We start from the raw sequence: 72,089 nt of genomic DNA, 5'->3' as shown, positions 1-72,089 counted from the left end.
TCAGTTTGTGCAGAAAAGATCTTTAGAAACATTAATAAAGAGAGTGGATTGCATGACTCTTAATCTGATAAAAAGGGGAACCCAAAAGAACTTTGGACGAAGTTTTTAAAAAAGACTTTTTGATTTACTAATTTTCTGAAAATTTGATTTTTGACTGATGAGGGATAAGACTTGTTGTTGTTGATTATCAAGACTTTCGAGAGGCTTGAGCTCTCCCACAACAAACTACATTTCCTCTCAAATCACCTAATAAAATCTTCCTCTCAACTCCTCTTATTTATAGGCAACATGCCATATTCAAACTCATTCACCTAACTAACTAACAAGCCCACTAATTAACTAATTAATCAAAAACTAGGTAATCTATATAAACAAACTACTAATGGGTGTTCTCTACCATGCACAATAGGACCAAAACAAATAAAACATTGAAAGGCATCAAAGAACAAGTAAAAACAAATTGCAACATACCTATGTTATCTTTGGCAGAAATCATTATGTTTTCCAACCTTTGGGCAGCTTCAGTCAGGCCATGGGTTTTATAAGCCTGAATCATGCAAGCAAAAGTGATGGTATCAGGCTCGCATTTTCTTTCTTTCATAGCCATGAATAACTCTGCCATCTTTTTTAAGTCACCAGCCTGACCATAAGCATTAATTATGCAATTAAAGAAGGGAGTATCCAATACTACATCAGAATTTTCTACATGTCTCATGATTGAGTCAACTTTATCAATTCGCAGAGCTTTGCTATATGCATTGACAAGTGAGCAATAAGTTCTAGAATTTGGTTTTACTCCTAGATGCTTCATTTTCAAAAAGTGTTCATTCATCTTCTCAATCTCTCCAGCTTTGCCAAACACCTCAATAACAGTATTATATGTTATGATTGTTGGAGTGAAAAATCTCTTCTCCATGAAATCCATAACAGACTTCATCTTCTTATACATGCCTGCTTTGCCATAGGATTTTATCATCATGTTAAATGTTGTTATGTCTGGCATAATGCCCATTAGCTGAAATTCATCATACCACTTTTCCATCTTATCAATTTGCACACCATTACCATATGCTCCAATGAAAGAATTCAGCGTGAAAACATCTGGGTGGCATTTCCCATTTTCAATCATACCATTCAACAATTTTTCCATGTGTTCAAACATGCCAGCCTTACCATATCCATCAATTATAGAATTATATGTCACACTGTTACACTGGATGCCCAGATATGACATCTCCACAAGAACACGTTCAATTAAATCAAAACGATGAAATTTTGCACAGCAACTGATAAGAATAGAATACGTATATACGTCTGGTTTGCACTCAACAACTGATTTCATATCTTCTACAGTAGAAAATGCCTGATCAAGACGACCACTTTGACCGTAAGCACTTACAAGAGCAGTGAAGACATCAACAGTAGGTTTAAGACCTTCAGACAACATGATCTCAAAGAGCAAAGAAGCCTCTTCAGGCTGCCTGCACTTCCCGAGCATCATCAAAAGCTTTGCATATGTTCGGCATCTTGGTTCATACCAGTTTTGCTTACGAAGAAGTGCAAAAATCTGAAAAAGGGAACAAGTCATATTTCAGACACAACTGAAGGCAAAAGCTAATCCTAAAATCCCTTCTAGTCATGTCTCTCAGCCTAAAAGTAAAAAAATCCAGTCACGTTTAACATTCACACAGACTATGACATGCTTCCAAGTGTCGCCTGGTTTTGCAAAACAAGTTTATCTTTGCATGAAGTAAGGCCAGAAGCACTAGGAGAACAAGCAAAACAACATTTTCTCTCAAATGCAAGATTTTACTAACTTACCCAAACCATATCCATTTGAAAACTTTTAAGCATGACAACCAAAATGGCAAATTGAACAGGAAAAACAAAAGCATCACATGATATAACGTTCATATTTAAAACACTCCCCAATGTTCATAACAGAATTTCACACTTGACATACTCCTTTCAGCTTTCTACCAAATTCAGTCAATATACCACGGTTTCACTTATAAAAGAAATCAATAAATCACTGCGTTGCTCTCAATCCAAATATTATACATGTAAATGAAATAAGAGAAAGGACGGGCCTCGAGAGCGGGCTTCCATCGACCCGCTTTGATGGCGTCATCCAAAGCTTCGAGAATGGACTTGGGCCAGATCTGTTTGTGCTTCCAGGACTTGACTTTGTTCTCGACGCCTCTAATTGCGGATTCGGTTCGGAGAATGCGAGAGAGATCCTTCTTGGGATCCTTTAGGAGATCCAGAGAGGTAGGTTTCGAGCTCCTCTTCAACGATTCCACGCGAAAACAAAGGCGTGGCTTTGGAGCGTTGTGCTTCGTTGAAGAAGTGATGGGTGTGGAGATAGAAGATGACCATGTCAGGCTCGGAGGGTGAAGCCCCATTGGAGCAGAACGCCAACCAAAGCATTCCCCAACGAACGCCATATGAATTTATAAATACTTATATTTAAAATTTTATCTTTTATATTATTAAAAATTAATAGTACTTTTTTTAATATTAAATAAAGTTTTTAATTCAATTTAAGTATACATTTAAAAAAAATTAACAATTCATTCAAATTATTAAATTATTTATTTAATTATTAAAAATTATAAATATATAATTTTGTTAGACTATAAATATTTTTTTCCCTTGTTTAAGCTTATAATATAGGATATTTCATGTAAATAGAATAAAAAATTGTATATTGTATATATTTTAATTTAAAAAGTTTTACATAAATATTTTAATTTTTTATATATATAGAAGTTAATTTAATCAATTTTTACATAAAAAATACATATTTTTAATTATTTTAAATTTATTTTTTACTCTTTATTAAAGTTGATTATAATTAAGTTTATTATTATATAAAAATTAATTATAATTTATTTTAATTTGTATAATTAAAATGGTATAAAAATCAATTATAATGAACTTTAATTTTATTACTGATGAGATTTTATCTAATTTAACAACATTCACTCCCACTGTACAGTTTGAGGCAATGTGAAATACTGGAGATAAGAAATGTGATCTTTGAAAGCAAACTCGTCACAGCTGGGGCGGCCATAACTAGAATCTTCGTTGTCTTCCCTACAATTTTAATCAATTTCTAGTGGTACATGTAGAATTATACAACAATATCGTTATTAAAATTTTAAATATTATTTTTCTAAAAAATACTGATCAAAACCTTAAAAATCTGATTAAAGAATTATAAAATAAATTGTTAAAAATATCATAATGTATTTATATGATTTTATTGTTTTTATTTAAAAACTCATCCATATTAAACATAAAAATAACGAAGAAGTATAAAGTAAGAAGTTATTTATTTTCTTTATTTAAATTCAATTATTTTAAAATATTATTAATTTAAATTAGTACAATTTTTTTTATTTTACATATTTACTAGCTAAAGTATTTCAATTTTACTTAAAAACTTTATATATTTTAAAAATATCATGATTTTAGGCTATATAATTTTTTAACTTACATTATTAAAGTAGTATTTTAATTTTATTAAAATATCATGGTTTGAAAGATGAAACTTCTTATTTTTTCGTGCATGTTCATTGGTTGTACTTTACTAGTTTTGTGATTTTGCATAAGAAGGAAAATCTAATAATCTCTTATCTTGAAGTGTAGATTGTCTAGATTAGTAATAAAAAAAATAGTATATGTACATGAATATATTTTATCGTTGAGTGAGCATAATAAGCTGCTTGAACTAAGGATAACCTTGTCCCATTTTGAGATTCTAATACCCTAGTTTGAACTAAAACTTTTGCAAATATTGATTGAACCTGTACTATAATGTACATTTTGAAACCATAATGGCCTTAATCTTGTGTTAAACATGAATCACTGTCTAAAAAATTTATTATATTTCTCTAGTTTTGTATCATAGTAGGTGAATGAAGCATTCATCTCATTTTTTTTTCTCTTCTATAATGCTCTTAACTGACCTTATTCTAGAAAGGATGTAACATTTTATCATGTTGGGCAATAAGCATGTCAACTAAAATGTGTGTATATTTCTTGATTTGTCTGTTTGCTTGTTAAATATCTGTCTAATCTTAATAAGGCAAGAATGTGATGGACCAAAGTATTGTTCAAAATTTGCTTGATGCTATGTGAAAAGGGTTTCTTTGATTTGAGTATTCTATGTCATGATATTTTGTGAACTTGTGCTAAATTATGATATGTTGTATAAGTGATCTAGATGTGTGTGGAAGTGGTGATGTTGTTCTTTTAGTAGGAGAAATAATTGTATGAGATCCTGGTGTATGCGTGTATTTTGATATGTGTCACTATGTGTCTAATTCTGCCATTTAATGACAAAGAATAAGAACATCTAATTAGTGTAAATTCTTTTCAGTTTTAACCTCATAAGATTCTTAGTGTGCAAGAAATAAGAGAGATATAAGTATATGTTAAACAATAGGGGGACATAGCCTTAGAGCATAATAAAGCTTTAAAACCATTGAGTAGGAAAACTTAAACTTAAATTAAGGTAAATTGTGAATGACAAGAGGAAAAATCGAGAAAAAAGTGTGAGAGAAAAAGACTAAACTATGTTAATGGATAATTAACTAGACACTAGGATAATCATTTAGACTTAAGAAATTACTAGGGATGCATAAAGAAAGGAGAAATTGAGAGGCATTAGAAAGCTAAGAGATAGCTAAGTCCTAAGTATAGAGATTGAATGAAAGTAGGAAGTAACAAGAAAAGCAGAAGTAAGTGAAACTATAAAACAAATAACCTAGTAATACTAATAGGACACGAGTAATCAAGAGGTAACTAAGGCTAAAAGCCCTTTCATACAAACAAAACCCTAGACCATAAATGAGTGCAACAAAGAGATGACAAAAGACATGAATTAGAACATAAACATAACTAGTTAAAATAAGGAAAAATCATGTTTCTATGTTGTTAAAGGAAAGATGTATCCTTAAGTGATCAAATATGGGGTACTGTTCTTAAACTGTTATATGAACATGAAGAGTAAGGAAATTGTGATTGGATTAAGATGTACTTTAATTATAAGAATGAATAAATATTTCTATGCATCATAACATGTGAGGAAGAAAGTAGTCAAGACTACAATTTATCACAATTTTGGGATGCATGTGTATAGGTTCTAAGAGAACCTTAGGATGGTAAAAGGGGGATGACTCAATGGTGTAAAGTAGCTCATAGCAATCGAGTCATGTCATCGACAAACCCTTATTAATCCTAATGAATGCACCCATCACCGGGTCATGGCAAGTCCATTCCTAAATGACACACTAAATGCGTGGGATGCTAACAAATTATTTATAAACTAATTATGCTTTTATTGAGTAGGAAATGACGTACTTTGATTACCTATGACAATTATGTTGAATGAAAGTTGGAGTATAATTGGGAGATCCATACATTACATTATTCAACCTCAAGAGAACATAAATTTATAATTTAATTGCATCATATATGATGAAGCATTACAATTTACATGTGGTTATGTTACAGTCATATAAACTGCCTCTATTATATCTAGGGCTGTGAGTTTGTATTGATGAGAACTATCATGATTGTCTTATGTAACACTCTAATTTTTTATTGCAATTTATTTTCAAATTGGAAGAGCTCTATAAAAAAAAATTTCATTATTTCTAGGTTAAGTGCGAAATGTCTCGTTCAAGCGAGAATGGATAAAGATTGTGACTCTGTACTCTCTCACTCAAGCGAGAAAAGTCTCGCTCAAGCAAGAATGGGCAACAAAATATGATCTTTCTAGAGGGTTTTTGCTCAAGCAAAAATATCAACAAATGTATAGAAGTTTTTGTCTAATTTTTCGCTCAAACAAGAATGGTCTCATTCAAGTGAGAAAAGTTATCACTTAAGCGATAATGATCTCACTCAAGTGAAAATCCTAGAATATGGGGGGTATTGAAATAACTTTGACATTTTGAAACTTAGATTATAAGAAAAGTAACCATTCTTATCTCATTTTCACTTCTCTCACTCCCTTCCATAGTTAAGATACCTGTACACTTCAAAACCTCTCTTAAATCCAAGCTTGGACATCCTTTCCTTTCGACTTCTAGTAAGTTTTAATAAGGTTTATTTTCTTACATGGAATCTTTCTATATGTGTGGATAACATATGCATTTTTTCTATGGATACATTCGAAATGTTTGATTCGTGCTCGAGCCGGATGATGAAAAATTATCATGTCCGGCTTCCAATCTCACTTCTATTTCTTCATTTTTTTTTTTACTCAAAAGTTACTCTACTTTGTAGTGCTTAGGAAGAACTTGATTTTTCAGACATCTTCTACGCAAAACTTCTATGTGAATCATCCATTCAAGGTGAATCAAGTTCTGTCCCATCAATAAAGCTATACCTATATGATGAGGGTGAATATATATATATATATATATATATATATATATATATAAATATATACTCTTTACTTCTATGAGTAGTTACATGCATCTATCTTAGAAATATAAGTTTTAAAATGGATTCTTTGAATTAATGAACTAGATTATGCATGTTTTATTGATCATTGAATGGATGATATATAGTTGATTAAAAATACACGATTTGAGTTGAGTCCGAAGGTGTTCAACCTTCGGCATAATTTGTTTAATTGAATGATGAGAAATAAATGAAGGAAAAATGTATTATCAACCAATATGATGATGAAAGAAATTAGTGTGGATATTTACAAAGATAAATCGAGGGTATGGAAGATGGAGCCGATTTTGGAAATTTGGGAGAAATACAGGTGACGAATATTATTCATGGTTGCGCGAAATGTAATAAAAGCAAAAGCATCACAGACAATACACTTATTTTCTGACTAATGCTCTGACTGTACTTTGACTAATAAGCCTAGTATTATATGTGTTGTATTCATATGCATGGGCTAACTGGCAACTATTCACTAACATGTGTAAGACTTTATGAAATCCAAGAGGAAACGATTAACTATGATCACAGTACACGAAGAAGTGTGTACATGAAAAGAGAATGACATATTGCATTGTTTGGTGGTTATAGTACCCATGTTAGGATATTGCTGATATGTTTGTTATTGTGTTTGTTGTTGTAAAAATTTAAATTGATTATTTTGGTTATGATTTAGAGATGAAGAGAAGACTCATCCTTACTTACATTTTCAAAAAATAAGAATGACCACCCTTCAGAGACCAATTAGGTTGACTGAGTGGAGTTTTGAAAGTAGGCTAAATAATAAATTTAGGATATGGCAGAGGTTGCCACTCAATTTATTATAGCTAGTGAGCATGGATCAGAAGAGATATTTTCTGTAGAGATCACAATAGAGTACAATATTCCCTTTGTTTACCCTACTAGTGGTAGGATCTGTCACACCCTCAGTTTGTATGTATATGGAAGGATGGTTAGAACACTAATTGCAGTGATCTATGTATATACCTTCCATGACCACTACTATTTGGGAATACCGATAAGTTTTACTTAAGAGCAGATAATCAGCATAGAAGTCACAATTGATATTGGAGACCATTATGATGAAGACCTGACACAAGAATAGATGGAAGAAATAGAAGGCTGATTTGATGAAGACTGATCGAGGCCACGATCATATTCTCACGATTTTTGGTGTGGGAGTAATCTACTCATTAGGATTTGATGTATTTTTTTATATATATTAAACTCATATATATTTATGTAATATCAAATATGTTAATTATTTACCGTTGTTCAAATTTCATTTTATTTAGCAAATTGTGTTGTAATGAGAACCATATGATTATATTTTAAATTCCTTCATTATGAGCATTACTAAACTTCTTGCAGATTGAATGGTGAGAAATAAAAATTTTAGAATTTTGCTAAATTTTCTTGTATCACGATTGAGAAAGAATCAATTAATAAATTAATTAAAAATTTAAATTTCTTACTAATTACAGAGACAAATTTAGCAATTAAGAGTGTTACAATTTAGTGGTATTAGAGTAGTTCATCCTAGCCAGATTGGGGTATGAAACTAGTTCGTTTGTGATGTGTATTCCTATATTCTTGTTTTACAAGAATATGAGATGATTGTTTGCTAGTATGACCTATTTGATATTCCAAATAGAGATTTGTGTGAGTTGTATGACTTGAGTGTGCATATGTATATGTATTTGACACAAGTAATAGAGACCTTAGTACATAATCGGGATGTTAAACTGTTGAATATCATGACTCTCATTATTCACTAAGCATAATCCTCTGAAGTTTGAAGGAAAATTTGATTTAGAAGGAGCCCAGGGTAGATTATTGATATAGAAAAGATTTTCAATGCGTTGGGCTGCCATGAAGAACATAAGGTGATGTATGGCACTTACATGTTGACTAGAGAAGTTGAGGACTGTGGAGGTTTGCTAGTTAAACCTTACCACAAGAAGATGGATACATTGATTAGGAAGCATTCAAAGCAAGCTTTTTGAAAAAATATTTTCCAAGGGATTTGAAAAAGTGAAAGGCAAGAGAATTCCTTAAATTGAAGTAAGAAGATATATTGGTAGGAGAATATGCTACCAAATTTCATGAGCTGATGAAATAATGGCCCTATTTCTAGCATGAGGACGGTGGTGAAGACTTGTGCGCCTAATTCAAGAATAGACTAGGGGTGAGCATTCACATTGTAGTCAATATTTTCCAATTGATGGATCTGCCAACGCTGGTGAGCAAGTGCAAAAATTATGAAGCTAGCTTGAAAAGGAAAGTCGGTAGATAATAGAATTGGAGGACCAGGAAACAAGACAGACTTCAAAGAGGGTCATACTCGAGTACAACTCAATCTCAAGCGAGTGGAATGACATCTTATAACAACAACAATAACAACTACAATTTTTCTCGGGGTCCAATGAAATATTTTTAATGTAGAAGGCTTCATATGGTGAAGAATTATTCAAAATCACCTGTGACGTGTGACCATTATGGAAAGACAAGACATCCAACATATGCTTGCTAGTTTGCACCTTAGAGGGATGGAAGTGCATGTGGAAGGTTGTAAGTATGCATCCAAAAGTACGAGTGGATCAAAACCTAATGTGCAAAGGCAGAGTATTTGCCATGAGTGGATTTGAAGTATCAAGATCAGTTGATCTTATTCAAGGTAAATGCATCATGAAAAACAAACTTATTAATGTTATGTTTGACTCTGGTGTAACATCTTAAATTTTTTAGTCTTAAAATTGCTTATTTTATTTGTATAAACTCAGAATAAAATAAGAATTTTTGTATATGGCAAGCATTGTAAATACGAGTAAAAAAAACATATGTTTTTGTAAATATCATTTACAAATTTTGCCAATCATGCAATATTAATTAAATAACATTAAATTTAATTATCATAATATACCAGAAACAAATTTTCAAATCTAGATACTGAACATGTATTATATATATCAAGTATAAAAATTTATAAACTCTTTGTCAAAATATGTGGGACTTAAGAAAATAACTACACAACCAAAATAATTACATCATAAAAACAATTTAAGCTCCAGAGCAATCCTAAAATATATCCAAAGAGGATTTAATGCTAGTCATCTCTATGCCATCCTTCTATCTTCACTAAATCCTCTGAATCGAGGTCATCATCTGATCTGAGATATAAATCTCCCGAGTTGGTTGTAATCTCAACACTCGTGACTTGCTCACTGGTAACTCGAGTTGGCTTTCCAAGATGGTCATGATTATAGTATGTGAATAAATACGTTAAGCCTGCTAGGATCCTAACCGTATATCTATAAATATATATATACATAAAGTATGATGGATTCTACTTATAAGAAATCAAAAGGAATGCTATAATATAGTTCCATCTCCAACATAATAATATTCCTAGGTATATCATTAACATGTACGACTAACTTAAAATGGCATATTCTTTGGTATTCATTAAATACATAATTAAGCCTACATTGTATGGAGCTATCTACCAACCTAATCTTTTCTTGAGGTGTTGTCATCTTGTTTTCCTGAAAATATCAGTAAGGATAAGCATCTATTCTATCATTCATAAATCATTACATCATAAAAATCACAGTTATAATATAAAGAAAACATTTATTTCCACAACTAATTCACATTACCAACATAATCACATATACACAACTCAACAATTTGTTATAAGTTATTCAATTTTCTCCTTCCAATACGCACTCTAACATTTCTTGAAGTCTTACTCAACTAGGTAAATAGTCGTCGGTTAGCCCATGCCTTGAAATCTTGTGGTTATGGACACTCAGTCTCGCTTGAGCAAGACTCCCTGCACCAGACTTCTTCCAAAACCCCCATAATCCACTTCTAAACGCATTCTAATACTACTTAATATTAAACAAAGCATCATTTATTGAATAATGAAAAAGATGTAACACCATAATTTTAATTTTAATTAAATAATGATTTTGCAAATTGGATAACCAAATTTTCATAAAAGATTTCAAAATAAGTGAAGGGTTACAAGTTAATATCAAATAACCGCTGCAGGACTAGTTCAATTACAACGTTTTCAAAATAAAATCTAAGTCCTATAGCAATCCATCCGTCCCTTCACTGAGCCCAGTGCTGATCGTCTTGGTTAACTGAAAAATGAATGTAAGGGTAAGTACTCTACACGACCCAAAACACATAGTCAACATAGAGTCTCGCCTCTAGAACATTTCCAATACATTAACCAAGCACAAACACAAGCAGCATTTCACATCCATAAGTATAATTCATAAACCCAATGCATATGCACGCCAGCCACATTCACATAAACCCAATGCATATGCACGCCAGCCACATTCATTGCAGCACTATGATCACAAATTTACACCATGAATGGTTGCCGGTTACCCCCACCTCATAGATACCACGTGGGCAGTCATGGATCGCTCAGTAAAGGTAATGGTTAGAGGTCTAGTCAGAAAGAGAGTGTGTGGCCCGTGGTGCACCTGTTCCACAGTCAATGTCACCACCACTCCCTCTTCTCTAAGGTATTTCTACCGTCCTCATCTCCCACACCCCCAGTATATCGCTGAACCATTCACAGCACATTATAACGGCTCTAACACGCCCATTCACACATATTCCATTCACGCATGCAATAATCATGCTTACACACGGCACACAACCCACATTGCATTCAAATACATGGCACTAGGACCATATTCATTTCACATTACACGACACATAGCCAACATTCATCTATATTACACGGCCCTCAGACCCACATTTGTTCACACACCGCAATACATAGCAAAATTCCATCAACCACATATTCTCTCATCCATACACATAATATTCATATATCACAACACATGACCCACATCATATTTCACAGTAATTTCCTATTCTCTAGTCAGCCACATCACAATATTCAACTAAATAACGGTAAATCACATACAAAGAGTAGGGTAGAGTCCCCCTTACCTCGGATTGACGTCCCACACGCTAAATCCACCAAGAAGTACTCTCCCTCACAGATTTCGTCCTAAACACATGGAGAAACTCCATGAGAACCCAGGGAAATCACGGAAATAGAGAAATGGGATGTAAAATCGAAACCCTAACATTAAAACTCACCTCCAAGCGTTTCCTACACGAATTCAACCTTCAGTCAAGCTCCCGAATGGCTTTGGAGGCAACTTAATAGATGGAAAAGGGTTTGAGAATGAGAGAATCCAAGGAATTTTGAAGGGAGAGCAATAAGTTACTCTCCCTGAACCCTAACCACATTTAAATTCTTTTCTGGTCGCGACACTCTTGCTACAGCGAGATACCTCGCTGCAGCGACACACTCTCTCTTTATAGCGAAAAAACCAGAGAAAATTGCACTTTGATTTTTGCATAATCTCGCTACAGCGAGACCCTCTTGCTATAGCGAGACTGCACCCCAAAAATGCACCCCAAACTGTCGCTTTCTTGCTACAGCGAGACGTCTCTTGCTACAGCGAGAAGGTGACAGTTTCAATCCTTCTCCCAGGGCCCTCTCGCTGTAGCGAGAACAACCCAGTAATACGCCCTGCACTTAGCCCATTTAAGCCCAACCAGTCATGCATACAAAGATACAGACACACACACACACACACACACACACATATATATATATATATATACGTATTCACAACATATATCTGAAAATACACACATGAATGTACATTTAGATTTATATAAATAACAATAATTAATATTATAAAATTAGGGACGTTACAAAAGAGGGTGTTACAATCAGAGTTTGAAGGAGTTTTATCAGAGACAAGGTAGTGAGAGTTCAGAGAAAACAAGAAGAGAATGTGAGGTTTAGAATGAAATGAAATTTTCATATTAGAAATCTCTTAAATACCCCTAGCCCTACACGCTCTCGCTTGAGCTAGGAGCATCTCGCTTGAGTGACGTAATTCTCGCCTGAGCAAAATACAGCTCGCTGTGTGAGAACACCAAACAGTGGCCTCGCCAAGCATTTCTTGATAAGCTTACTTGAGAGAGGTCAGGCTCACCTGAGCGAGATAACATCCAAAGAGTTGGACATTTTTCTTGTGATTCCTCGCCTGAGCAACTCAGCTCGCCTGAGGGAGATTACCTCTAACCTGAGCGAGGTGACAGTTGGGCTGAATTTATCCTATCTTGCTTAAGCAAGAATAATCTCTCCTAAGTGAAATTACCCTCAAATCATGTGGTTCTGGGCATCCAGTCTCGCTTGAGTAAGATCTATCTCGCCTGAGCGGGATCCCCTGCACCAGGTTTCCACCAAAACATCCTTAAATCATTCCAATACACTCTAACACTATATAATACCAAACAATCATCAATTTATTAACTAAATGAAAAAAAAGGTGTTACATCTGGTGCTACACATTCATTTATAGCCTCGTATGTATGTTTGAGTTATTTTGTAATGATCCATGGTAGGAAATTTTAGGTAGATTTGATTTTTCTACCACTTTTTTAGCTTGACATTATGTTGGGAATGAATTGATTGTCATCTAATCATGTCTTTCTTGATTGTAAAAAGAAAACTCTGATTTTCAATGCTAGTACACCAAAAAATTCTAGATTTCTAAGCAATGGTGATTAAAGGAACATGATCAATGCCAGGCTTTTATGGTACTATTTTCTTGTGAGGTGGAAAGGTTTGTGAAGATTCAGCATATACTTGTAGTGAGCAAATTTGTAAAAGTTTTCCTAGATGATGTAGTTGGGTTAACATTAGAGAGAGAAATTGTGTTCATTATCAATCTCATTCCGAGAGTGAGTCTTGTCTTTGTTGCACCATATCAGATGTCATTAGTAGAATTAGCTGAGGTGAAAAGGCAAGTAGAAGACTTGTTACAGAAGGAATTAGTGAGACCAAGTGTATCACCCTGGGAGCGCCTATACATGGTGAAAAAGAAATATGGAAGTATGAGGATGTGCATGGATTATCGCTAGCTGAACAAAGTGACGATCAAGAATAAATATCATCTTTCCATAATAGATGATCAAATGAATCAATTGTGAGAAGCTTCAATGTTCTTAAAGATCTATCTACAATATGACTATCATCATATTCAAATAAAGATATTTCCAAGTGTCTTTTAGAACTCGCTATGATCATTATAAGTACTTAGATATGCCTTTTAGCGTGACTAATGCTCTGACAATATTCATGGACTACATGAATTATATCTTTCATCAGTATCTGGACTAGTTCATTGGAAGGATATAGAAGTGATCAAATCCTCCATTTGCCCTTGCCTCTCTCCTTTACCACCTAGACCTCCACCGGCCTTTGATGAGGTAGGACTTTCCATTCGTTGCCCTTCACCTCCACCATCTTAGCCCCTATCCCGCTCACCACCACTGCCCATTGGCTGGAGAGATAGCGATGACGAGATCCCTACTAGTATTAGTGTAAGAGGAATAGACAGCCTTTGAAAGAGCTATAAGAGTTTTGATTCTAAGTCCAAGCCGATGGAGATGTATTCTCTTTTAAGTGACAATGAGGATTAGTGTAACACCTTAAATTAATTTCCAAGTGATAATTTCGCAAAATAGGATTAATACGATTTTCATTCAATAAAAGATCTCATCATAGAGTTTCATAAAACAATTCAAAACAATAAAAGATTACAAGCAGGAGTAATTTAGTTACATCATAATTTCAAAATACAATCTAAGTCCTATAACAGTTCATCCTTCCTTCACTGAGTCCAATGCTAATCGTCTTGGTCACTTGACAAATAAATGTAAGGGTGAGTACTCTACACTATCCAACACATATAATCATAGAGACTCACCTTAAATACTATACATTTACTATCATATTTTAAATCATGCATCCACAATACAAGCATCTCAATCTCAGTCACAACCATCATTCATCATCTATTCTAATTCAAAACACAACTGGTGCACTCACTGCACCAACATTTCACACATGTGGACTTACAGCACCTAGCCACGCTCACTGTGGCACTATGAACACAGTTTCACACCATGAATGGTTGCCGGTTACCCTTGCTTCACTGATACTGCGTGGTAGTCACGGGTCGCTCAATAAAGGTAATGGTCAGAGGTCTAGTCAGGAGGAGAGTGTGTGGCTCGTGGTGCACCCACGCTCACTGTTGGTGTCACCACCACTATCTTTTCTCCAAGATATTTCTACCATCCCCATCTTCCACACCTTCAGTGTATCGGTGAACCACTCATAGCATCATTACAACGACGTCCAATACGCCTCATTCACACCCACATTTTCAATTACGCACAATATTCATATTCGCATACAACACACATTGCCCACATTTATTTACAGCACACGGCATACGACCCACATTCATTCACATCACACAACACTTATGCCATTATTCCATCACACAACATCTTAACATTCCATTTCCAGATTTACATTATTCAATCATCAGTACTCAACATGCTCACGCACATTCTCAATCAAGGGTATGTCAACCCCACAATCAATTTACAATTTCACTCCAAACACAATAATTTCCATCACATTACGCATTTCCTACTCTCTATCTCAACCACATTGCAACATTTAATGAAATAAACAGTAAATTAAACATAATGAGATAAGGTAAAGTCTCCCTTACCTCAAATGAAGACCCACACACCAAATCAACAATGTAGGTGTTCCTCCACACGAAATTTGACCTAAATACATGGAAGAACCCCATAAGAACCCAGGAAAACCGAGAATTCTGAGGATGGGGATGAGAAACTGAAACCTTAACCATTAAAACTCACCTCCAAGCGTCCCCAACAAGAATCCAACCTTCAATCTAACTCACGAATAGTTTTGGAGGCAATTTAATCAATGAAATAGGGTTTGGGATCGAGAGAATCGAAGAGATTTTGAAGAGGAAAGAGGGAAAATGAATTTCCCCAACCCTAACCCCTTCAAATACCCTTTTGCTCGCGACAGTAAAAATATCAGAGAAAACTGCACCCTAGTTTCTGTGGATTCTTGCTACAGCGAATATAACCCTCTTATTCTACTCTCCATTTCTCATGTGGCATCACCCTTATCACTTGAGTTCCATATCACCTTCACCAATGAGATTTTCTTGCCCTTCAGCTGCTTAACACAGTGGTCCGCTATCCTCACCGGATACATGTCATAAGACAAGTCTTCTCTCACTTGAACCGGATTGAGGTCGATCACATGGAAAGGATCCGAAACATATTGCCTGAGTTGTGACACATGGAACACCAGATGTAGATTCGAGAGATTCGAAGGCAACGCTATCCGATACACAGCAGGACCAATTCTACTCAGCACTTTGAATGGTCCAATGAACTTAGGAGATAGCTTCTGAGATTTCAGAGCTCTCACAACTTTGGTTACAAGACCTTCAAAAACACATGGTCACCTGCCTAAAACTCCAATTGTTTCATTCTCTTATTGTAGTAGCTCTTTTGTCTATCTTGTGCTTCCTTCATCTTCTCCTTGATCATCTTGATCTACTCATTCTGTTTCTGGATCATATCCGGTGCACACAGAGTCACCTTTCTATCCTTATACCAACCTAGGGGAGTCCTACACCTCCGCCTACATAAGGCCTTGAATGGTGCCATCCCAATACTAGCATGATAGCTATTATTGTAAGTGAACTCCACCAATGGCAGGCAATGTTCCTAAGTTCCCTATTGTTCGAGTACACAAGCTCTCAACAAGTCCTCCAGGGATTGGATAGTTCTCTCGGTCTGACCGTCAGTTTGCGGATGATACGCCAAACTAAGCTTCAGCTTAGTGCCCAACGCCCTCTGTAGGCTCTTCCAAAACTTCAAGGTGAACCTTGGGTCTCTATCGGATACCACACTCATTAGCACTCCAGGCAACCTGTCTATCTCCGGCACATGCAAGTTCGCCAACCTCTCTAACTTATACTTCATGTTAATCAGGAGAGAGTGTGTCGCCTTAGTTAACCGATCCACTATCACCCAAATGGCATCATGATTGTTCCTGGTCTTCGACAACCTAGACACAAAGTGCATAGAAATACTGTCTCATTTCCATTCAGGGATCTCCAACGGTTGCAGCAACTCGGGTGGACATTGGTGTTTGACTTTCGCCTTCTGGCAAGTCAAGCATCTAGCTACATATTCAGCCACATCTCTCTTCATTCCATTCCACCAAAAGATCCTTCAAAGATTCTGATACATTTTGATAGCACCGAGGTGAAAACTTATCTTACTTTTATGCGCTTTTTCCAGTATCATTTGCTTCAACTCATCCACTTGGAGAATGCACACTCAGTTCTGGAACTTAATCATTCCGTTCTCATCACAGTGGAACTCCAAATTCTTTCCCTCATTCTTCTGCCTCATCATATCTCGGCGAGAGGTGCCTCGCTGGAGCGATGCCCTCTATTACTACAGCGAAAATATCAGAGAAAATTACACCCTAGTTTCTGCAGATTCTCGCTACAGTGAGACCCTCTCGCTACAGCGAGACTGCACCCTAAATCGTTGCTTTGTTGTTACAGCAAGAATGCCTTGCACTAAAACACTTAGCCAAAATTCAGTCTAACCCCATATATATATATATATATATATATACTCTTACAATCGTGTATTTATCCATACACATTCATACACACATCATTCAATATTGATCACACACTCAAGGGTACATTCCAACATCCATTTATATATAACAATAATAATAATAATAATAATAACAATCAATATTACAAAAAGGTTAGGCATTACAACTAGTCTTTTTCTTCGTCTTGATGTAGTGAAGCTGCTCTTAGGACTTTTGTAACGCTTCAAATTTTGTAATATTGATTATTATTATTATATTTATATACATATATATATATATATATATATATATGAATGGATGTTTGAATGTGTACTTGAGTACATGATAAATATTGAATGATGATGTGTATAAATGCATATGGATAAATATGCGAGTATAAGAGTATATATATATATATATATATATATATATATATATATATATATATATATATCTCTGTGTGTGTGTGTATGTGTGCGTGCATGCTGAGAATGTTTTACTGTACCAGGTTTGATTAATGAAAATTTGGCTAAGTATATGGTGCAGGGTGTTTTTGTTGTAGTGAGAAAGCGACAGTGAGGGCTACATTTATGGGATTTTCACTATAGCAACAAGAGGCGTCGCTACAGTGAGAGTGTTGCGACCAAAGGGGTATTTGAAAGGGTTAGGGTTTGGAAAATTCATTTCCTATTCTTCTCTTCAAAATCTCTTCAATTCTCTCAACCTAAAACCCTATTTCATCGATTAAATTGCCTTCAAAGCCGTACGAGGGCTAGATTGAAGGTTGGATTTGTGTTGGGAACGCTTAGAGGTGAGTTTTAATGGTTAGAGTTTTAGTTTTCATCCCTCTTCTCTATTTCTAGGTTCTCTTTGATTTCTCATGGAGTTTTCCATATGTTTTAGGGACAAAATTCGTGTGGAGAACGCTTTCTACCATTAAATTATGTTGGATCTTCAATTCGAGATAAGGGAGAACTCTACCCTATCTTATTTTGTTAGATTTTGTTTATTTTGCTATGTGTGACCATGTGATTGAGATAGGATGTTGGAATATGTATGTTTTGATAGCAATTCCATGTTAGATATAATGAAATGAATATTGAATGATGGGTGTGATGGAGTGAATGTGTGTGAGCATGTCATTGATTGGTGATCGTAACGTAAATGATTGGAAATAGGTGTGGATGGCATGTTGAATGTAAATATGGATTATGTTGAAAAGGTCGTGTGTATGAAATTGCTATGCATTAAATGTAATGCGAATAAGTGTGGGCATCTGTGCCATGTAATGTGAATGAATGTGAGCTTGTGTGCCGTGCGCGGATATGAATATTGTATGTAGTTGAAATGTGTGTGAATGGGGCATGTTAAATGCGGTTATGAATATGTTATGAATGGTTCAACGATACACTAGAGGTATGAAAGATAGGGACGATAGAAATACCTTAGGGAAGAAAGAGTTGTGGTGACACCAACAGTTAGCGTGGGTACACCATAGGCCACACACTCTCTTCATGACTAGACCTCTAACCAATACCTTTGTCGAGCAACTCGTGATCGCCCACGTGGTATTCGTGAGGTGAAGGTAACGACAACCATTCGTAGTGTGAAACTGTGATCACAGTGTCACAAAGAGCATGGCTACGTGCAGTGAGTGCACATGTGTGTGTCAATGTTATTGGTGCAGTGAACGCACAGGTTGTGATTGAATTGGAATGTTTGAAACTTGTTGCTTGTGGTTGACTATATTTGAGTAAAATATGTTGGAAAACATGTAGAATGTGCAAGGTGAGTCTCTATGTTTATGTGTGTTGGATAGTGTAGAGTACTCACCCTTACATTTATTTTTAGGTGACCAAGACAATTAGCACCAGACTCAATGAAGGATAGATGAAACTGCTATAGGGCTTAGGAATTTATTTTGAAAATTTGATGTATTAATTAAGTCCTGTAGCAATTATTGATACAAATTGTAATCTATCTCTATTTTGAAATATTTTATTGAACAATGCTTTGGGAACCATATGAATGAAATTTTTTATTATTCCCAATTTCTCAAAATTTACTTATTAAATTTAGGTTTTACAATTATGTTTAGCTCAAATTGTATGAATCAAATTAGGATTATGTAAGGAGATGTTATACAAAGATAGATGTACATGATGTAATGCCTCAAATTTTGTAATATTGTTTAATTATTAATATATGTGGATTGTCATATGTGGTGTGTTAATTTACATGATGATGATGTGGATGTGTGTATATATTGGTTTGTGGTTGGAGTTGGATTGAGAAAAATAGGCTAAGTGTGATGCTGCAAGGTGTTCTCACTGTAGCGAGAAGAGCATGGGCAAAGGGCATGAAACTATGTCGTTCTCGCTATAGCAAGAAGGCAACAGTGGAAGGTGCATTTCTGGGTGCAATCTTGCTGTAACGAGAGGGTCTCATTGTAGCAAGATTCTGCAAAAATCAGAGTGTAGTTTCTTCTGAAATTTTTGCTATAGTGAGAGAGGGTGTCGCAATCAAAAGGGGATTTAAAGGGTTTGGGAAATTTCATTTCTCATATCTTCCTTCGAAATCTCTCTGATTCTCTCGCCCCAAAACCTTATTTCACCGATTAAATTGCCTCCAAAGCTATATGTAAGCTAGATTAAAGGTTGAAATAGTGTTGGAAACGCTTAGAGGTAAGTTTGAATAGTTAGGGTTTCAGTTTTTTGTTCCTCTTCTTAATTTTTTTGATTTCTCATGGAGAATTCAATATTCTAGGGACGAAATTCGTGTGGGGAGCACCTCTTTGGTTGATTTCGTGTGTGGGTCTTTGATTTGAGGTAAGGGGGGACTCTACCCTATCTTATTGTGTTTGAATGCCATGTAATTTGCTATGCATTGTCGTATGGATGGCTTGAAATATGTGTGTTTGATAGAATTGATTTATTGTAGTGAAATTGTGGTGGACAGATTGAATAGTATGTATGAGGAAATTGAATTGATGAATGCAGATTATGTTGAAAATGTTGTGTGTATGGAATTGTTGTGCGTTAAATGTAATGTGAATAAATGTGGGCATATGTGCCGTGTAATATGAATGAATGTGGGCATGTATGCCGTGTATGAATATGAATATTGTATGTGGCTGAAAATGTATGTGAAAGGGCATGTTAAATGTAGTTGTAAATATGCTATGAATAGTTCAACGACACACTGAAGGTGTGGAAGATGGGAACGATATAAATACCTTGGAGAAAAGAAAGTGGTGGTGACACCAACAGTGAGCGTGGGTGTGCCACAAGCCACACACTCTCCTCCTGAGTAGACCTATGACCAACACTTTTACCAAGTGACTCGTGACCACACACGTGGTATCCATAAGGCAAGGGTAATCGACGACCATTCATAGTGTGAAACTGTGATCATAGTGTTATAGTGAGCGTGATAATGTGCAATGAGCACACATATGTGTGAAATGTCATTGGTGCAGTGAACGCACTGGTTGTGTATGGAAATGGAATACTTGAAAGTACTGCATGTGATTGATTATAATTGAGTAGAATATGTTAGAAAACATGTGAAGTGTGCAAGGTGAGTCTCTATGTTTGTGTGTATTGGGTTATATGAAGTACTCACCCTTACATTTATTTTTTAAGTGACCAAGATAATCACCACCGAAATCAATGAAGGGATGGATAAAACTGCTATAGGGCTTAGATTTTATTATTTTGAAAATGTGATGTAATTGAATTAGTCCTATAGTAGTTACTCAATACAAATTTGTAAACCCTTAATATTTTGAAATGCTTTAGTGAAATTATGTGTTGGGTGTGAACACTCAAATTTTGATTTAATTTTTTTTTAAATAAAAATGAAAAAAAAAAAATCTGAATTTTAATATTACAAAAGAAGAATGGAATCAAAAGGTTTAAAAAAAAAACAAAACAAAAAAACAAAAAAAACAAAAATTTGTCTTAATAAAATAGGAAAATTTCAGAATTAATTTTTAAAAGGAAAATAGAATATGACAAATAATTAAATTCTTGAACCAATGTTACTTTATACATAAAAAAGGAAAAATTCAGAATTTTGGGCCTTTTGGTGAAAACCCTAACAATAAAAGGAAAAAAGGACCATGGAGCAGGGGGAGACATCAGAGGAGGCTAAAAATTTTTTGAGAGAAGGCATTCTAAAAGGAGGAGAGAAAAAGAGAAAATAGAGAGAAAGAAAGGTTAGTGGAAAGGAGGAAGAACAAGAGGCAAGCAAAAATTTTCAAGAACATCAAGTAAGCTTCATCATACATTTTACACATTTTTCTTCTTCATACATATTTATATTTTGAATAAACATTTCCTATATCAAATCAATCTCAAATGAAAAAAAAATATTTTAAACCACCATTTCAAATATCCATGTCTCACCACCTCTCCACCCATTCCTCCATCTATCATCATCCACAAACACAAAAATCACCATAAAAAAACTCTTTCCCTACCTTGTCTCATTCCTCTTCTTTTTGCTCTCAATAACTTTCACCACTCAAAACCATGGCCTCCATTAACCTCACCTCCACCCTTTCATAACTTTTTTTTGTTTTTCTTGGAGAAAAGCACACCCCTAACCCTAAAATTCTTCCCTCTCAAATCTGAAAATTTAAAATTTGAGACCATTTTATCCTTTTTTTATTATTTTTTTGTCCGAATTTTTTTATTTATTTTATTTTTATCATTATTTAGTTCAACATATAATTTATTGTTTTAGTTTTATTTATTTATTCATCATCATTATTATTTGTTATTATGATAATTATTAATTTATTTAATGAATGAGTTTTTATTATTTATTTTATTTTTTTTATGTTAACTTTGTTTAAATTATTTTATTTTATTTTATTTATTTAAAATCTCTTGATACCGTTTACTTTACAATATCATATCTGAGTTGATTTTTTTTAAATTATTTCCTTTTTTATATTTCATTATTTATATCTTATTTTTTAGGATTGTTATCTTTTATTTTATTTATTGTATATTTGTATCATATTAATGCGATTTAATTTTATATTTATGATTATTTTATTTTATATTGTGAATACTAAATTACTTATTTTTTTATAATTAATTAATAAATAATAATATAATTGTATCAATTTATAATACTAACGTATAGCTTCTCTATTGTCATGTATTATAAATTGATAAAGTCTATATGTACCTACGTTACCAAGACTTTATGCAATATTAACTTATCACATATTTTCATTAATTAATTAGTTAATCACTTTAATAATAATGCAAGATGTATTTCTCTTCTAAATACTAATTTACAAATCAATCAACTAATTTAAATCTAAATTATTTTATTAAGAAATAATTTATAATGCTAATGTGTAGCAACTCTACCTTTATGTGTTATAAATTGTCAAAATCTATGTGTACCAACGTTACCTTAGGTTTTATATAATATAAATCTATCAAATAAATTTTTTAATGTTTTTTATTAAATGAGTATCTTCTTTAATCAATTCAAATAAAATTATTTTTTTTTATTTTCTTAAGTCATGTTTCAAATTTTGATAAATTAAATTACTATAATTTATTCATTTTATAAATTTTTATAATATCGATGTGTAATTTACATTGCCTTCGATAGTCTAATAAATTATAAGAAGTTTATGTATAGCTTACGCTATCTTAAATTTCTTTCAATATTAATCATAATCAAAATTAAAATTCAAATACTCCATTTACGAATAAAATATTTCTTAATGATTTGCAGTATAGTTGTGTGATCTTCCTTCACTTTCTGTATTGTTTTCTCGTAGGGTACATGTATAACTGCATTATCTTGTATCCTAAACATTATAATTTTTACGAAAAATGATTTTAATTCTAAAATAAATTTTTCTTTTACTAAACTTAATTATAATCAACTAATTTCATAATTTTTAGATAGAACTACGTGGCTTTGAGTTCCCCATTGCATCCGGGGATACGTAGGAGCGGGAACCGTACCCGTCAAGTCAAAATATTTTTTAAAATAACCCGAATAATATTTCAATAAATAATATTTCTTCTTCTAAAATAAAATAATTAATGTTTAGGGGTTAAATAAATATTTTTCAAAATTAGAATAATTTTGTACAATTAATTTTAGGTAACCGTTTTTTAAACGGACGTTGTAGGGTGCTAATACCTTCCCTACACGTAAATGACTCCCGAACTCATTTTTTGGTTTCAAAGATCGTATTATATTTAAGTTTTTCCAAGGTTTTTCTTAAAAATAAACTTTGGTGGCGACTCCTCTAATATTTTGGAACAAGTTTGTCATCCGTCGTACCGTTGCGATCGCCCGGTTGCGACAGATGGCGACTCCACTGGGGAAATCTTTTAGAGAGTCAAGCCTTTGATAATTGATCGTGCGAATTTGTCTTATTTTGTTTCTATTTGTTTAATCCCTTTCTTTTTTATTTATTTGAGTCAATTGTAGTGTTTCTTTTATTCGTGCATGTATTTCGTGTATGAATTGCGTAATCTCATTGTATGCTCATATTGATATTGTTATTAATCCTAGGGTAGATGACTATTGATAATTTGTATATTCTTGTGTTGTTTAATTTTTGCAACTTTTTATTTTTGTTGAGTTGATAAGGTTTGTATGCTCCCTCACACACTACCACTTACGCATTTATCACACACTTTGAGCGGGGCCCTATACCCGGCTCTGAGTATGCTTAGGATTAGAGGGGTTATGTAGCGGTGTCATTTTGGATGCACGTCCTATTTGGCTATCGTGAAAACCCTAGCTAGAGTTTGACCTTTTCTTGATGTCTCGCATCTAGTAGACTCCCTACTGTTGTGGTCAACATCAAGGATTGGATCTTAGCTCTAGTGACCTTTTAGGATTACAAGCCACCTTTTGTGAGTTTTTACACGTAAAAGAAAGTTGTAGATCTTTAAGTTAGACCCTTTAGGTGACCTGAAATAGGACACAAAAGGGGGTATTCTTTCCTTATTTATTCTTTTAGAAATTATGTGAATTATTAGTGCCTTAAAGTTTTTAAATAAAAAAGGAGAAATTTTTTTTTTTGGAATAATATAAGGACTAGTAATTCACATGATTCTCTTAATTAATTTGTTCTTACATCATCATCATTTCATTTATCATTGCATATCATTTATTTGAATATCATGCTTATTGCCATCCTTGCGACACTTGTAATAAATTTAAAATCAGTTTTGAAATAAGGTTAAGGATGACAATTTGCATAATTTCTTGCATCATTGCATTGTCATATGAAGCATTACCCTTTTAAGTATCAATTTAAATTTATCGAAAAGTAAAATAAATAAATAAATAAATTCAAAGGGAATTTAAAAAGGTAATGATTCATATTGTTCTTGCATACATTATCACATATTTGTTTCATTGATATAAGTGCCTTGTGAGTTATTGGTTCATTTAGAATTAACATTAATCCTTATTACCACTAGGACCTTGTGTCAATGAAACGGATAAAAGATTTTTCATCTTTTTTTTTTTTTTTGTATTTGTATTTGTATATTGAGGATCACAAAGTTTTTGAATATCTAAGAAAAATGAAAATTAATGTGGGATCAAGTAGCAATGAGATGATACACTTGAATTAAGAAAATTTTATATTTTGGTGATGATCCCACATTAATTCTTGTTTAAAAGAAAAACTTAAAGATGTTCAACAACTGTGATGATTCTTCAAGTTTTCAATTTTCTCTTTAAACATGTTCTTTATTGTGTTAACTTCTTTTTGACTGCATCATTTTTTTATTGCATCACTCACAAAAAAAATTAAACAAATATAATGGAGAAATATTTTCTAAAGCATCCTTATAGAACTCGCGCTCAAACAAGGATCATGAATGAGTTAGAGGACCTTAATGAAGAACTGAGAAACGATGTCAATCAGCTGAAAGAACAGATGACACAGATCCTAGAGGCACTGAAGTCTTTAGAGAGAAGAACCACAGAGGGGACCCCTATTCAAGCACCTCCAACACAACCCACTCCTACCTATCCACCAGGTTTTACCCCTACACAAGGACCGTCCCAAAATTTTCCTCCTCATGAAACAATGGTGCCTTTGACCTTGCATGTAGAAAGGCCTCCACAACAAGCTTTTAATCAACAAGATGTCCAATTTCCCCCATATGGCCTTCCCCAAGGTTATACGCCACCAATAGCTGAGAACCCACAAAACACTGGCCAGCCATTAAATCAACCCAATCCTGCACAACCTTCAGATCCACAAATCCAACCAACCCAAACATCCATCCCATCATATGCTTACCCTCAAAATACCCATCCCCAAGAAGCTCATATACCCCACATTATACCTACCCCAAACCAACCGATCCACTACCAACCACAAATCACTAATCCTAGCCTTAATGGAAACCCAGCCATATCACCATTCCATTCCCATAAGACCTTAGAAGAACCCCAGCCCAATTACTCAGAGAAGCACTTCCAATCTAGAGAAAAATTACAAATATTGGAAGAAAGATTGAGAGCTATTGAGGGGAGCAGCTATGGCATTGGGGAAGCTGCAGATCTTTGTTTAGTCCCAGATGTGATAGTTCCTCCAAAATTCAAAGTGCCTGATTTTGATAAGTACAAAGGAACAACATGCCCAAAGAGTCATCTGATCATGTACTGTAGAAAGATGGCATCACATGCCCATGATGATAAGCTGCTAATTCATTTTTTTCAAGACAGTTTAATTGGAGGAGCTTTGAGTTGGTATATGCATCTTGAGCGTACTCGTATTCGTAGTGGGAAAGACTTGGCTGATGCTTTCCTAAAGCAATATAAGTACAACATTGATATGGCTCCTGATAGATTACAACTGCAGAATATGTTAAAGAAGGAGGATGAGACTTTTAAAGAATATGCCCAGAGATGGAGAGAAGTTGCAGCTCAAGTGGAGCCCCCTTTGTCTGAAAAAGAAATGGTGGCTATGTTTATTGATACTGTTCAATCACCTTTCTATGATAGAATGATTGGAAGTGTTTCGTCAAACTTCTCTGATATTGTGATTATCGGAGAAAGAGTGGAAGGAGGAATGAGGAGTGGTAAGATATTTCACAATTCGGGCGGACCCTCCAGTTTGAAGAAATTTACAAATGGTCCAGGAAGAAAGAAGGAGGGAGAGACTAATGCTATAGCCTTTCACCCAAGAGAAGTTCCTTTCATCAGACCTAACCCTGCACCTTTTCAATTCCAACCCACATTTCCTGTCCCTCAAATGTCTTACCCATATGTCAATGCTGTTTCACAGAATCCAAGTCTCCAATCTTATCAGCCGCGACCCTACCAACCTGCTCCGCCTACTTTTCCCATAGCACCACCCATGAGACCACCCCAGCATTGGAACCAAAACCCAAATCCCAACCAAATAAGACCCCAAAACAATCAGGAAAGGAAGCAAGTTCAATTCGACCCAATTCCCATGTCCTACACTGAGTTACTACCTCGCCTATTCCAAAGTTCATTAGTTGTACCCTGCCCAATGAAACCTGTAGAACCGCCCTATCCAAGAGGGTATGACCCAAACGCTAAGTGCGAGTATCATGCTGGTGGCATTGGTCATTCAACAGAGAATTATAGGGCATTAAAGTTCAAAGTGCAAGACCTAATTAATGCCAAATGGCTAAATTTCAAGGAGGATAATCCTAACATTAGGAGTAATCCCCTACCCAGGCATGGAGGATCATCGGTAAATGTCGTCGAGGAAGAGTCTACATATGTTTTAAAGAGGAAAGTTGAAAAGGTTATCACTCCTCTTAAGATTATTTTTGCTGAGCTGTGCAAGACTGACTTAATCAAGGGTTTTGTACATGAAGGAAATATATGTGATTTGCACCCTGATGCAGACCACTCCATTGAAGATTGTGAAGAATTCAAGCATGTTCTACAGACCTTGATGGACAAGCATCTGGTCCAAATTGGACACCCTAAAGAGAAAAATGAAGTTTTGACTGTCGATGGGCAATCCTCAGCTTTCCCGAAACCTTTGGTCATTCATTACACCAAATGTATGAATACCCCAACTACCAACGGACCTAGACCCATCACAATACAAGTACCGGCTCCATTCACTTACAAGGACAACAAAGCAGTACCATGGAAGTATGATGCAGGGGTTTACGTTGGCAATTTTAAGGAAAACCAAACACAAGGTGTCAATTCTGATACTGTCGCCGTCTCAAACATTGCTGGTGTTGGTGGAATGACCCGTAGCGGTCGTATTTACACACCTGAGGAGCTGAGAAAGGAGCGAACAAAAGAGATAGAGAGATCCTCAAAAGGGAAAGCCAAAGTGGGCGAGTTTGAAGACGCCGACGAAGAGAAAATGCCTGAAATAAAGAAAACGGTGTCAGATGAAGAAGCTTGTGAGTTTTTGAAATTTATTCGGCAAAGTGAATATCAAGTTGTGGAACAATTAAACAGAACTCCAGCACAGATATCTCTTTTATCGCTGTTGTTGAACTCTGAGCCACATAAGAGGACTCTTTTGAAAGTGTTGAATGAGGCTCATGTCAGCCATGATATCACTACCGACAAGTTTGGAGGCATTGTTGGTAATATTGTTTCAAACAATTATCTCACCTTCGCTGATGATGAAGTACCTGCCGAAGGAATGGGGCACAATAAAGCACTGCATATTTCTGTGAAATGTCGAGATCACATTATTGCTAGAGTGCTTATTGACAATGGGTCTTCTCTGAATGTGATGCCAAAAGCAACATTGTCAAAATTACCTTATGATGGGTCGCATATGAAACCCAGTGCCATGATAGTAAGAGCTTTTGATGGAACAAGAAGAGAGGTCATTGGAGAAATTGAAATCCCAATCCAAATCGGTCCTTGCACTTTTCAGATTTTGTTTCAAGTAATGGACATCGCGCCAGCTTACAGCTGTCTTTTGGGGAGGCCTTGGATTCATTCTGCAGGAGTTGTACCATCCACATTGCATCAGAAACTGAAGTTTATCATTGATAATAAGTTGGTGATTGTCTCTGGTGAAGAAGATGTGTTGGTGAGTAAGTCTTCGTCCACTCCTTATGTTGAAGCTGCTGAAGAAGCTCTAGAGACCTCTTTTCAGGCTTTAGAGATTGCAAATGCTACTTATGTTGGAGAGGGAGCTCCAATCTTAAAACCTCGATTGTCTAATACATCCATAATGACTGCTAAAGTCATGCTCGATGGAGGTTGTCAGTATAGATACATGTTAGGGCAAGTCATATCGAAAGCAACAAACTGGTTACAGCTCCATGAGAATAAGGATAGATTTGGGTTGGGATACATGCCCACTAAAGCTGATAAGAGAAGAGTCATGGAGGAAAAGAAAGAAAGAAGATTAGCCAGGTTGGAAGGTAGAGAGTCTAAGACTGAAAGGGTCCCCATTTGTGATCTTCTGAAAAGCTTCTATAGTGCTGGATTTGAGTTTCAAAACTCAGTGGCTGCTGCTGCTGATGTGGATACACCTGAAGAAGAGGTTGTGGACCTAGTCCGTACTTGCCCGCCAAACACAGAAGTTGGCAATTGGGAGATCATTGATTTACCTGTGATTTTTAATAGCTATTCAAAGTAATCCTTGAAGTTAATCCTATTGTTTTGTTTCAAAGCTTTAGGACATCATTACTTTTTGAAAACGCTGATATATGATTTCTTTTTGTAAATTAGGACACATGTTTCCTTTTAAGTATATTTAAATGAAATGCGATTTGAATTCTCAGTAATCTTTCGTGTCTTTCTCTTTATCAGTTGAATCTTGTCGTTTATTTTCTTTTTGTCTCAACTCTCGCACAATGCAGATTCGAAAGTGACATGTCTGAAAGTAACAGTGCTAATATCTCATCCACTAATTTTGATTGTCCCATTAATCAAGCTGTCGAAGATGATAGTGATGTTGATTTACCCTCAGAATTTCTAAGATTGGTTGATCAAGAAGTGAAAGAGATCCAACCTCATGATGAACCCACTGAGACAATCAATTTAGGGACTGAGGATGATAAGAGAGAAATCAAAATAGGCACCCTCATGAAAAAACAAGAGCACGACAAGTTGATTAAACTCTTGCATGATTATAATGATGTCTTTGCATGGTCTTATCAAGATATGCCAGGTTTAGATGTTGACATAGTCGAGCATAAATTGCCACTAAAACCAGAGTGTTTCCCAGTTAAGCAGAAATTAAGGAGAATGAAGCCTGAGATGTCATTGAAGATTAGAGAGGAGGTCAAGAAGCAATTTGATGGAGGTTTTCTTGTTGTGGCCAAATACCCTCAATGGGTTGCTAACATTGTGCCAGTTCCCAAGAAAGATGGAAAGGTTCAGATGTGTGTTGACTATCGGGATCTAAATAGAGCCAGCCCTAAAGATGATTTTTCATTGCCTCACATTGATATGCTAGTAGATAATACAGCTCAACATTCATTTTTCTCTTTTATGGATGGTTACTCGGGTTATAATCAGATCAAAATGGCTGAAGAGGATATGGAGAAAACCACATTCATTACACCTTGGGGCACCTTTTGCTACAAGGTCATGCCTTTCGGTTTGAAAAATGCCGGGGCAACATATCAAAGGGCGATGGTGACATTATTTCATGATATGATGCATAAGGAGGTTGAAGTCTATGTGGATGATATGATTGCCAAATCAAGGACCGAAGAAGACCATGTTATGAATTTACACAAGTTGTTTGAGCGGTTGAGGAAATTCAAATTACGCTTGAACCCTGCCAAATGTACCTTTGGGGTGAAATCAGGCAAATTGTTGGGATTCATAGTAAGTCAAAAGGGAATAGAGGTTGATCCTGACAAGGCAAAAGCAATCATGGAAATGCCGCCTCCTCGCACTGAAAAGGAGGTTCGCGGATTTTTGGGGAGACTGAATTATATTGCTCGATTCATATGCCAACTAACTGCCACTTGTGAACCAATTTTTAAGTTGCTACGGAAAAATCAGCCGATGGAATGGAATGAAGATTGTCAAGAAGCTTTTGAGAAGATAAAGCAGTATTTACAAAATCCCCCGATACTAGTGCCGCCAGTGTCAGGGAGGCCGCTCATTATGTATTTGACAGTGTTAGAAGGATCCATGGGATGTGTTTTAGGTCAACATGATGAATCGGGTCGGAAAGAGCATGCCATTTATTACTTGAGCAAAAAATTCACCGATTATGAAGCTAGATACTCTTTGTTAGAGCGAACTTGTTGTGCCTTGGCTTGGGGCAGCTAGTTGATTGAGGCAATATATGTTGAGCCACACGACTTGGTTGGTGTCAAAAATGGACCCAATCAAATACATCTTTGAGAAACCAACCCTTACTGGAAGGATTGCTCGTTGGCAGGTCCTGTTGTCAGAATATGATATTTTGTATGTTACTCAAAAGGCAATCAAAGGCAGTGCTCTCGCAGATTTTCTAGCTCATCAACTGGTGAATAATTACCAGTCAATACAGTATGAATTTCCTGATGAAAATATAATGGCGCTGTTTAACGAGAAAGAATCTTCAGTAAAAGACGAATGGGTCATGATGTTTGATGGTGCTTCTAATGCACTCGGACACGGGATTGGTGCTATACTGATTTCCCCAGAGAGGCAATATATCCCAGTCACGGCTAGATTATTATTTGATTGTACGAATAATGTGGCTGAATATGAAGCATGTGCTATGGGAATTCAAGAAGCTATAGAGTCAAAGATTAAAATTCTCGAGGTATATGGTGACTCAGCTTTGGTTATTCACCAGCTGAAAGGTGAATGGGAAACCCGAGATGCCAAATTGATCCCTTATCAAGCCTATATCAAGGAATTGGTGGAGTATTTCGATGAAATTACTTTCCAGCATATTCCTCGTGAGGAGAATCAATTAGCCGATGCTTTAGCCACTTTGTCATCAATGTTTGTAGTAAGTCAAAAGGAAGACATGCCATTCATAATGATGCAACAGCTTGATCATCCTGCCTATTGTCAAATGGTTGAAGAAGAACCTGATGGTAAACCTTGGTATAATGACATTAAAAATTTCCTCAAACACCAAGAATATCCATTAAATGCTGCTGAAAATGACAAAAAGACGTTGAGGAGGTTAGCAATGAGTTTCTTTCTAAACAGAGATGTGCTCTACAAAAGGAATCATGATATGGTTCTTCTTAGATGTGTAGATGCTTCAGAGGCACAAAAGATCATGGAAGAGATTCATGAGGGCTCATTTGGGACTCATGCCAATGGACATGCTATGGCAAAAAAGATTCTACGAGCGGGATATTACTGGTTGACAATGGAGGCCGATTGCTTTCGTTAGGTAAAGACATGTCATAAATGTCAGACATATGCTGACAATATTAATATTCCTCCAACAAATTTGAATGTCTTATCATCACCCTGGCCATTTTCAATATGGGGAATTGATGTAATTGGACCCATTGAGCCTAAAGCCTCTAATGGTCACCGCTTCATTTTAGTTGCTATTGACTATTTCACAAAATGGGTTGAGGCTGCCTCGTATGCTAGTGTGACCCGAAATGTGGTGGTGAGATTCATTAAAAAGGATTTGATCTGTCGGTATGGCCTCCCAAGCAAGTTGATAACAGACAATGGCACTAATTTGAACAACAAAATGATGAAAGAATTGTGTGACAACTTCAAGATTCGACATCATAATTCCTCTCCCTATCGATCAAAGATGAATGGAGCAGTTGAAGCAGCCAATAAAAATATTAAAAAGATCATCCAAAAGATGGTAGTGACATACAGGGATTGGCATGAAATGCTGCCATTTGCCTTGCATGGATACCGAACTTCGGTTCGTACTTCAACTGGGGCAACTCCATACTCTTTGGTATATGGAATGGAAGCAGTACTTCCTATTGAAGTCGAAATTCCCTCTTTAAGGATAATAATGGAGACCAAATTGGAAGAAGCAGAATGGGTGCAATCTCGTTTTGATCAATTGAATCTCATTGAAGGAAAACGGTTGAATGCGTTATGTCACGGTCAACTATACCAGAGGAGGATGAAGAAGGCTTTCGATAAAAAGGTTCGCCCGAGAGAATTCAGTGAGGGAGATATGGTACTTAAAAAGATTTTGCCAACGCATAAAGATTATCGTGGCAAGTGGTCCCCGAATTATGAAGGACCATATGTGGTGAAAAAGACTTTCTCAAGAGGGGCTCTAATCCTCACAAACATGGATGGACAAGATCTTCCAAACCCCATAAATTCTGATGCTGTAAAAAAATACTATGCTTAAAAAATATATATAATAATTAAAAAAGAGGAAAAAATAATTAAAAAAAAAAAAGAAAAAGAAAAGAGCTCGCTAGGTTGAAAACCCGAAAGGGCGACCTAGGCAAAAGTTAGAGCGACCTGGTGAGCTGAAAACTCGAAAGAGCGGCTCAGGCAAAAGTTAAGGTCAAATAAATACTACACTGAACTGAAAACCTAAAAGGGCGGTTCAGAGGGGCACTAACTTCAGTTGCAAGAAAGGGCTTCAAATCGAGAAATATGATCGACTGAAATACTAAACTGGGGCAAATTTTGAGAGGTTAAAATTGAGTCAAACGAAAGATGGATTCAAAATACCTTACTGGGGTAATTTCATTTTGGCAGTTTTGTTAATGGATGATCAATTTACATGAGAGATTAGTACTGTTCATCTGGAAGACGTCACTTAATCGGCATAATATTTCACTATTTTCATAGTCATTTCGATCCTTTGATGTATTTTTTCATTACTCATGTCATAAGTCTTCTTTGTAAATTCACCATTTCTTTATTACAATCATTCCTATGTTCCAAAAATATTTATCTTTGTCTTTAGTCACCTTCCATTCAGCTTATATACACCACTTTGTTTACTCAACTTCTTCAATAGAATTTTTATTGTCATTCCAATAATTATATACTAAAAGGAAACATGCAAATTGTTAAAAGGGTAATAAGAAAATATGATTACAGTTGGAAGCTTAAAAATTCACACAGTAAGTTCGATGAATCTCCTGATAAGTTTAGCATGACAGAAGAAGTTGACTCCTCTTGACGATGCAAAAATAGATGGCAGTCCAATTTGATTGATGTCTTACCTAGCTCAAATTTCATGAAAGAATTGATCCTGACTAAAGAAGTTACTCATTCATGAACCTTGATGTGCATGTTTCGATAAGGTTGGAAGAATTATCATCCAAGAAAAAAATTAAAAAAATAATAATAAAATAAAATAAAAAGGACAAAGCTTGTTTTGATTTAATAAGTCTTATTATTGTGTTGGACCTCATCATTCAATAAATTTCATTCCAAGTGTTAACATTCATCCAATTTATGCAATCGCATCATTACATTAGCATGCATTTGTTTTTATCTATTATCACCTTGTGAAGTTTAATTTAAATTCATTATCTGCTTTACAATCTTTATGTGCAGTCCAAGACTATGATCTAACTGAGTTCTTTACTTTTCATCAAAATTCAGAAGTTGATTGATGTCTTTATTTTTCTGTCTTACTCTTACTATTAAAGTTCAGAGGATGACTATCTTTTTATTTTCTTTTGCAATCCAGAACATGATCAACCTTTTATTTTTCTGTCTTTGTTTTTACCTTTCTTGTCCTGGTCCCTTTATGTTTTTATCGAAGCCTAAAACTTGACAACATCTTTCGCATTCTCTCAAAACCCAGAACCTGACTGGCACATTTTACTTTTCTGTCAAAGCCCAGAATCTGACTGGCATTTTTCGCTTTTCTGTCAATGCCCAGAACCTGACTGACACATTTTATTTTTCGTCAACGCCCAGAACCTGACTGACACATTTTATTTTCTGTCAAAGCCAAGAACCTGACTGGCACATTTTTCACTTTTCTGTCAACACCCAGAACCTGACTGGCACATTTTACTTTTCTGTCAAAGCCTAGAACCTGCCTAGTACATTTCACTCTTCTGTCAAAGCCCAGAACCTGTCTGGCACATTTCACTTTTCTGTTAAAGTCTCAAAACTTAACTGACACCTTTCACTTTTCTATCAAAGTCCAGAACCTAAATGACACATTTTACTTTTCTCTCAAAAAACTCAGCATCTAACTAGCACATTTCACTTCTTTGTCAAAACCCCAGAACCTGACTGGTTCCTTTTACTTTATTGTCAAAAGTTTAGAACTTGATTTACTTTACGTGCAACTTTTATTTTTGGCTAAAGTTCATTATCTGCCGGGCAATCTTAGTTTTTAGTCAAAGCATAATGTTGTCTCATAATTCTTGTTATTATTTGTTAAGCACAAACCATAAAAAATCATGGTTTCTCTAATAGTTTCTGGTGTTGACTTTTTTTTATGTATCTTATCATTTTTAAACCAAAATTAGTTCACTTCTTTACTCAATTTTTATCACTTTAATATGAAACTTGTTCATACATATTTTTTGATAAAAACTGAGTAAAGAGGGGCAACTGTGAACACTAAAATTTTGATTTAATTTTTTTTTAAATAAAAATGAAAAAATAAAAAAAATAAAAAATCTGAATTTTAATATTACAAAAGAAGAATGGAATCAAAAGGTTTAAAAAAAAACAAAACAAAAAAACAAAAAAAACAAAAATTTGTCTTAATAAAATAGGAAAATTTCAGAATTAATTTTTAAAAGGAAAATAGAATATGACAAATAATTAAATTCTTGAACCAATGTTACTTTATACATAAAAAAGGAAAAATTCAGAATTTTGGGCCTTTTGGTGAAAACCCTAACAATAAAAGGAAAAAAGGACCATGGAACAGGGGGAGACATCAGAGGAGGCTAAAAAATTTGAGAGGAGGCATTCTAAAAGGGGGAGAGAAAAAGAGAAAATAGAGAGAAAGAAAGGTTAGTGGAAAGGAGGAAGAACAAGAGGCAAGCAAAAATTTTCAAGAACATCAAGTAAGCTTCATCATACATTTTACACATTTTTCTTCTTCATACATATTTATATTTTGAATAAACATTTCCTATATCAAATCAATCTCAAATGAAAAAAAAATATTTTAAACCACCATTTCAAATATCCATATCTCACCACCTCTCCACCCATTCCTCCATTTATTATCATCCACAAACACAAAACTCACCATAAAAAAACTCTTTCCCTACCTTGTCTCATTCCTCTTCCTTTTGCTCTCAATAACTTTCACCACTCAAAACCATGGCCTCCATTAACCTCACCTCCACCCTTTCATAACCTTTTTTTGTTTTTCTTGGAGAAAAGCACACCCCTAACCCTAAAGTCCTTCCCTCTCAAATCTGAAAATTTAAAATTTGAGACCATTTTATCCTTTTTTTTATTATTTTTTTGTCTGAATTTTTTTATTTATTTTATTTTTATCATTATTTAGTTCAACATATAATTTATTGTTTTAGTTTTATTTATTTATTCATCATCATTATTATTTGTTATTATGATAATTATTAATTTATTTAATGAATGAGTTTTTATTATTTATTTTATTTTTTTTATGTTAACTTTGTTTAAATTATTTTATTTTATTTTATTTATTTAAAATCTCTTGATACCGTTTACTTTACAATATCATATCTGAGTTGATTTTTTTTAAATTATTTCCTTTTTTATATTTCATTATTTATATCTTATTTTTTAGGATTGTTATCTTTTATTTTATTTATTGTATATTTGTATCATATTAATGCGATTTAATTTTATATTTATGATTATTTTATTTTATATTGTGAATAATAAATTACTTATTTTTTTATAATTAATTAATAAATAATAATATAATTGTATCAATTTATAATACTAACGTATAGCTTCTCTATCGTAATGTATTATAAATTGATAAAGTCTATGTGTACCTACGTTAGCAAGACTTTATGCAATATTAACTTATCACATATTGTCATTAATTAATTAGTTAATCACTTTAATAATAATGCAAGATGTATTTCTCTTCTAAATACTAATTTACAAATCAATCAACTAATTTAAATCTAAATTATTTTATTAAGAAATAATTTATAATGCTAATGTGTAGCGACTCTACCTTTATGTGTTATAAATTGTCAAAATCTATGTGTACCAACGTTACCTTAGGTTTTATATAATATAAATCTATCAAATAAAATTTTTAATATTTTTTATTAAATGAGTATCTTCTTTAATCAATTCAAATAAAATTACTTTTTTTTATTTTCTTAAGTCATGTTTCAAATTTTGATAAATTAAATTACTATAATTTATTCAATTTTATAAATTTTTATAATATCGATGTGTAATTTACATTACCTTCGATAGTCTAATAAATTATAAGAAGTTTATGTATAGCTTACGCTATCTTAAATTTCTTTCAATATTAATCATAATCAAAATTCAAATTCAAATACTACATTTACGAATAAAATATTTCTTAATGATTTGCAGTATAGTTGTGTGATCTTCCTTCACTTTCTGTATTGTTTTCTCGTAGGGTACATGTATAACTGCATTATCTTGTATCCTAAACATTATAATTTTTCCGAAAAATGATTTTAATTCTAAAATAAATTTTTCTTTTACTAAACTTAATTATAATCAACTAATTTCATAATTTTTAGATAGAACTACGTGGCTTTGAGTTTCCCATTGCATCCGGGGATACGTAGGAGCGAGAACCGTACCCGTCAAGTCAAAATATTTTTTAAAATAACCAGAATAATATTTCAATAAATAATATTTCTTCTTCTAAAATAAAATAATTAATGTTTAGGGGTTAAATAAATATTTTTCAAAATTAGAATAATTTTGTACAATTAATTTTAGGTAACCGTTTTTTAAACGGACGTTGTAGGGTGCTAATACCTTCCCTACACGTAAATGACTCCCGAACTTATTTTTTGGTTTCAAAGATCGTATTATATTTAGCTTTTTCCAAGGTTTTTCTTAAAAATAAACTTTGGTGGCGACTCCTTTGATATTTTGGAACAAGTTTGTCATCCGTCGTACCGTTGCGATCGCCCGGTTGCGACATTGGGAAAATACATTTAAATAAAAATTTTATTATTCCTATTTTATGAAATTTATTATTTTGAAATTAAATTTAAGATGTTACACATGACAGAAGATTAGATTTTTAGGAAGATGGATGCCACTTGACTAGGATTACAATTAGCAACTAATAAATAATAATGACTCTCTCTCAAATAAACTTGTTATGTATGTTAACTCTTCCACTTAGAAAGAACACCTTTATGACTATGTTTGTTCTTTGTGCTTAGGAGGCCATCGTGTTATCTTATATTCGTAACCATGAACACTTGTGTGTCTATATATGTATTTATATACCCTTGTCTTGATTGTGAGTCCACTGTTAAGGTGGTCACATAATAAATCCATATTTTACTATATTTTTATCTTAGTTTTTAGAAATAAATAAGTAGTTAAATAATAAGTAAACTTGAAAATACCATAAAAATTGCATTGATATTCATAATTGTGTAAATAGTTTAGAATTTTAGATTTTATTCCAATTCTGGAACATTTCTGCTTAAAAAAAACTTAATTTTTTGCAGAAGCTTGAGCTGGAGACTTTAAAGTTGGGATCTAAGTGAAGAAAGTAAAGGAATTGAGCTTAAAAGATCAAGAATCAAGTGATATGTGTTGGGGGTAGCAACTTTGGGTGCATAGAGTTAACACTTTAAAGAAGAAAATCCGTGAAGATCAATTGCGTAACAACTCTAAATATTGTCACTCCAACAGAAAATTTCATGAAGAGACTTGCGTGTAAGCACGGTACCTAGCGAGGGTATCAATGCCCAAGGCTAATTCACACAGAAAGCTTGCGCGTAGCAACACTTGGTGCTAAAAGTACCAACGCGTAGTTGCGCGTAACCACTTTATATGCTAAAAGTATCCATGTGCAAAGCTAATTCACATGAAAGACATGCGCATAGCAACTATAACTGTTGAAAATGTCTATGCGCAATAACAGAATTTGGGAAAATTACTTTCAAGTGTCAACTTTGCACGTTTAAAGTTCCTACTTCAGTCTTAGAAACTTTTGGAAGGCCTTCTATGTTACAACTCTCAATGATTAAAGTGTTAACATGGAAAAAGGTAGGAAAAATTATAAATAGCAGTTAAGAGTTAGATTTGGGATCTTTTGTCATTTTTTCATTTCCAACTATTATAACTTCCTAGGAAAGCCATAGAAAGAGATTGGAGGCGACTTTCAAGCTTCATTTCTAGAGGAATCAGGGTGAATATTGGATTTTGGAAGATGTTCTTCTGCTCTTTTTCTTCTTCTTCTCTTACTTCTCTTTCTCCATTTATAATGTTGTTCTAAACCTTTTTTTATTAGAGATCTATGGATCCAGATTTGATATTGTGATGTAATTTTGGATCTAGACCTTAAGGTTTTAATTGAATTGAGTATTTGATTTTGTTTTTAATGCAATTATTGAACTGATCATTCATTTGATTGAACTTAGAGAAATATTCATCAATGGAAATTGAGTTTATTTCTCATATCTGAATCATATGTTTAGGTTATTGATGCCTTAGGAATAAGTGATCATAATCTAATAATCCTATAATTTCCAGAACTTAATGCAATATTTGATTGAACTTCACCTAAGGAATTAGGGTGGTTTAATTAAGTATTAGGATCAATGAGACAAGAAATTGTCCTTTGGTTAAATAACTAAAATTGATTATTAATCAATTAGAATTCTTAAGAGTCCAGAACATTATTATATTGCAATTGAAAATCTGGAGAAGTGATTCGTAACTATTTTTCACATAGAATTTTCAATACAAAATTCGTATTCTATTTTATAGCACATTTGTTACTTTCTATTGTTCTTATTTCTTATTTTTACATGTTACAAATCTTCCAAATGAATTGTGTGGCTCAACTAATTGTCAAATTTTGATGTGATAATTGAAAATATAGACCCTTGTAGACGATACTTGGGACTCATATTGATTTTCATATTTTATTATTTGCTACAACTATTTAGTATACTTGTTAGTTAGTAAATTTTACATAAAGCACATTGTTGTATTCAAAGCGTGAATATCACGCACCACAAAGGATCATAGTCAAAGGTCATGTTTATTATCATAAGGCATCAAAATATTTTCCAATTATGTCATGCTAACATACCACACAACTTTGATCTTGTGCTCTGGATATGTGTTGTTCACATCTGAGCCCTAGATTAGCTAGCAAAGTGTCACCACATAAGTGATCTATCTCTACTATAATTCTATTGGTACAAATACTAACTTAAGTGTTAGAGTGCCTTTGCAACTACACGACTCATTTTGCCATCAACCTTAGATGTACAAATGTTGTCGTAGTTGTTCTTTAAACTTTATTGGACTCACTCTTATTAAACTTCATAAGAAAAAAAATGTTTGAAATATAGTATTTAAGGCTTAAATATGTTATTAGTCCCTATAAATGTAGGTCGTTTTGTGATAAATCCTGATAAATATTTTTGTTGAGAAGTAATCCCTGGAAAGTTAAAAATTTAGGATTCAATCCCTGTCGTTAAACCTCTCTCCGTTAAGTGCTGAGCTGGCTGACAGAGAGCAACTCAGCACTCCACGTGGCCATCTCGAAGTCCAGTCACAACCTATGTGGCATGCCACCTCATTTATTATTATTTTTATTTAAAATTAATATTTACAAATAAGCCCTGAACATATTTTACATATCCCACTTTGTCGTTTTTACCTCATCTCCCACTTATTCCACCAAAGCTTCCACTCGCTATGGTCCCATCATTCAACTCTCTTTTGGTTCCCTCCATTGCGTCGTCATTTCAACCCTCGAAATCGCCAACTTTCCACAAGAATGATAATGACGTGGCAGATGTGAGGAAGATGGTTGTGGACATTGTTGAGCTGACAGAGAAGTTCAATGTTTCAGATTTTGTTTGGGGTGGGGGAGGGAGTGGTGCGGATGGTGGTAGGAGTGTGGGTGTTGGAGAGAAAGGGATCTGGGGAAGGGAGAAGGATGGTGCGGATATGAAGAATGGATGTGGATGTTGGAAGGAGATAGGAGTGTCGGTGTTGGAGAGAGAAGGATGTGGGGATGGTGTGAATAGTAGAAAGGGAAGAGGTGAGAGAAAGGGTGGTCCAGATGGTGGTAGGAGTATGGGTGTTGGAGAGAAAGGGATGCAAGGAAAGGAGAAGGGTAGTATGGATGTGAGGAATGGGTGTGGTGGGTGTTGGAGGGAGAAAGATGTGGGGAAGGGGTGGGGGTGTAGAGATGGCGCAGATAGGAGAAAGGAAAAGGGTAGGTGAGGGGGTGGTGCAATTGTGGTAGGAGTGTAGGTGTTAGAGAGAAAGGGATGTGGGAAGAGAAAAGGATGGTGTGGATGTGAGGAATGAGTGTGGGTGTTAAAGGGAGATAGGAGTATGGGTGTTGAAGGGAGAAGGATGTGGGGAAGGGGTGGGGGTGTGCGGATGACATAGGTAGGCGAAAAGAAAGGGGTGGGTAAGGGGGTGATGTGAATGGTGGTAGAAGTATGGGTGTTGAAGAGAAAGGGATGTGGAAAGAGAGAACGATGGTGCGGATGTGAGGAATGAGTGTGTGTTGAAGGGAGAAGGATGTGGGGAAGGGGTGGGAGTGTGAGGATGGCGCGGATAGGAAAAAGGAAAGGGATAGGGAAGGGAGTGGTGCGGATGGTGGTAGGAGTGTAGGTGTTGGAGAGAAAAGGATGTGGAGAAGGGAGAAGGATGATGTATGTTCAGAAGGCAAATGTACCCATCGAGAAGTAATAAAATGTTCTTAAATTAAGTTCCCAAAATATTGTCCTACAAGGATTGATTTCCAATTACTAAGAATTTTCTAATTCAATTGTTTAAGCTTCAAAGATACGAGATTAATTAAAAATAAGAATTTATAAAATCAATTATAAAATTAAGAGTAAGGAATACAATGCACGTCTTGGTTAAACTTATCGGAGAGGAACCTAGGGCATATGAGTTTTCTCATTCAATCCTTATGTTATTTTTCTGTTTAACTCTAAATCCGATTTCGTTGTGATTACCACCCAATGGTCATGCAATATTAATATTCTTTTCTCTAAATTAACATCCTCAATGCTCATGCAAGACATCAATTTAAGAAAGCTTAAGGAGCCTGTGAACTTGTTAATTTAATAATGATTAGAAGAGAAAGATTGGTTTGGTCCATCTAATCATTTGTCTCGTTTTACCCTATAGATCAATTAATTAACTAAGGTCCTGTCGCCTGACGATATAATTAATTTAAGATTAAGAGAGAAACACAATAGGATAAAATATAATCATAGAACGAAAATCAAATTTAGATTCAAACATCAGAATCTTATAAATTCATGAACGATAGTTCCTATAGCCCTAGCTATGGACTTAATTATTTATGCTAAAGAAAAGAATTAAAACAATCATAAACAAAGCCATCATCAGAAGAAATAGCAAACTAGAGTGTGAGATAAGTTCTGGTCTTCAAGTACAATCGCTTGAAACTCTAAGTCTCAGCAAGAATATGCCAAAGATCCCCTTAGAAGAGAGATGATGTGAAAGAGCAAAAGCCAAGTTGTAAAAATGGTGTCTCCTACGATGCCTCGGGTCTCCTTTTTAATAGGGTTTGAAAACCCTAAAGACTCTTCATAATTGGGTTTTCGCCGATAAGCACGGCTGTGCAAGGCCTTAAGCATGACCATGCATAGGCTCGAAGCACCCCCATGCTTGTTGAAAGGGTCTGGGCGTGCTAACTGCTCGAAACTCTAATTTTACATCAATTTGGGCTCAAAACGCACTCAAAGTTCACTTGCGGCATCTTTGTACCAAACTGCATAATTAATATATAAATTAGTGTAAACTCTAAATAAAATAAAGATCAAATATGAATATATAAGGTATAAAATAGAGCCTAATTATAGATTTATCAATGTAGATGTGAGGAATGGGTGTGGGTGTTGGAGGGAGAAGGATGTGGGGAAGAGATGGGAGAAATGAGTGGTGTGGATGGAGGAATGGGAGTGGGTGGGGGAGAGGAGTGGTGCGGATGGACTGTGGGGAAGAGGAAGGAGTGGGGGAAGGAGAAAAGACTTTTATACAATTATATAAAATAGGTTCAAGAATTTATTTGTAAATTTTATTTTTAAATAAAAAAATAAAAAAATGATGAGACATGTCACGTGGCACCACGTGGAGTGCTGAGCTGGCTGACGGAAAACCAGCTCATCACTTAATAGAGAGGGAATTAACGGTAAGTCTAAATCTTAAATTTTTAACTTTCTAAAAACTACTTTCTAACAAAAATATTTATAAAAATTTATTACAAAACGACCTACATTTATAGGGACCAATAATATTTTTAAGCATAATATTTAATGTTTTATTAATGTTTTAGCATAGTCAATTTTACTTTATGTGTGTGAGTGAAACATTCTTCTAGAAATGACTATTATTTTCAAAATTTTCTAAAAAAAAGTAATTCTATTTTTTAAATTAAAAATAACTACCAACAAACAGATTTTTCTTTTCCATTTTTTTTTTGGTAAAATTATAAAAACCAAACAGATGTCATATATCCAAGTTATGTTTTCGTAAAATATAACTCCTATCTCATATATGCGGTAGCAATGTTTTTGAGCATTTAATTGTAGGCTGGATCTTATCTAATGTCCTGTTTCTATAAAGATGGCCACAGGACAAGCAATTAGGTGAGTGGACTGGAAAGAAACCTTATCGCATTTTGGTGCGGAGTCATTTGAAGTTGATGTTTGCAAAAAACAATGCAAGTAATTGTGAATCATTGTAGTTTGGCGAGTAATACTAATAACTAAATCATGTTTGCCTTAAAATTGCGCATACATGATGTAAGCGCTGAATAACAGCTAGTGCAGCTTGGAATATCGCACTTTGATTTTGGTGCTTGACCACGTCAATTATGCAATGTCGTCTAGTGCCAAAGCTGAAACTGTCTCATATATTTGTTTTGTTTACCATATATTTCCAATCCTTGCCGATATTTAGTTAGTCCTTGTTGACACTTCACTACGCAGATTTTTGGACCCTTGTGTGCAATAATAGAGAAAAGAACCTCTAGTTCATGTATTTAACTCGCTGACAAATATAAAAACCTGTGCTTTTAAAGTTTAAACCTCAGACAGTGGTTTATGTTCCACGGTGCAGCTGAAGAACGAAAAGAAGGAAGTTAGTAAGTGACATGTAGTTTTAGGATTTTGGATTTAGAAGCAAGGGATGTTGGGATTTTTTGGAAGGACATGTCTTGCAAAGTTATTTATGAATACTCTTTTGCTGGATGTTGTTATACATATGCTCTTTGATTTAAATGATTAACTGTTTCCTCGTAGTGATAATTAATTTATTTGTTCGATGAAATCATTGTGACCTGTTTCTTGCTGTGTTCGGTTTGTGGATTGTGTGGAGAGAAAATTGTCCGTCCATTACACTGCTTTATGTCTTTGCATAAGAACTTTGTTTTTTGAAATTTTCTTTTTAATGTCACCATTCATTGAAAATCCGCGTAAAAAGAATTGTGAGAAGTATGCATACAGGGTCTATGCTTTTCTGCCCCCTCAGCTTGATTCATGTTAGAAACTTCAAACATGAAGAGTTCAAGGCGGTATGAATGCTTTTTGTTAGTACGCAGAGTTCTAATTGAGTTCAATTTGCTAACATAATAGTTGTGAGCCAAATTTCTCAATCATCTCGCAAATTCTTGTATGAAAACAATCGTTGTCAAGTATGATTAGTTTGGATGGGTTTCTATATAGGCAAAATACCAAGGATTGATTCCGTGTGTATGAGATGTTTTAGAAGAATGGTAAAAAGTGATTGTGTGGTGAACATAGTATTAAGTGGTTAAACCATAACTTTACTATGATTTATGGAAGCTGTCCTTTTTGTTTAATGGAAACAAGTTACCTTCTGCAAAGTTTATAAAAAGATTACGAAAACAATTTTTTTGACTTTTTTTATTTTATTTCAATTATTTTTTGTATAATTTATTGAAATAGAATTATTTTCAACTTATGTTAACAAGTTTTGTAATCAAATTTATAATAAAAGAATTAATAAATAGGTACTTAATTAAATTATTATCTAAATCCAATGCACGCTAATATTAGGTAGCTGAAAATTACCGAAAGTTATGAGGGAAGTGTGTTGCAAATTTTTTTCCCCGAAAGTCTGAAGCAATTTGGTCAGTACTGGAGTATCGTACAAACATCCAAATTACAGTGACAAATGCTTTGGAAAATTAACCCTTACCGCTTCATTCTTGCCAAGTATTCTTATGTTAATTATAAATTTGTTCTGAACTAGATTATGGTGAGTTCAGTTTTGACATAATCTGTGCATTCTTCCAAGTGGAGATTCAATATGTTAATTATAAATTTTTATTACCAAACTAAACCATGCTACTTCCATGTTTCTTTGCAGGATTCACAAACACATCCATTTGTACTAACGTATTATTGAAGGGGTGGGACGCATCCAACTTTTAATTTCAACCGTACGTAGACATAGGATCGTTGGCAATATCTTTGATCTCTGACTATATATTCACGTGAAGCTTTCTGATCTCTAAACTTCAAACATATACTACCCACAAACTCTCACTCGTGATATCTATCATGGAGGCTAGGAACTTGTTGCGCTTCATGGTTCTTTCAGTCGGTGTAGCACTAGTTATACTTATCACCTGGTTTCACCTACCATCACTTCCCAACAAGGAGGCTCTAGATTGCAACCTTTACTCTGGATGGTGCACCTCAAAGAACCGCTTCCACTCTTCAGCAAAGCCTAATCTTATCAAGAAACCACCTTTGTCCACTAATCACAACCGCCAAAACCACGAATCAGATGTTCCTCAACACCCTCTGGACCCTTTAACCATCCAAGAATTCCACAAGGTCCGCACCATCCTCTCCACTCACCCCCTCTTTTACTCATCCACCTATTCCCTCAATTCTATTGTCCTTGAAGAACCAGACAAAAACTTAGTCCTTAAATGGCAAAAAGGTGATCATCCCTTGCCTAGGAAAGCTTCCGTGATTGCAATTGTGAAGGGTGTCTCCCATGTACTCACCGTGGACCTGGGAACCGGTCTCGTGACTGACCACGAAACCGGTTCGGTTTCGGGGTACCCGACCATGACCGTGGAGGAGATGGTGGGAGTACTAGATGTACCCCTCAAGAGCCCAGAGTTTAACCGCACAATCACCCAACGTGGTGTCAATTTAGCTGACCTTGCATGCTTGCCAATATCTTCAGGGTGGTATGGGACTCCAGTGGAGGAGAATAGAAGGTTGATCAAGGTGCAGTGCTATTCCAAGAAAGGCACTGTGAATTTTTACATGAAACCAATTGAAGGGATCACTGCCTTGGTTGACATTGATAGAAAAGAGGTTTTGTCCATTTCGGATAATGGCCAAAACATTCCTGTGGCCAATGGCATTGACACTGACTACCGTTACTCCATTCAAAAGATCAATGGAGAGTTGAGGCTATTGAATCCAATATCCTTGGAACAACCAAAAGGTCCAAGCTTTACAATTGATGGACACTTGGTGAAATGGGCAAACTGGGAATTTCATCTGAAACCTGACCCAAGAGCTGGGACCATAATTTCTCAAGTAAAAGTGAGAGACCCAGATACATCAAAGTTAAGAAATGTCATGTACAAAGGGTTCACATCTGAGCTATTTGTGCCTTACATGGATCCCACAGAAGGGTGGTACTTTAAGACATACATGGATGCAGGTGAGTATGGGTTTGGGTTGCAAGCGATGCCACTAGACCCCTTGAATGATTGTCCAAGGAATGCTTATTACATGGACGGTGTGTTTGCCTCTTCTGATGGAACACCGTATATCCAACCCAACATGATCTGCGTTTTTGAGAGCTATGCTGGTGACGTTGCGTGGCGACATGCTGAGTGTCCTATCACTGACCTTAAGGTACATACATAGTAGTGCTAGTGCTTAATCATGAATATTCATATAGTTACGAATTTTGGCCATTAAGCATTTTACCTTGCTATTAAAATCATTCAATCGATTTTATCTTTAATTTATTTTTTGTTTGTTCTATTTTCGCAGGTCACGGAAGTAAGGCCAAAGGTGACGTTTGTGGTTAGGATGGCAGCGGCCGTGGCGAATTATGACTATATCATGGATTGGGAATTTCAAACCGATGGGCTAATTAGAGCAAAGGTTAGTGATGAAATTCCGATTTCGTTTCTCTATATTCTTGTTTAAGGAATGGTGGTGAGATTCATATATACAAGAAAAATGTTTAACGTTTAAAATAGACAACTAAAAAATTTTCTTCCTGTATTTGAAAGTTATCTTTGAGACGTATTTATATAAAAAGTAAATGATTATTATATATAATACTTATCCGGTATCAATTTTCTTGATAATCACTGAAGAGTTTCTTGTTTGCTTTCTCATAGTTGTGTATAATAAACTAATCAAGTGATGTGATACATTAACATGATTCCGATCCGAAATTCGTGAAAACATTTAATATTGATGATCAAGTGCACAGGCCTTGTAGGCACCAGAGTTTTTCAATAATTTCTCCCATACGCAGTGTGTTTGAAGTTATAAATTGTCATGTTGCTCAAGTAATAGAAAAAGGGGCAACTTGGGCAATAGATTAATGGTTTAGGGTAAGGGTGGATAAACTTTGACAACTTGATGTTCATGTTTTGTCTTACTGTATTTTATATTGAATAATTTAAGCTAATATCTAGGAATTTGTCTGGTGCAGGTTGGACTAAGTGGTATTTTGATGGTGAAAGGAAGTACCCATGAGAATATGAACCAAGTTCGAGACCAAGAATATCTCTATGGAACCCTTTTGAGTGAAAACATTATTGGGGTAATCCATGACCATTTTATCACATATCACCTAGACATGGACATTGATGGTTCTGACAATTCATTTGTCAAGGTAAATATAGAGAAGCAACAGACCTCTCCAGGAGAATCACCTAGAAAGAGCTACCTGAAAGCAGTGAAAAAAGTGGCAAAGACAGAGAAAGAAGCCCAAATAAGGCTTCAACTATATGACCCATCTGAATTTCATGTGGTTAACCAGTTGAAGAAGACAAGGGTTGGTAACCCTGTTGGGTACAAGTTGGTTCCAGGTGGCACTGCAGCTAGCCTATTGGATCCTGAAGATCCACCACAAAAGAGGGCAGCTTTTACCAACAATCAAATATGGGTCACTCCCTATAATAAAACTGAGCAATGGGCTGGTGGCTTATTTGTTTACCAGAGCAAAGGCGATGATACTCTTCAAGTATGGTCCAACAGGTCAGAGATTCTTTTCATCGTTCCACCATATTCTTATGCTAGAATATTCTTATCTCACGGTCATCAAGCCAATTACGTATATTTCACGAGTGATATATAAAAATAAAATATAACAACTAATATAACATTTAAGAAATAGTTTAATCAAAGGAAAATTAATTTAATGATAGTAAACATAAATTGGAATAAATGAAATACAGATATTCAAAAAACAATTATTGAAAAAACTTAGAATTTGATATAATTATATCTTGACGATAACATAAATATTTTGTTATATTCAATGTTGATTGAAAAAGCTTAGTACCAATTATAAAATTAAGAAAATTTAATTATTTTACTTACTGGTAAGAATTTTTAAACTTATATTAATGTAAAAAGATTATATATATATATATATATTATTTTAGAATAAATATACATATAATTTAATAATTCAATAACAAAATTAAATATTTTTATAAATAGTTATATATATATAATAAAATTACTTTAAGCAATAATTTTTTAAAATAGTATTTTGATTTCATTTTTTAATTATGAATACTATATATATCAAAATGATAAAAATTTGATAAATTTAAATTATTTTAAAATATAATTTATGTTAAAATAATACTTTTATTGTATAGTATAAAAAATTAATTAAATATCAATAATATATATATATATATATATTAATAACCATAAATTTAAGAGAATACATTCTTAAAAGTAAAACTAAATTTAAAAATAAAAAATTTAAGATATTCTTTATAAGTGTAAAATAATATATTTATGAAAAATATAAAAAATTATATAACGTACTAATAAAAGTTAAATAAAAATTTTAATTTTTAAACTTTAAAATAAAATTAAAAATATAGGTAATAATTGCAACAATTGCACCAAAAATAATATAATTCACATATAATTGTCAATCAAATTTAATCTTAAAATATAAACGTGACTTTATTAATGTTTCTTAAAATTTTATTGATAATATGATATACAGTAATTTATGAGAATAAAAAAATAATTTTAATTTATAATAATTAGAAAAGGAGAGAAGTAATGTAACTGGTTGTATTTTCATTGATCCAGTAGGGTTGTACATATATATACACAACAGCTAGTACTTAATTTTCAAGAATTATGGCTAGAAATGATATGGAGAGGTCAGATGCCAACTAGTTTCCTAGAATCATGGCTAGGTTAATATGATATGCTGAGATATGATTTGCTACAAATCATAAACTTATTTTTTAAACAACATTTGCTACCTGTATAATCTGATCTTATCGGTATACATAATCATATTATAACCTATCCAATATTTTTTTTTTACCATCATAAGTAAATAAAAATAACTTAATAATATAGTCAAGCATCATTATTTGAGAAAGAGAATAAGTTACCAAATAGAAATATTATGATTTATTATTTCATATTCTAGTCTTTGTCATGGTTCAATTAAAGGAAACAATTTTTCATATACACAATTAACTCAAGTTCAGTAGACAGCTCACTCATCTATTGCTTAATTTTTCTGATATCAAATTAAATTGTTTGGATCAAATTAATCAATCATGTATTGATTGAAAATTATATATACTATGAATTTGAATTTGTTGTCTTATTTTACTTGTGAACACGTCCATTATATTCTAAAATTTTTAAATCGTTGACATTTTAATATGCATTGACATGCAGGGATCGTCCAATTGAGAATAAGGACATTGTTTTGTGGTACACAATAGGGTTTCATCACATACCATGTCAAGAGGACTACCCAATCATGCCTACTGTATCGTCAAGTTTTGATCTGAAGCCTGCTAATTTCTTTGAGAGAAATCCAATCTTAAGAGTGCCCCCCAATTTCAAAGAAGATTTACCAGTTTGCAAAGCTCATGATTCAACTTGAGATCCCATCAGTTGTTTTAGCAAATATTTAGGATACATTTGGATTCACAACTTAATTAAGTACTTTTAATTAGTATTTTTCAAATAATGACCGATACTATATTTATCTTTAAACTTTACTGGGAAAAGTTAAAAATAGTATATTTTGATCACCTATATTATAAGTTTATTGAAATAAAATTAAAAAAATTATGAAAAGCTTAGAAAAATAGTTTAGGATTTTAATAGCAAAAATAGTTTAGGATTTTATATGTTTTTATTTTTTTAATGAATAAATTCACAAATGTGTCTCTTTAATGGCCGTGCATATTACTTCCTTATAAGTTTAGCTATCCAACGATTTCGTAGAATAACAAATCATTGTATTTTAGTAAGGTCAAAAGTAGTTTTTCAATTATAGTACATATACTTTTGGCCAAAAAGAAAAAAATAAGAGAAAAAGTTTCGGAATCACTTTTATCAATATGAATGCTCTGTTGTGATTCCAAAACTTCAAAGAAAATAGTATTTTGTTTTTAAAGGACATACGAATGTTTCTAATGGTCAAGAGCTCTTTAAAAAGAGTTCACTTTAGAAAAAAACAATTTAAGAGTCTTGAAAAACCTTCCAAATGAATAGGAAGAAAATATCACATCCATTCACAAAAGCTAGGTTTTTAAGATTCATTTATCTTGAAAAACTTTTAAGTTATTTAAGAATATAAATAATCTAATAAAACCAAAAGAATTCTAAGAAAAAGGATCACTCGCCTCAAAATTAATGAAGAAAAAGTTATTGAAAAAAGGTTCTCCTTTTAATACTTTTAAAGTTGAAAATTTTTATGTGAAAAAAGAAAGAAAGTTCAAGCCTATGAAACAGCATAACCGGGATAAGTATAAAGACACATTATCTTTAAACAAAATTGATTTAAATTGTTTTAACTATAGAAAATCTACACACTACAAATCAAAATGTCTAAATTTAAAAGACAAAAGAAAATATATTAAAAAGAAAAGTTCTATGTCATTATAGAAAGACTTTGATAATGGTCAATTAAATAATGAATACAATGCATATAAAAAAAGCTAACATATATTTTTATAATAAATAGTAAGCTTTATACTAAACAATCAATAGAAGTAAAAAAAGCTTTTAATTCTAGGTATTATCTTATTATTTATTTATTGAAACATATGACAATCTTCATAATGATATTCTTTCTTTAGCTAATATATTTTCTAAATTAAAAAAAAATATAAAATTATTTTACAAATAAGAATAGAAAGAATCTAAATTTTTGAAGCTCAATATAAAAAACATAGATATGAGATCTTATAATATTTTATTAAAATTTAATGAAACTCAAGTCTTAAGTGAGACAAATCATGTAACACTTACTGATTAAACTAATTAATTAATGTATTAAATTTGATATTAATTTAATATAAGAAAAAGTTTTCTTACTATTTATAACTTTGGTTGTAACATCTTTATTTTTAATTAACATAATAATAGTAAAAAAAATAAAAAAATCAAAATCATCAAAATTAGAGAGATCCTGAATAATAAAGTTTAAATCGAAAAACTTGAATAATAAAACATTAGTCTTTAAAACTGGTAAATAAACATCAAATATTGTAATTATAATTTGCTTCATAATGTACAACATATATTTGTATTTCAAATACACATAAAGTTATCAAAATACATTAGGACCATTCATTTACATTTACAAGTACTCAAAATTCCTAATGAGCAGCCTAATCACCCTTTAACCAAGTGGCACTAGTCATCTGTGTGCCAATCTTCTATCATCGATAGGTCTTCAGCAGTCAACTTGTCATCTAAGCCAAGATACTGATCGTCCAGGTTTGCGGTGACCTAAACACCTGTAATATGCTCAATCGTCCATCGCGATGGTACTCTAGACTGATCGTGGTCATGGTATGTAACAAGATACGTTACTGCTGCAGGGGTTCTCTCAACACCAGAAAAGAGATAAATACAGAAGGTGTGATGGATTCTATATACAGACAAATCAAAAGGGATACTAAAGGTTAGCTCCAATTCCATCATCACTACCTCACTAGGCACCTCACTATCATGTACAAGGATTCTAAAGGAAGTAAATCTCTAATACTCGCCAAAAACATCATTTATTATATTTACTTATGAACTATCTACTATTCTAATTCCCTCCCTGGGTGTCGTCATCTGGGTTCCCTAAAATGGTTACGTAAGGATGAGTCTCCACATTCATTCCCAAGCATACACACTCAAAGAATTCAATAATACAGGTCAAACATTTAACATGCATCATATAACTAATTCAATTATGCATTCAAATTATGTTTCTCTATTTATTCTCTCATTACTCATTTCCAAACTCAGTACCATTCTCATTTCCACTGTCCCTGTGATCCCTTGAGGTCTTCTTTAGCATAGATAGTTGCTGGATAGTCGCAACTACACGGATACAACGAGTGCCAACCCGGCCTTTTTTAGCAAAAATGTGATCAGGAGTATAGGTCACGAAATGAGTGTGAGGCCCGTGGTACTCCTACTCTCATTTATAGTGCACAATTCAAGAAGAGCATCCACCACCCTCATTTTTTCAAGACTTTTCAGCCTTCTTCATCTTTCACACTCCCAATGTACCTCTGAACTATATATACTTGTTCTTTTCTTATTCATTCTGATTTCCTTTCTCTTTCTCTTTTATATCTCATCTTTCTATATCTCTTTCTATTTCATTATATATTACTTTTTCATTGCCGAGGGTTATTCCTCTCGGACTCAGTACATCATACACATGCTCAGATTCAAACATATCATACTCATCATATATCATTTTCAAACATCACAGAGCGTCTTTTAAACACATCAATCACATGTTATCAATCAAAACATACTCATTTCAAGCATTTTCACCTATAAATAAAATAGTTCCTAGCAATGAAATAGAGTTCTCTTTACTGTGAGACGAAGTTTTGAAACAGATTTTGTGAAAGGTTGAGTGAAAGGACTAAGATTTTCCTAGATATCACAAAAGAGAACATTTTGAGAAAGGAGAAACTTAGAAAGCACCCAAAAAGAAAAACAAAGCTCCAAGAACTTACTTGGAGTTGATTGATGAAGTTCCCAAGCTTGGATTTGTAAGAAAGTTGAGATTTTCTAAGAGAGGATTAGGGGTCGAGAGAACAAGAGAGAGCTCGAAACTTGGATTGTAATCCAAGTTTTCTAACTTGAAAACCCTTAAATATCCCTGGACTCGCGACATTCTCGCTACAGCGAGAAATTTTTGCTACAGCGAAAAAATCAGACAAAATTGCTCTTTTCTGTCTGTCATTCTAGCTATAGCGAGAGCTCCTCGCTACACCGAGAGAGCATCAGAGTGCCTGATTTTTATGCTGATTTCTCGCTACAGCAAAAAATCTTGTAACTCACACATCTAAAACTTTCCTAATTTCAAGCAACACGCATTATCAACTCACATCAAGTATAAAATTAATAATTAATAAAGTAGGAATGTTACATTGGTCATGTGCAATTTAGACCCAGAGTTTTTATATTGTGCAATGTAATGTACTATACTCCTACCAAATTGTGCAAAGAAACTTTCATTACTGAGACATCCAATCTAACCATTAACTTCTGATGTACTTTTCACATTCATAGTTCAATGGACAAAAATACCCTTATTTAAAAAGGGCAAAATGCACTTTATCCCTTTGCATGTTTGGTCATATGCAATTTAGATCCTAGCTTTTTTAATTATGCAACATGATCCCTATACACATGAGAAGCATATGGAGAGTTTATAGTCAAATTGTATATATGAGCAATGAAAGAGTTTCTTCACACAATTTGGAACTATAAAGCATTACTACCTGCACAAAATGTTCTTAGCTTATAAGGAAGCATGGCAGCAGTACGTAGTCAGCAAATATTACTAGTTAATTTACAAATTCTAAAATGTAAAAAATAGAAATAATTAAAGAACGAAATAGTACCAAAGGTAATTTATTTATATAAATAAATAATTACCTATACAAAATATTCTTAGCTTATAAGGAAGTATAGCACCAATATGCAATCAGTTTACTAAAGCCAAAAACAAATGCACCTATTACATGTCATCAAAGTGTGACATTGTCAAAAATTTGCATTTGAACACAAAACATTGCATGAAAGGCAATAAATACAAAAAATTAATGCCAACAAAAATAGATCCTAAATGTATTACGTAGGAGCATCTATGGTTGTCCAGTTGCCGTTGCAATAGCAACAGATGCTAATCCAGGATGCCTATTCTTGGCCTTTTTTCCTCTTTCACATCTTGACAATAATTAAATAAACAATAGAAAGTTAAGTAGGTAACAATATACACAATAAACAAGTAAATTTATATAATTTAAAAAAGAAAGAATACCTTCCACAATTTTGCTAGTAATCTCAAGCTCCTTACTGACATTCAACTCCAAAAATAGATTCAACCCTGATTTTAACTAGTTTTGAGTATATACCAAAGCTTCAGCCATCTCAGGATTTAATAAAGCCTTATATACGTCCAACAATCTGTGGTTAGAGCTATCCTACTAGTGTTGGCTTTAAAAAGCTTTTTTAACACTTCTTTTTCATTTAGGTATACCTGAAAATAGTTCCTAGCTACTGTGCGTCTAGAAGGTACAGAAAATTGGGGTTGAAAGACCTTAAGTAGCTTTCTAAAGCTAACACCCTCAGTTACACAAAAAGAATGTTCATCAATCATGATGTAACTAGCTACTGTAACATCCATATTTAATTTATACAATTTGTAAAATAACTTTTATATCAGAAAGAGATAACGAGATAAAATATACATATAATTATATTATGGAACTCATTAAATTTTTAAACTTTCATTTTTTTTATCCAGCTTTACAAATAATATTATCAGTAAAGCATTAAGAAATAAATAAAAGAAAAAAGTTCTATGTCATTATAGAAAGACCTTGATAATGGTCAATTAAATAATGAATATAATGCATATAGAAAAAGATAACATATAATTTTGATAACGAATAGTGAGCTTTATACTAAACAATAAATAAAAGTAAAGAAAACTTTGAATTCTTATGATGAGGTATTATCTTATTATTTATTTACTGAAGCATATGACAATCTTCTTAATGATATTCTTTCTTTAGCTAATATATTCTCTAAAATTAAAAAATATATATATAAATCATTTAACAAATAAGAGTAGAAAGAATCTACATTTTTGAAGCTCAATACAAAAAACATAAATATGAGATCTTATAATATTTTATTAAAATTTAATGAAACCCAAGTCCTAAGTGGGACAAATCATGTAACACTCACTGATTAAACTAATTAATTAATGTATTAAACTTTATATTAATTTAATATAAAAAAAAGTTTGCTTTACCTCTTATAACTTTGGTCATGTGCAATTTAGACCCAGAGTTTTTATATTGTGCAATGTAATATACTATACTCCTACCAAATTGTGCAAAAAAACTCTTCCATTACTGAGACATCCAATCTAACCATTAACTTCTAATGTACTTTTCACGTTCATAATTCATTGGACAAAAATACTCTTATTTAAAATGGGCAAAATGCACTTTATCCCTTTGTATGTTTGGTCATATGCAATTTAGATCCTAATATTTTTAATTATGCCATGTGACCCCTATACACATCAGAAGCATATGGGGAGTTTATAGTCAAATTGGATATATGAGCAATGAAAGAGTTTCTTCACACAATTTGAAACGTATAACGCATTGTTACCTGTACAAAATGTTCTTAGCTTATAAGGAAGCATGGCAGCAGTATGCAGTCAGCAAGCATTACTAGTTAATTTACAAATTCTAAAACATAAAAAAAAATAATTAAAAAACAAAATGGTAACAAAGGTAATTTATTTATATAAACAAATAATTACCTGTACAAAATATTCTTAACCTATAAGGAAGCATAGAACCAATATGCAGTTAGTTCACCGAAGAAAAAAAATGCACCTATTACATGTCATCAAAGTGTGACATTGCCAAAAAATTGCATTTGAACACAAAACACTGCACGAAAGGCAATAAATACAAAAAGTTAATGTCAACAAAAAATAAGTCCTAAATGTATTACGTAGGGCAACCTCTGGAACGTGTCTGGATGAAATGATATGATAAAGTGCGATACTGATTTGACGGATTCAATAGCAACTACAATAGTAAGGGTATGAATGGAATGAATTTAGTCTGGAAATGCTTTATTAAGCATGATCTTATGAATGAGAAAAAGGATAACTCTGAGAATGACTTTAAGTGTCGAATATGGATTGAATCTAGTGTGAATAATTACAGAGATACACTAGGGGTATAGAGTCCGGAGACGATGAAAATCTGGGAGAAATGTAGAGTGGTGAGCGACATTCGCGTATATGTACACACTCTTTCTGATAGCGAATGCGTCACATGGCCTTACACTCGTTTCCTGACTATACCTTTGCTAAGGGGTCCGACTATTGTATACATTGTATCCGTGTGTATAGGCTAACTAATGACTATTTACCTAGTTGAGTAAGACCTCAAGAAATGCTAGAGGTATCGATATCTGTGATCACAGTATATTGGGAGTGCGTATTAAAATGAGAGAATGAATAATGTATAATAAATTATTGTGTTGTGCATATATGAATGTGTTTACAATATGAATAAGTGTGAAAATTGAATATATTTTCTTTATATTAAAAATTATGATTTTGTAATATAATAATTTATAAATGATAGAATAAACGCTCATCCTTACTAATATTTTTAAAAAAACAAGATGATAGAGCCTCAAGAAAGAGTTAGACTACTAGAGAGTTCAATATATAATAGGCTTAAGTATGTATTTAATGAATATTAAAGGTTATGTTATGTTAAGTTTGTTGTTCTTATTGAAGATGTACTTAGGACTTTTGTAATATTAGAGATGGATTTCTTTTACAATATCCCTTTTGATTTTCCTAGGAATAGAATACACTAGACCCTATGTATCTATATTTATAGTGGTAGTGTTAGAACTCTGGCAGCCCTCACTTATCTATTTACATATTATGACCACTACTATCTCAGAAGACCAACTAGATGGACCTTTGGGTGAGTGACTGGCACAGAGGTTACAGTTAATTCAGGCGATCGTTATCTTAGATCAGATAATGATCTGGATTCTGAAGATTTGCTGAGATAGAGAGCTGACATGAAATCGACTAGTATCGAGTTCTTAGGGTTGGGATGTATTTTTGGGGACTGTTCTGGAACTTAAATCTTCATATATGTTATGATTATTTTGGTTATGTAAATATTATTTTAAGTCCCATATATTATGACAAATAATTTGTAAATTATTATACATGAAATATGAAATGCATGTTCAGCTTTTCAAATTGGAAATTTGATTATGGTTTATTACAATTTTTTTAAAATGTATTATGGCTTCCATTAATATTGCATGTGCAGGGAAATTTTGTTTACAACAAACCCATTTATAAAGTAACTTTTATTAACTTGTTATAATGAAGATTTATCATATGCAAAAATGTCATTTTATCCTAATTAATAATAAAGAATGCAATTTTCATATTTTAAAATTTTAAGGTGTTACAATAACTTATCAAAATGCTACCATGCAACACTTGTCTTTCTAGATCCACTAGCATTGACTTTTCTTTTTCTAATGTTACTCTTAGGCAGCTCAATATTAGTAATTAGTTGATCAAGAATATTAGTAGGCTAAACAATGTCACCAATACTTGTTGCATTTGTAGTGCTAGTAGGAATTGTAGTCGTTTGATATATATTTTTCAGTGTTATGAAAGAACTATACAACTAGGTTTAAATTTATGTCTTAGCCAATTTCTTGGACCAATTTAAAATTATATGAAACAGAATTAAAAAGGCTTCATTTTTTTCTCTTTAAATATTTTTTCTTTCATTAAATATTAATTTTCTATTTAAAATTTTTTAAGTCATGTTTATAAATTAAATAACTAAAAATTTAATTATTTAAATTTATTTCTTCATTTTATGATACAATTTATTTTTTTTACAAAATTGGTGTATAATTTACATTACCTCCAATTATCTAAAAAATCATAAAGAATTTATGTATATAAATCTTTAAATTTAAGTATAAATTCAAATATTTCATTTATAAATTAAAAAATATTTTTTAAATTATTCATTTATTTCTAACAATTTGTAACATAGAAGTGAGATCTTTCTTCACCTTCTGTATTATTTATCATAGAATACATGTGTAACTACGTTATCTTGTATTTAAGCATTATAATCTTATAAAAATAATTTAAATCTTAAAATAAATTCTCTTTTACTAAAACTTAAATTAACCAACCAATTCCATATTTTTTATGATAGAACTAACTGCTTTGAGTTGTCCATTGCACTTGAAGATTTGTAGAAGCAGAAATTAGACTTGTCAAGTTAAAATAATTTTTAAAATAATTTTTTTCCTAAGATACCAATTAATATTTCAATAAATAAATTTTCTTCATTTAAATAGTAATAATTATTATTTAGGGTTTAGATAAATACTTTTCAAATTTATAAAAAATTTGTTCAATTAATTTAAGATAACTGTTATTTAAACGAATGATATAAGATATTAATACATTCTCTACACATAAGCCACTTCCAAACTCATTTTTAGTTTCAAATATCATATTATTTTTAAAAAATTCAATATTTTTTTAATAAATTTTGATGGTAACTCATCTAATTTTTAAAAAATATTTTTGTTAAAGTTTTCACTGTCTTGTTGCGACATAATTCTTATCTAAAACATGTTTAATGGAGAGAAAAAAAATAATATCTAGATAATAGATACTTATGGCACATGATGAAGAGAATATCTATGTTCCTAGAATAATGATGTATTTTCTAGATTTTTAAAGTTAATAATAACAGAATAGAATAGAAAGATCAATCATAATAATAAGTTATGAGATATAATGTAAACATAATACATAATTATAATCTAAATCTAATTTAGTAATTCAATCATTATATGACACACGAGACAAGTGTTTATTGGGTTAAAAGTTAAACAACTCTTCAAAAGGTAAGGGATGTCCTCACAAATAAGAATGTTATTTCTTATTTAACCCCTTAATTTATAATTTCTTCCCCTTCCTTACCTTGATTGAAGGGATGTGGATAGTGGGCTCTTTCCCCTCCTTTCCATGTCCGTAGCATTTTTTTAAATAATTTTCAAAAGAATGTTGATCTTGGTGGTGGAGTAGAGTGGGGCTTCAAGAAATCTCAGGGAAGCTGCTTCTTGTATGAAGTCACGATCTTTCCTATTTATAACAAAATTCTCGGAGTGTGAGGCAAGCTTTTTGCCACGTAATCATCATGGGTTTCAAACTCTTCTTCCAATTTTGCTTAATCCTAAAGAGGCTTATTTTTTTAGGTTTTAGGTGGTTACTTCATCAAGTACCTCAATTCAGTTACATGTTCATATTTACTCTAATCATATTTCTTTCCTTAACTAGTAATTGAATTCTAATTTTATAGTCATGTATCTATCTAATTTACAACATTCTTATAATATTTTTTTCTATTAATTAAGATTTACTTGTTATTTTGTGTTCTTATTATCTCCTATTCTATGATTAATGCTATTTTAAATATTAATTTTTCTTTTATAACAACTTGAAAGAATACTTAACATTAAGATCTTACTAAGTTACTGTCAACAGATCACGGGATTATTTTTTATGAATTTAATAAACTTTATCAACATGCATATTATGTAAATAAAATAAATTAATAATTAATATTTATGGCAGTGATACATGAGAGAAATTAAAGTATCATTTAATACACTTGTTCCAATAAACGAAATAGATCAGAAAATGGAAGACTTAGTGATTTATAAGTAACTTCTAAGTTACATTTGAAGAATAGCTATATAAATTTACTCAAAGTCAATATATATTGTTGTCCTTTATATATATTTTTTAGCATAATTAAGTTTAGGTGGTGGTGTCATTGAATGCATTTTTATTCGTTATAGATTTTCCGTGTTGAGTAGAGCTAATGTAATCGGCAATAAAATAACTTATTGTGTTTATATTACATAAATAAATTACTTTTTTAGGATAAAATTAAAAAAACCATATATAGTAATGTATAATAGTTAATTTTGTATTTAAAATAATTTATTATTAAAAATAAATGATAAAAGTTAATTAAAAAATAAAGCGACACCTTTTAATCATAAAGTTCAAATTTTCACTTATCTGAAACAAGTTATTTTTTGTATATATATAAGCTAATTTGGTAAAAATGACCAAATAAAATTGAATAGTATTTTTTACAATTTGTTTTTTCAAATAATCAACCAAAATAATTCAATTTAAATAGGCACTAATAATGTCCGAGTGTCTTGCTGCCCCAATAGTCTTGCAGTAATCTAATCTGATTACGAGTTTACTTTTAAACAAAATAAAAGAACCAATAATATGTAGGACAAACAAATATGACATGGAAGTACATCCATGGGTAAATTCAATATCATGCAATTATGCCAAAGGTGCATTCCTTCACCGAACTAGCAGCAAAATGAAATATTGGTAACCTATAAATAAAACAAGCAACTCAAAATAGCAAGAATCACCACGACAACGCCAAAGACAATTAATCCTAGCTTATGATTCCCCTTGCAGAATCACGGTAACCGATGATAAAAGCAACCTATTTGCATCACCAATTTAGGTACTGTCTGAATCAGGCTTCCTTGCCAAGAAGAAGTACAACGGTGTGAAAATCTCTCTCCTGGAAAAGTAACATAAACAAGTCATGTGTTAGAGTCCTCTTGTTGAGAAAACTTTCTTTCAATCAGTGTTCGTTAATCTTTGCATTTATTAATCAGCATTTCATTGAGTAGAAACCTTCAGGTTCAAAAGTTGCTATATTGGTGAGAACTGTAAATGTTGCTGAAAGAATCCTCAGTTCAACTTAGATAAAAAATTATATCCATACATTTCAGATGCAGCTAGAAAAGTGATGGATAAAATGGAAAACTTACTTTCCTCCTTCAACGAGTCCCTCTGCAGCCTTCTCTAGGAAATCTTGAACTCTTTGACTGCCCTTTGGAGCAAGTCCAACATACTCCAGAACCTTGACCTACGAATATAAATTCATAGCCCCCCACCCGACCAATATTGAATGGGTAATAAAAGAATGAATCTTAAAATTCTCAACAACTCAACCAAATTACAAAACATTTCTGTAAGGAACCATACCCAAGAGATACCTCAGAAATAAATTTACAGATATATATTCAATCGCAATACCATGTTTTTGGTGAAAAGTCGTCCCACAGCGGTTAGACGGAAGCTACTCAGTGAGAAATGACTTTTGTCTAAAGGCATGTACCAAGGAAGAGCAGAGTCCACTGCTAGATCTTTCTCCCATATTACCTTCATACAAAGAAGGAAAGAATCTCCTTTAGTCAATTAGGTTCATCCCTTAGAATTTAGATAACCAAGAACATTACTAGCGAAAGGTGACAACTAATAAGAAATTGATGTTCACCTCAAAACCTGCTTGCTTCAGAGCTTCAAGACACTTAGTGGTCAATCTAATATCGGGAAGCCCATCACCAATCTCAATTTCTGCCTGTAGAAAGGAATTTTATCTATTGAATTACAAACTATAAAGAGGCTTAAAGAAAATTAATAGATTAAACCCAATCTAAATTCAATACGTACACCTCTATATCATCATACCTTGATTTTTTGGTGCTCTGGATTATGGGGATCAAAAGAATCGGTCATGCACCATTCATAAGCAGCAAAATATTGACCAGGCTTTAACACTCTAAAAATTTCTTTATAGCATCCATACTATCCATATTTCCATGGCAGGGAAAATAAGTGTCAGAATATAAATTATACTCACCATTTTAAAGATTCACAATTAACACACGTACTTCATGCTATTATTCATGGCCACATTGAAATTAGCCCATAAAATTTAATAATTTATGGGTGAATGTGTACATAGAAATTAGTAATAGGGAAAATCAGTAAGCATGATAAATCAATTAGAATAGGCAAAACTGTCACATACAGCATCTGGTGCATGGCAGGTAGCTTCAATCGCATACACTGCATCAAAACTATTGTCTGGGAATGGCATTTTCATGAAGTCAGCCTGCATTATCAAATATATCAGCTATAATTTCAAATCGATATCACAAAAAACACTCTCTTGAACATTTTGATTTTACGCTTTTCAGAATACAAAATAAGCTCATTCCAACACTCTAAATTATATATATCCAATTTAACATTTATAACTGGAGTAGAATAATTATGTCCCAACACTCAAAATAAGATCCCAACTTTATAAGCTAATACCAATACTCTAAATAATATATCCCAACACTAAATATTGGACCAATATATGCTGAAATAGAAGGCTTCCTATTCACAACTAAAGGGAAATAATTGATTTAAAAAAATCAACCTTTACAAAGTTGCAAGTCTTGTCCACTCCAGCAATACGATTGAGTTCCTGTTAATTAGCAAAAATCTGTTAGTGATCAAAGTATGTAGAATTTTGTTAAGTACTATCATCTATTATAAAAAATATGCAGATTCCCAATAATTCCTTCATAGAAAAGGATTTTACAAATTATCTAACAGAAAATTTAACATGAGGGACTTTGTATATTAAATTAATACAAGATGACTGTAGTAAATACATTAAATACATATTAAAGCTTAAACATGCATCAATATTATGCAAGAGTAAACAACATTACCAACAGCAATACCTATAAATAACTAGATATGATTGAACTAGGAGGTCAAAGTAGCTTGGTCAATGCCTGACAATTTGCATTTGTCAATGCACTTAATTTCATAACTCTTACCTTTCCCCTTGTTATCTGGTACTCATTGTTATTCAACCCTGTAATTGACGTTGAGCTGCGCAAATAACAATTGATGATTTTCGTTAGCCAGAACAGGTACAATGGGTAAAAGGCATGGGAAGGAGGAAGCCTAAGGAAGTCCTGTTTTACCTGAATCGACAAATTTCTCTTAAAGGTCCCCCAATTCCACAACCAACATCCAAAACCTAAAACAAATTATGAAGGCTCATGAAATTTTAATAAATAAAATACAGTAAACCATATATATGTTTGCTACTTTGTTATATTGAACATAAAAACCTTGTGCCCAGGCTTGAGGCCAAGTTGTAAAGCAAGGAAATGCTCATGTCGCTTGATGCTCTCGCGAAGAGATTCCGCTTTCCATCTGCATGAGAAAAAAATTATCAGCATGATCAAAATGAATGAAAATTCTTCAATTTTTAAGCGCAAAAGCAAATGGAGACCTGGGTGCAAAATGGAAAGATTCTCCCCAGCCGAACTCATAAAAGCTGGTAACAAGATCATAGTATTTATTAACCTGAAACAACACGCAGATCATATCATATTCATTAATAATTAAAAAAAAATAGATATTATTAGTAAATTGTAAAGAATGAAAAAGTTTCTTGAAAAACAAAATTTTCGTGTTTGCATCTTCTAGGATTAGAGTCATTTGTGTTTTCCAGGAAAAAGAAAAACTGCTTCCCATTTTGAAAAAGAGAGAACATAATAAAAACCATAAAGAATAAGGCAAGGTATATAGTATGCATCTGACCGAAAGGTTAGTGCTGTATAAGTTAACTTGTAGGTGAATTAAAAAAACTGCTACAATAATATCTCACCATATCACTATAATTAGCTTTCCTCTCTTCCTCTTGACCTCCATAGCAAACATGATACTTCTCATACCTAAGGCATAAGATCAATACATTATATAAAATCTCATATTAAGCATTGTTATTATGTAAATTAACACCCATAATTTTTGTTTTACGACAAACTCATATTCTTTAATGGTAATCTTTGTGTTTTTTAAGCCCAAAATACAGCATCATATCATGATTATAATAAATAAAATACAAAAACACGATTACTTGCGCACATATACATGAATAGCCTATACAACATATTTTATTATTTTTATAGCATCATCAATTTAAGTGTGGAGCCAATTAACATCTAATTGTAATCCACAGTAGTAAAATTTCCTTAGTCCTACAAATTAAAGTTGTAGCTATTCATTATTCCTAAGTTGAATAAAAATTATGAAATAGACCCAAGCTTACAAAATTTGAGATTTCAGGAACAGATGTCAGATTAACTCAAGGTAAAATTCTCAGTTAATTGACTTACATTTTCAGCAAGACCTTTCGGAGCCAAATAAAAAATAATGAGCCCCAGAATAAAAATAGCAAATTCGTAATTATCATCGGGGTGAGAATTGCTGAAATAGGAAAAATCTAAAATCACCTTTCACCTTGGTTACAGCTATATGAGTCACAACTGTCATCAATATACCATTAGTTTACACGAAAATCACGATATAAGTGAGTCAAGGTGGGCCAGAACATGATTCATCTTTCCATCAACTCCAAAACACTTCACGCTAGTTGATAAGGCCTTAAGCTTAATAAATTACTTTATGTCGGGTCCAGCATCACCACAGGATTCTTAGTTTTTTCTTTACCCCCTTTCATTTTGATTTACTAAATAATAATCAAATTTTATATAAAAAAATTCCATTAGTCACCCCCTCCACCCGCATTTTAATTATTTAAAGTAAACTGATCCCCGATATGCATACTTAGTTATAGAAGAATAATCAACCCCAGTAAATCAGATTCAACACCAGAAGATTCAATATTTTCCCATTCAAATATACCAAATAATTATAATATCAGCATTTGTACATAAAAGAAAATTCACTGAAACACGCTATTTTTTTCTTTTTAAAAAAATTAAATATAATAATCCCTCAATTTTCTCAGCCTACAATGTAGCAACTAACTCCTTGATACCAGATCCTCCCATCAGAAAGATTCTCAAAACAATGAGTAAGGGAGAAAGTAAGGCGCTGTTTGATCTGTTTTATTTTTTAATTTCATTTTTAACAACAAAATTTTACCTTTACTTTCGTTCTGTTTTCAAGTATGTAAATACTAAAAACATCTTTTACTGATTTAAGTGTTTCCTGTATGAATTTGAAAAAGAAAAACAAAATCTGATATCATACAGCCATGAGTAACACAGAAACCTCGTTTTGAACACAGGAAAACTGAAACTGAATAAGAAAAATCACAATGCAGGAAGAAAATTCTATTAACGAAGAAAACAGAGAAAAAGATATATACTTTGCAACAGCAGAGAGAACTTCGGCTTTGTCAATCTTGCCACCGAGATTGGATGCCAAATCCATAGCTGCAGCTTCAGGTGGCTTTGGAGGAACTGAAAACGACCTCGTTTGGATCGAAACAGAAGATTAATTTATTAACGTTAAACCATAAAGTAAAACAGAAAAGCGTGAGAATCGAAGAATGGGGATGGGGAAAGGGAAACGCAGGGAGGGAAAAGGGGAATTCACTCACGTGATGTTTGTGTGATACAGAGAAGAGAGGGAAAAGGGAGGCTTTCACGTAGCGATGAATGGGGAACTTAAAAGAATAAAGAGAGAGAGAAAAAGAGAAACTTTGCCAATTGAAAATGAATAAGTGGAATAAAAAACAGAGCATGTGGGAACGTCATGTGTCCGTTTGCGAGCGGGAAAAAACGAGCAGGACCACGTTGAGTTGGCAAGGGAATCCTAATCCAACACTTTTCCATTTTAGTATATACCATTTTATATTTAGTATACTTCTTCTTCTTCTTCTTTTTTTAAAAAACCATAACCACCATCATTTTACTCCTAATTTTAGAATATTTTACTTTCAATTTTCATTTTTAAAATTATGTTTATTTTACTTCTTTTTAATAAAAATGAATTATTTCTAAAATATTAAAAACTAAAGTAATTTTTTTATAAAATTTAATTGACAATAACTAAAATGAGTATTTATATTGTATCGTATTATTAAATTTGATTTAAATACATAATTTTTACATTTTCATTGTTATATAAGTTAAACTTATTAAGTTTTATAATATTTAATATAAAAATTATATTCACGGGGTATTTTAATTCACTGTTAATATAAAATATAAACAGTACATAAAATTTAAATTCTATTTTATTAAAATTATATTTTATTTATAACTTTTAATATATCAAATAATACATATAATAAATGATATAATACATGATAAAAATTTAATAAATGATATTTTATTAAAAATTATAATATTTAATATTATAAATATATTAAACATTTGATAATATTCTATAGTTTTTAATAAAATGTAATTGTATTTCCTTAAAATATAGCGCAGAAGAAAAGTACGTGATGAAAAAGATTTTATTCCGAACAAGATTTGAGATGTTTCATCACGTCAAGAAGACGACCTACAGTAACATAGTACAAGAAAGTCAAAAATAAAGAAAAAGACGTAATGGGGAAAGAAATGCCACAAACGAAGAAGCTGAGAAACATCAACAACAATTTAACAAATACTCTTAAAAGGACGATGTTGATGTACATGACGTTGAAAACATGCATATTGAAGAATAGCTAGCATCATACAAGGAATCTCCATTTAAGACTAGGGATGACTCCTAGGTTTCCCATTAGTTTATGTGAAAAGCAAGGAAACCCCAAAGGACAAATGGTATGGTATAGGGTGGAGAAAGAATTGAAGAATGAGACAGCATTCTATCCTTGCCTAGATATTTATTTTTATCCACAAGGAATAGAGGAATGGTCTAAACATTGCATTGGCAAGGTTCTTACTTCTTGTTCATGGAAAAGGGTCCTTGAGACCAAACTTTCCAGAAGTTGGGAGGGTCATAGAATGATATACATCATTGACCATGGATGGTGGCCGACCACTGTCTTATGGTACAATGATGGAGACCCCTTTTTTCTTTGCAACTGAATTTTTTCATTCGAAATTTGCCTTCTGAATTTTGCAACCCAAGATTTTTGTGGCATTTTAATATCTAAGAAAGATTGGGTCAATGCTTGAGGTTGTTAGGCGAGTTCATCATTCAAGGAGTAAATTCGCAAGAATTTGTATATACATAGATTTTGGCAAGAAACTGGTGCCAAAGATCATAATAGCAGGCCATGAATGAAATATTGAATATGAATGGCTTCACATGATCTCCTTCTAGAGTAAGTGTAGCCATCTCTCTTCAGTATTTGACACAACTATGGGATTCAAACTCTTTGAGACTTAAAATGGAATAACTTCTATCGATTGATCAATTCATTTGTCAATACTATACCTTTAAAAATTAATTATTAATAATGTTATTTTGAAGCATTTTATAAAATTGGGTGGTTTTATTAATTTCTGGTGGCTTGAGAAAGCCAGGAATTTTGTGGCACTTTTCTGTAACTTTGTTGCGGTGACAACCGGAAAATGGTACCAGAAACCTTCACTAGGGGATGCATTTTCGGGCAATGAAAAACCCCTACAATTATATTCAACACTCAACATTAATATAACCTTATTTTCATGCATTATACACACATGATTTAATTAAAATGATTTTTTATATGAAATTAAAAGTATATTATAGGATTACTTTAAAATTTTATAAATTTCAGAAAAGAAAATATTATGTTTATTGCTAATAAGTATTGTATTATATTAAATAAAGAAAATTTTTAATTTAAAATGATAAAAATAATCAAAATTTAAATAAATATTGAATTAATAAATGTATAAAAGTAAAAAATAATAATTAATTGGGCTTGCTTGACATTTTTTTAATTAAATATTAATTTTAATTTTAATTTTTTTCATAATTTTTAAAATTTAATATTTTCTTATTTAATTTTATTTAACATAATATACTATTTACTATAATAATCATGTTATATATATGTTTAGTTATGTATAAAAAAAATTATTTTATTTAATAATATGCATATTATACATAAAAATTGAGTTACATTATTGTTGAATAAAATTATGTCATTTAAAGTTATCAAAAAAATAAATTTTCAAAAGTAATTTTAAAATGCTAAGAAATACTTCGTAAAAAATTATTTGTATATTTTTAAAATACTAATTCGGTGGTTGTCACTGTTTCAAATTTAGAAAAAGAAAGGTTAGAATCTTTAAGGTATGATTGGTGGCTAAAAGTTTTTAATGAATTGGTGTAGACTATAATCAATTTTTTTTTTTTCTAATTGATATGCTTAAGTTCATTTGAAACTTACTATTAGAAAATACTATGACTGAAAATTAACAAATGGATGTCAAAACTATTTTCTTAAACAAAAACTTTTATGCGATTAAAGATTTTGACTTCATAAAAAATAAGAAGTAAACACAAATTTTGTGTAAATAATAAGGTTAGTTACAACACAATTATTTTTTTAGTATTGAATGTGAATAACATACTTATCATAAGAAATAATATCACTAGGGTAGTTAATAAGGACATAGTTAGGTAGTTATTTTTTTATGAAAGACTTGAACAAAGTGACCTATGTATTAGATATAAGGATTTATAAAGCTGGATCATGGAAATAACTTATAGCTTAAGTCAATGTACATTCATAGATATATCATATACTTTAAGCATGAAGTGTAGGTCCTAGTCTTATCATGATGAAAGTCATTGGGTTGTAGTTAAGAACATCCTTAAGTACTTGAAAACAATAAAGACTCATTCTTAGTATGCGGAACCTTATATGAGTTGGTTGTCAAATTTTACATTGATTCTAATTTACTAAGTTGATATAGGTAAAGTAAGACTTACGATCACAATTATGTAATATGTTTTGTTTAAATAGTAGTATTTTAAGCTATAAGAGTACCCCAAAAAAAAAAGTTGCTAGTTCAATAATAAACTCTCTTACGCAACAAAAGCATTTAGAACATGTTATCTCATTAGACATTATTGACTCTAGTACAAGTAGAAAATTGTTACATACTAAAAGCCTATATATTATGAACTATTATTCATATCATAATAATTTATTTTTTCAATATGAGGCATTTTACATTTATTATATCTTTTTAAGAATATAATAGTGTCCTTAAAGTAGTGAATATATCTTTGTATGGCATCAAGTAAATGATTTGATCATGAGAACTTTCTTATTCTTAAAACTTTTTAGTCAAGTATTAATATTAGGATTATATGCTATGTTGAGACTAGTGTGTGAGTAAATTAATGATCGGATTTCACATATCATAAATATGAGATATCAAGTTCTCATATCAATACATATTTAGAGTAATGACCCACTATATTAACCCATCATCAAAACATTATGTGGACCTTTGCATGAGTATCATAGATGGTTATCAATAAAATAATAATGTGTACGATCCTTTGACGTGAAATCACTACAATTCTGATGTAAAGAATTTTATGGTTTAATCTTATCAAATGTCACATATAACAAGTTGATTATAAAGTTGGAAGTTTGACAAAAAATAAATCATGTGGAAAGATGTAAGTGGTGTAGATAAAAATTTATCTCTTCTATGTAACAGGAGTAACATCTATAAGAATCTTAACAGAGTCAAACTTATGCATGGACTATACTTATTAAGATAAATATGAAATATTTATTTCGATAAAATCTCTTCAAATATCAATGAAGCAAATTAGATTTATAAGATTACATGTTTCGTATTTAGATAAATATATTTAAAGAAGGTCTAGTCTTATAATAAACTCTTATAATTTAAACAATATTAAAAACTAACAATGAGTGATTATCTAAATTTTAAAAATTTTAAAAAATATATTTTGAAAGAATCTTAAATATATTTTATTTTTTTATAAAAAAAATTATGTGTACATAACACTAATAACAATAAAATAAAAGCTAAGACAAAAGTTTTATTTTGACCTAAAAGATATTTTACAAAGATTTTATTCATAAAAGTAACAACAATAACAAAATATAAAGAGAAACTAGTAAACACAATATTTTGAATATTGACTTTTTATTAACCTATGTATTATTATTATTTAATTTTTTTTTATCTAAAATTAAGTCTAATACCCAAGAAACAACACCGCAACATGAATGCACATGAAAACAAAATGCACGTGAGTTAACTTCAGCCATTGAAAAACTAAAATAGATAAAAACACAACCATAATAATAATAAGAAGAAGAAGAAGCTACCCAAAAAGCCCAAAGCTAAAGATAATCTTAGAAAAAAAAAATTAGCATGCAATCAATGTTAGTGGCACTCCTACCTTTGATTTTCAGTATTTTATTATAAAAAAGAATATGACTATAAATAAGGAAAATTCGAAATATACATTAGAATTTTTATATTACGCTTATTTAAAAAAATAATTCTCGTACTTTTCAAATGTAAGTTGAATAAACATGTATTGTTTAAATTAACTTATTCATATATTTTACTCACATTAAACTTGGAAAAACAAAGCTTTAGGGAGAAAGATTGGGACGTAGCACTAGCATAAAAAATGATACTTAATCTACGGGTTTATTTACTTTTTTTAATATTTTTAAAATAATATTTTTTTAAATATATTTTATATTTGGAATCTTTTTATTATATTACTACTTGTTTCATTCATTGTATATATAATTTTTTTTATTATTTTTAATAATATTTTTTCTTTAGTATAGATCAAATTATAAGATTGTATTATGTGTTATTATTGAATAAATTTTATCTACATGTATAGACAAAAATAAAAAAATTACATCATGTGTCATCCTAGTCCAACTTACAAAATTTTTGTTAATAAAAAACTTTTTTTTAATCTTTTTAAAAGTTTCGCAGGTGAAGAAGATGAAACTTATCATTTTTATTTTTTTAAATTTTATATATTAGAGATTTATTTAAAATAAACATGAAGATAAAGAAGGTGAGGATGAAGTTAGAGAAGCGAAGAACGAGGCAACGATGAAATTAGAAAATAGGGAAGCATAATTGAATTGAGTGCTCTAATAAAAAGTGAAGAGACTTTGTGTGGAGAATCAGATTTAGAGGGAGTTGGCAAAACTATCCACGCTATGACCAATTTTTTAAGCAATAACTTGGAACAAATGCATATTGGAACAAGTGATAGTACCCAATCTCTTTATTTCTAAAAAGTTCTAAAAATGTCGTTAGTTGTACTCAGCAGGATTCGAATCTCCTTGTTGCAACCGAGGTCAAAATGGAACGGCAATGATAAAGAGTCGCCACCAAAGTTTATTAAAGAAAACATTGGAAAAAACTTTTAATTAAAAAAATTATTCAAAACTAGATTTGGACTCGGAAGTCGTTTACGTAGAAGGAAGGTATTAACACCTTACGACGTCCGTTGGTTAAAACAGTTACATTTTAATTAATTGTGCAAAATTTTATTTTAACTTTAAAAACATTTATTTTACTCTAAAAGAAACTAATTAATATTTTTTTACTATTTTCAAATTTGTTATTATTTTTTTTTATATTTATTTCTAATTTTTACAAATTTTTTAAGAGATTTTAATTTTATTTTTTTAAAATGAGGAAATACAATAAAAATTATTTAAATTAAATGAATGAGTTATTTATAAAAATATTATTCTTTTTTTTTCATTTTTTGTATTAAAGAAATATATAGTAAAAAAACTTATCTTAACACTTTATTTTCTATTTTCTATTTTTTAAAATAAAATAAAATTTTCATTTTTTTTATTTTTATAAAAAAAATGTGCTAGAAATTAATCTTAGTTTAAAATAACTTTAAAAATATTTTGAACCTGAAAAAAAATTAAAAAAAATTGGACTTGACAGGTCAGGTTTCTGCTCCTACGTATTCTCTGTGTGTAAAGTAGGAATCAAAGCTACTACGTAATTCTTTTTCGAAAATTGTATTTTGGATAAGTTTCAAAGATTTTCTGTCTTTTTTGCTTTTTTGAAAAACTTGATTTTTTTTTATTATTTTTTTTAAGTAAATTCACTTCTGCACAGGGTTCACATTAGCACACGACTACTCAATAAACCCTTACGATCCAAGCAACGTTGAAGGTGGATCCTCCACTTTATCAAAATTACTTGGCCGTTGCGTGGATTCAAAAGACTCCCTTTTTTTTAATAATAAAAAATTGATGTACCTTTTAATATGAGATTTTTGCATGCAAAAAAGAAACAAACGAGAGACATACAGAACAAATAAACAAATACAAGAGTAAACAAAAATGATGAGAAAATAACTCTTATTCGATTAAGGAATTAAGTTTTTTTTTTCAGGTTAGGATTTGCAAAGAAATTAGAGTTTTTAGAATTTATGAAAAGAAAGAACTTTATTTTTTATTTTCTATTTTCTATTTTCTATTTTCTATTTTCTATTTTCTATTTTTTAAAATAAAATAAAATTTTCATTTTTTTATTTTATAAAAAAATGTGCTAGAAATTAATCTTATTTTAAAATAATTTTAAAAATATTTTAAACCTGAAAAAAAATTTAAAAAAAATAGACTTGACAGGTTAGGTTCCCGCTCCTACGTATCCTTCGTGTGTAACATAGGAATCAAAGCTACCACGTAGTTCTTTTTCAAAAATTGTATTTTGGATAAGTTTCGAAGATTTTCTGTCTTTTTTGTTTTTTTAAAAAGCTTAATTTTTCTTTATTATTTTTTTTAAGTAAATTCACTCCTGCACAAGGCTCAAGTTAGCACATGGCTACTCAATAAACCTTTACGATCCAAGTACGGTTGAAGGTGGATCCTCCATTCTATCAAAATTAATTGGTTGTTGCATGGATTCAAAAGACTCTCTTT

The 72,089-nt window shown here is 32.3% G+C and overlaps 3 protein-coding genes and 1 pseudogene across 6 annotated transcripts in view; 2 read left to right on the top strand and 2 right to left on the bottom strand.

Annotated features, from left to right (window-relative positions):
• The window catches only part of LOC113854713 (pentatricopeptide repeat-containing protein At3g53170), a 10,739-nt gene extending 8,304 nt beyond the window's left edge, over window positions 1–2,435 (bottom strand). The window contains exons 1-2 of one of the 3 annotated variants that reach the window (XM_027485887.1): window positions 2,062–2,435; window positions 472–1,567 (exon numbers count right to left, since the gene is read on the bottom strand). In XM_027485887.1, the coding sequence (XP_027341688.1) occupies window positions 472–1,567; window positions 2,062–2,109 (1,144 nt within the window). In that variant the 5' untranslated portion in view covers window positions 2,110–2,435. The remainder of the gene's footprint in view (window positions 1–471; window positions 1,568–2,061) is intronic. The other 2 variants (XM_027485885.1, XM_027485886.1) reach the window with 2 other exon arrangements.
• Window positions 2,436–24,881: 22,446 nt separating this feature from the next.
• On the top strand, window positions 24,882–32,342 carry LOC113855626 (annotated as a pseudogene).
• Window positions 32,343–42,912: 10,570 nt separating this feature from the next.
• On the top strand, window positions 42,913–49,714 carry LOC113854094 (primary amine oxidase-like). Of its 2 annotated transcripts, XM_027484949.1 has the most exons (5): window positions 42,913–43,265; window positions 44,513–46,032; window positions 46,174–46,287; window positions 46,850–47,397; window positions 49,090–49,714. In XM_027484949.1, exons 2-5 carry the CDS (start codon window positions 44,707–44,709, stop codon window positions 49,298–49,300), a joined length of 2,199 nt encoding a protein of 732 aa, XP_027340750.1. In that variant the 5' UTR covers window positions 42,913–43,265; window positions 44,513–44,706; the 3' UTR covers window positions 49,301–49,714. The 2 variants fall into 2 exon arrangements, with proteins under 2 accessions (XP_027340750.1, XP_027340751.1); XM_027484950.1 differs by having other exon boundaries at window positions 43,105–46,032; window positions 49,090–49,604.
• A 10,025-nt stretch (window positions 49,715–59,739) lies between these two features.
• Window positions 59,740–64,918, bottom strand: LOC113854972 (cycloartenol-C-24-methyltransferase). The gene is made up of 14 exons (XM_027486352.1): window positions 64,818–64,918; window positions 64,584–64,677; window positions 63,075–63,141; window positions 62,697–62,770; window positions 62,533–62,617; window positions 62,383–62,438; window positions 62,233–62,287; window positions 61,824–61,871; window positions 61,425–61,508; window positions 61,082–61,198; window positions 60,888–60,971; window positions 60,647–60,772; window positions 60,379–60,476; window positions 59,740–60,125 (listed from the first exon to the last, which is right to left on the bottom strand). Exons 2-14 carry the CDS (start codon window positions 64,646–64,648, stop codon window positions 60,062–60,064), a joined length of 1,023 nt encoding a protein of 340 aa, XP_027342153.1. The 5' UTR covers window positions 64,649–64,677; window positions 64,818–64,918; the 3' UTR covers window positions 59,740–60,061.
• Window positions 64,919–72,089: the final 7,171 nt, after the last annotated feature.

This window comes from Abrus precatorius, unplaced genomic scaffold (assembly GCF_003935025.1).
Source record: "Abrus precatorius isolate BTA unplaced genomic scaffold, Abrus_2018 Scaffold11, whole genome shotgun sequence".
In the NCBI taxonomy this organism is placed as follows: Eukaryota; Viridiplantae; Streptophyta; class Magnoliopsida; order Fabales; family Fabaceae; genus Abrus; species Abrus precatorius.
This window is presented reverse-complemented; position numbering and strand designations above follow the sequence as displayed.

What these genes read in the sequence shown, in the direction of transcription:
- LOC113854094 (XM_027484949.1), top strand. Translation starts at nt 44,707, where the DNA reads ATGGAGGCTAGGAACTTGTTGCGCTTCATGGTTCTTTCAGTCGGTGTA. An exon ending in GTCCTATCACTGACCTTAAG is followed by an intron (nt 46,033 to 46,173) that starts GTACATACATAG and finishes CTATTTTCGCAG; the next exon opens with GTCACGGAAGTAAGGCCAAA. An exon ending in CTTCAAGTATGGTCCAACAG is followed by an intron (nt 47,398 to 49,089) that starts GTCAGAGATTCT and finishes ATTGACATGCAG; the next exon opens with GGATCGTCCAATTGAGAATA.
- LOC113854972 (XM_027486352.1), bottom strand. Translation starts at nt 64,648, where the DNA reads ATGGATTTGGCATCCAATCTCGGTGGCAAGATTGACAAAGCCGAAGTT. An exon ending in CAGAGCACCAAAAAATCAAG is followed by an intron (nt 60,972 to 61,081) that starts GTATGATGATAT and finishes TCCTTTCTACAG; the next exon opens with GCAGAAATTGAGATTGGTGA. An exon ending in GGACTCGTTGAAGGAGGAAA is followed by an intron (nt 60,126 to 60,378) that starts GTAAGTTTTCCA and finishes TTACTTTTCCAG; the next exon opens with GAGAGAGATTTTCACACCGT.